This window comes from Cupressus sempervirens, chromosome 10, assembly GCF_028749045.1.
Source record: "Cupressus sempervirens isolate cs-2001-9-10 chromosome 10, ASM2874904v1, whole genome shotgun sequence".
Lineage (NCBI taxonomy): Eukaryota > Viridiplantae > Streptophyta > Pinopsida > Cupressales > Cupressaceae > Cupressus > Cupressus sempervirens.
In genome coordinates, this window is record NC_143127.1 from 318,144,813 (window position 1) to 318,216,901 (window position 72,089).

Sequence of the window (72,089 nt, forward strand, 5' to 3'; positions counted from 1 at the left end):
GTTTTCACCATGTGTTTATTAGATTTCACCAAAATATTAAAGCATGTGCATACTAGGTAAATTATTCATTTTTAGCAGCATGTAAGTTAATGTTTTGATTGTATTTTAAAACTAAATTTTGAGTGTTGTAGAGATTCCTGTCTGGCAGTGCATCAACATTAGCAAACTAAAATTTTAAGGAGTCTATTAAACTCTCATTTTGTGTAGATACTTACTACTAGGCTGATTGTATAATTAGAAAGAATGAATTTCCAATAAGATATCCTTTGATTAGTACTAGTTCTTTTTTCTTATTTTGAAGAAAGTGTTAGCATATAAAATTATAATTTCATTTTTCTTGTCACCATTGAATATGCCTTAAGTAGAGAAATATGTTTTTGATTTGGTGTAGATAATTTTTTATATGGCATTTTCAAAACATGATTAATGCGAGACTCTTGTCTATTGTTTAATTATCTGTTGGTAGTTTTGAATCTAAAAATTATTCTAGTAATAGAGTTGTTGAGATATTTTTCTATATGTATCACATCATGCGATTGGTATTGCTTTTGTATTTTTATATTCTTTACCTATATGTTTTACTTAATTATGGGGTGTGCACATAAGAGTATTTTGTCGAGGAAAAAAGCTTAAAGATTGTTCCTAAAATTGGTGCTAATAGAGAGCTTAGTTGGGATTCTAATCCAAGGAAATATGCTACAATGATTTTTCTATCAGATGGAAGCTTCAAGGTAAGGATTTTAGAACTTCTTTGGAACAATTGGTTTACCATTATTACTTAAAATCCATTTGGAAGAGAATTATGGAAATTTACTAAAGACAACATTTCAATTATCATTGTAGGAAATGCCATGGCATGGTGTTGGAGTTACAATTCTAGGTTTCGCACTTAGAACAAATGATGGCATAGGAGTAGGTAAATTTCTAGACCTAAAATTGCTTGTTGACTTGTTAGTCAAGATTGGCTTTCACTTGATTCAGTTGCTTCCTATGAATGATACTTCTATTCATGTGGTGTGGTGGGATTCTTATCCATATAGATACAATGGCTTGGAAATAATACTTAGGTTTATGTTGAGTTATACGATAATATATTTTCATTCAAAATCTTTGCTACTAAAATCATTCCTCAAACTTTGCTGCCAAATTAGACAATGACATGATGACTACTAGAAAACAAAATTTTAATACAAAAATTTGATAATCATTTTTGGCACTTTGCATGGGTTCTGACTTGATGGTGCTTGTAGCTATCTTATTGTATTTACCTTGCACCCTTTGTATTTCAGCTTGCAAGCACTATCACAAAAAATACCAAAAGACATTAAGGTATGGAATGTTCACATGTCTTGCTAACAAAACACCTGATTATTCTAAAATTCCTTTGCATGGACAATCCTTCGCATGCAATTTCTTATTTTATTATAGAAATAACATGTACTTTCTCATGTTTACAGCAAAAGATTGAGAAAGCTATAGAGTGCCTTAACTTGAAGGTTGGTTTAGCAAATATTGTTCCCTTGTTGGGACATCATTGTTGTTGTATATTTTTAATATTTGATTTATGGGGTAATTCTATATCATTGCAACCTATATTTTTTCAATGAATATCCATAGGATGTAGATTATGATGGTATAATAGCTGCTAAATTAGCAATTTCCAAAAAAAAATTCTATTTAGAGAAGGATAAAGTGCTTAGTTCTTATGCTTTTCAAAAGTTTTTCCATGAAAATGAGGTCAATAAATGAAGGAATGAACTCAAAATATGTTGATTAATGATAAGCAAGTTATGTAAAAAGAAAGCATGTCTATTATGGTGTTTTATCTTTTGTCTTATAAAATCTATTAATATAAACATATTATGGAGTATCTACCTTGAATTATCTCAATAATGTAAAGCCCACATGTACTCACTCTCTTATGGTTGAGCATTCTACTTTAAGAGATTTGGGGGGCCTTTCATATATATTTATTTACTATGGTGAATGTAACTTGTTCTTTATCTAATTATAGGTGGCATTACAAATATGAATTTAGAGGGACTACTTATGATATTATTATTTTGAAGATAATGTTGGTTTCTTTAACTTCTCATTCTTGTACTTAGTTCACCGTTTTCAATTCTTTGGTTGAATGAATAGGCCTAGCTAAACCCGTCTGTCACTTTTTATTTTCTTCAAGAATTTTTTGAGACATCAAACCATAGTCAATGGGGGCGCTTCTCTAAATTTTCAAAAGAAAAGGTGATTTATTTTCTTTGAATATAAAGTATTTCAATACTAACTTAGTTTATAGATGATTCTCTTCTAGTTTTTTCTAATCAAGAATATTGTTTGCTCTTTTGTGTTTCAAAATTATTTCATTTAAGGCAATAACTTTTTGATGATACACAAAAAATGTTAAAATAGTTTTTTCAGAGTTGTAAGACTATGTTGTCTTTTTTCATGATCTCTTTGCAATAATTGTGGGTATAGTATAAATGGAAGACAGAAGCACTATATGTATGAACTTGCATGTTGATAAATAATATAGAGTTAATGAGCTTTCTGCAATGATATGTATTGATGTTGGTGAGGCTTGTAGTTAGCATAAAATGACTATTATATTTTCTTAATATTATTGTATTTGAGTTTGTATTAGTTTTTTGTTTATTTTGGGTAGTTATGCAAGTTGGTTGCTAGACACTTGTGTTCTAGTGACCAACTTCTAGTCCTTGGAATGGCCTTATCATTGTAAAGGAAAGTAGTCTAATCCGTAGTTGACCATTTTTGGTGTACTTCTATATTAACTTAATACACTGATGAAAACTCAATTTTACTCCTTTGTTTGGTATGCATTGTTATTTATTGCTTCTTTAAGTATAAATTTTATTAGAAGAATAGTAAACAAGGCTAACCTCATGTGCCATATACTAATGGGTTTCTAATCTTCCTTTTTTGGAACACACTACTGTATTATAATATAATTCTCTTTTATGAATACAACATCTGAAAGAAAACTTTGCAATGCACCCTTCGTATGGTATAACAAGAATTTATAGTTTTTCTCTAATAACTCTACAATTTTTCCCCTCAAAATTAATTAAATTTTGCTTAATGATTTATTTTATCTTTAGAATCACGAGGCCCAATAAGATCTAGCCTAACATTCTCAAGATGGGTATTTTTATTGGCCAAGATTATCTGTAACTAAATTGTTACCAGTTTTTTAGTAAAAACATCCATTCAATGCCATGATGAAAAGCATAATTTGGTTATCAAATGACTTTCTAGGCATATTGGTCTCTTCCATTGATATATGTTCACAAGAAGGGAAGGGTCTTATAGCCTATATTTGGAGTTTTTTCTATTGATGTTTGTCTTTTTGAAATTAATTGATATGGATTGGACATAATCTAACCAACCATTCTGTTATTTACCTTTCTCAAGTTTTGGAAGCCTGCTCTACTTTAGCATAGCTTTTTTTTCTTGCTTCTACCCAATAAACAATGGCTAATATTTTTCAAATAAAAGTCACTAAAATGAGAAGTAAGCTTTGCAGCACTCAAGATTTTTACTCTTTACCCTAGAATGCCTTAAAGAAGCCATCCTCTATTGTAAATGCACTCTTAGGAAACTTATAACTACTATGTATAAAGTCTAATACTCCATGTTTTTTCTTATCGATGTTCTTCTCTGACATCTTTCTCCATGTGTAGTGATTTGTGGGCTTCACATCTACTATATGATGTAAGAGCTTCCTAGGTGTAAGGGAAATTTTGCATCATCCAAAAAACATGATTTGGTTTGTATTGTCAACAAGGGATATCTCAATGCAAAGTTGCTATTTGTGGAAGTGTACCATTTTTAGTAAGTTGGGCGTTTGAGTTTAGAATATTTTGATTTTTTTCCTAAAGGTTCACTTTGGATGTGTTAGCCTACTAATAAATTTTCATTGTAAAGACCAAATCTAGTTTTGAATATATTAAAAAAATTTAGTATTGGAAGCAGGGTACAAAAACTTTGATCTTAGTTTTGAGGGCTTTAGAGGCTTCAAAAATGGGTCAAACTTTGATTCGTTGAGTCTCATGCTATAGATTAGTTTGTTCCATTTCCAAAATGGGGTCATAATAGCCAATCAAGGCCAACTAGCTTCTAGTTATGGTGCCATAAGATTTGTTTGTGGTTGGTGATGGTGCCAATAACTCTGCTCTAACTAACCAGGCTTGCACAGTAAAAGTTTCCCTACTCACTTGCACAAACATCCCACATGCTAGATGCAAGCTCCACCCTTACCATCATTTTCTAGATCACCGCAATGACACACTAGAACAACAACTGCTATCGAACTACACTCTCAAATTTGTGCCAATGGAGTGAGAAAGGAAAGCATCATTAGGGAGTTGTGCATAGCAAATGGACACTACTTCATTCCACTCTTACAGATCCAATTTCATTGGTTTCACTTAGAATCTGGTACTACATTCATCATTTTGTCATTCTTGGAAATGGCTCCCTTGTCACTTTTGATTGGTAGCACAACTACTAGATGACAAATCACCCTTCAGATCACTTTCCAAGAAACCACAATGACAACTACCATCAAACCATTCTGTAAATTGTGCTAATGAATTTGCATAGAGACAACTTTGGGGAGCCCTAGCATAGCAATCAGGATGTTTCATGACCCCCAATAGAAAGGATGCTAATGCTAGTATTCAAAATCTAGAAAATGTGTCTTCTTGAACACTAGCATTGATTCTATTGGAGGATCACTGGGAGCTTTCATTATCAACTCTCCCACTAGCCATGATAGATTCATAACAATTGCTAGAGTGCCAAGTAGCTGCCTAATGCTAGACGAGGGATCACCAATAAATCAACTTTAAAATCGTTGAACAAATGCACTATACAATGGTAACCACTGCCAAGCCTCTTCTAGAATTGTGCTAGTCCAAGAAGATGAAATAAGAGATAGTCCATGGGTAGGTATTCATTGGGGGATTCACCTGCTCTGTTTTGTTTTAAAGCCTCCTAGTTTGGTCAAAATTTTTACCATCTCCTCATGGTTTTCCACCAATAATTGGTCAAAATTTTGACCAATCTTTTGGTTGTGACCATGGCATTGTTGTTGAAAACTTTCAAGGATTGGTGGAAATTTTGACCAAATATTGGTAGAAAAAAATTCAAGAATTGGTCAAAATTTCCACCAATGTTTGGTCAAAAAGTTTTAAAAATTGGTGGAAATTTTGACAAATTATTGAAATTTTTCTACCAATATTTGGTCAAAATTTGCACCAATTCTTGAAAGTTTTTGACCAAACATTGGTGGAAATTTCAACCAATTCTTGAAAATTTTCCACCAATATTTGGTTGAAATTTCCACCAATTCTTGAAAGTTTTCAAACAAAAATTGGTGGAAATTTTGACTAATTCTTGAAATTTTTCTACCAATATTTGGTCAAAATTTCCACCAATTCTAGAAATTTTTCGACCAAATATGAAAAATTAGAGCAAAGACTTTTCGACCAATGTATTCGTCAAAATTTTGACCAACCTACAAGTTGGTCAAAATTTTGATGAGAAAAATACTGATAAACTACTTGGTCAAAATTTTGACCAACCTGGGTTAAAATTTTGACCAAAATTCATCAAAAATCAAGTGCAAATTTACTAGTGTGGTAAGTTGTTTGTGATATTGTTTTCACAATTAAAATATATGAACCACAAAATGAGAGTTTTATAATCATCATTTTTATATAGGTCGATCTCCCCAGGGTAGTATGGGTCAATGCACATATCTGTGTCACCATTTAGGATACCAAAACATGTTTTGGCAAAATCTCATTTCTCTATCAAAACTCATTTTTTCTCAAAAACTAAAAATACCCTTTTATAGATATCAGATTCAATATCATCATTATCTATTTTTTTTAGTGTTTTGATTAGTTATAATATGCTATAATCTTAAAATATTATAAGTCAATATTTCAACATTTCAGAAGATGCTCCCTTGAAAAGGAAAACAAATAGTATCATATCAAAAAAATTAAAAATTCATGTTTATCTCTAGTGGGGAGAATCATCTTCATGAATATGTAGTTTTTTTTCAAGAAGGTATAGAATTGATAGGGAAGTTTTGATGAGAGGAAAAAACTGTTGGATTTTGATAAGGTCGAACTTGAGTACTTATAAGAAAGAAAATATACATAAAAAATAATTATTTCTTTTGTTGTTCCCCAGCTATACATGTCAACTATAAGATATTTTCAAATCAAAACAAAAGAAGATGGTTTGCATATTCTTGTTTGACAAGAACTACACCCTATGTTTTTTGAAGTTTAAAAAGGAACTTCAAAATAAAATAAAATGAATAAATTCCTACTCAAAAAAATAATAAAAATTATAGATGTAAAACTCATCCAATTCTACACATTTCTTTAGTTTACATCATCTTCATATTTTAAACACAAATATGATTTTTTTGTCATTAATATTGAACTATCACATTCTGATATCTCATTTCTTTATAAAAGGTGACATAGGTTTGTGCTTTTACCCATATATGACATGGACCAACACATCTTGGAGAACCATGGAGATGTGAGCATTGAAGGAGAAGATCATGATCACATTGAAGATGACATTCATGTGCCAGAAAACACATTTGAAGATGATGGTACGAATGCATTGATCCATGACACATCTGTTACTGCTGCTACTTCTAATTATGATGATGATGATGATGATGATGACGAGGATGAAATTTAGGCCATCCATGATATACCTCTACTTGAGAAGGAAAACACAACCCTTTATGAAGGATCCCAATCAACTATTTTCTCTATTTTATTGTTGTTGGTGAATTTGAAGGTCATGAATGGTTTATCCAACATAACAATGTCACATATGCTAAGGTTTGTGATATAAGTCATTATAGTCTATAAAAGGTGAAATATGTATCATTAATATTGTTTATATTGATGACTAATATTGTTTATTGTAGATTGATAGCTAACTATTTGTTACCACCATCAAATGTTCTCCCTCACTCATACCGAGAATTGTGTGCCACTACGAAACATATTGGAATGAAGTATCAATCAATAGATGCTTGTCCTCAAGATCATGTAATTTATCATGAAGAACTTGAAAATGAAACAAAATGCCTTGAATGTCATATGAGTAGATATAGAGATGACCAAGTAACAAAAAAGGTGCCTCACAAGGTTCTTCGTTATATCCCCATTATTCTGCATCTTAAACAATTATTCAAGTGTAGTAGCCTAGGATAATTTATGGATTACCATGCACACAATAGAATCTAAGATGAAATTATTCAAATGTCTATATATGGTTCATCATTTAAGGATATAGAGGAAAAGTGGCCACACTTTAAAGAAGAACCTTGAAATCTTTGGCTTTCTCTGGCAACTGACAGTGTCAATCCATATGGAGAGATGAAATCCATTTACTTAGTTTGGCCTATATTCATTATCAACAATAACCTTCCCCCATGGATTCCAATAAAGAGGGAGAACATTATGTTGGAAATGATTTTTCTAGGTATTTAATTATTTTATTGTTACCTACATGTAATTATAAGTTGTGGAGTGAAATGGCCACAATAATTATATAATGTTGTTCATTCAACTAGGTAAGTATCAAGTGAAAGATATGAATGTATATATTGTGCCTCTTATTGATGAGTTATTGGTGTTATGGAATGGTTTAACTATGTATAATATCTCTAAACCAATTGGACAAAAACAATTTCAATTTCATGCAATACTTATGTGGACAATTCATGATGCCCTAGGGTTGACACATTTCTATGGTATGTTATGGTGAAATATAGTTGTATGTGATAATACTAATTCTAAAAATGAACATATTTAATCCAATTGTATCATTATCTTGTAGGTCTTCAAACAAAGGGAAAATTTGCATGTCCAATGTGTGGTCCAAAGAAAAAATCTCGTCATTCCAAAAGTTTAAGAAAGTAGGTGTTTGATGCAAACAGACACTTCCTCCACAAAAAAATAGGTTTTGAAGTACCGAAAAACATCTTTTCAATGGGAAAGAAGACACTACATCAAATCCACAAAGAATGACACCTCGCCTATGGTAGTTGGAATATAATAGAATTTGAGGTTATCAAGGCATCAATACTAACCACCTTCCAAAGTGACTAAAATGTTATCCCAAATAATTTATTGGAATGCCCTACTACGAGCAGCTACAAATTATGCATTAGTTTGATTCCATGCATAGTGGAAAAAATGTAATGGAGACACTATGGGAAATATAGAATGGAAGGCATGACAAAGAAAAACTTGCTAAAATTTGTAGTGACATTCATGATTCCAATCACGTAATGAAAAATATCATTGAATTAAATAGTAATGGAGACTATATTAATGCAAGTTCCCTTCCTTGGTAGTTAATGGAGTAGCAAAGTAATGCAATTTAAAAAAAGTCATACAAAAAATGAGTTTTCCTACAAGAATTTCTGTGATATAAGCAATTTCATATTAAAGAGAAGTGAATTTGGCCTAGAGCTAAAAATGCATGATCGACATACCTTCATCAAGGTAAGTCACAATATTTTGTATTTACAATATATTTGTGAAACTACGCTCAATTTTCATTGTATTACATTAGAAAAAAATGAAGTGATCAGTTAACAATTGGTGCAGTATGTGCTACTCGTATCGCTCCCAAATAACTTTGACAATAATATCAAACAACTGATATATGATCTTTGAAAATGCATGAGGTAAGAAGTGATATTTGTTCAATATATCAAACTAATAATATATTGTAAAGTGTTGTATTTATATGTTTTTGTGCCTTGAATCCCTTGTAGGTGGTTGTCATCTATAGAAATCCATAAAGAAGATATAAAATAAAGGAAGAAAAGAATTTATCTACTAACGTGTGAAATGCAAAAATGTTTGCCTTCAACTTTTTCCAATGCACAAGAATACTACCTCATACACCAAGTTGAGGAGATTGAATTGTGTGGACCTATACAACCTAGGTCAATGTGGATGGTCAAGAGACCCTTGAAATTTTTGAAGAGATTGGTTTGATAAAGAGAACATCCTGAGGGTTCTATGATTGAGGGATATATGGCATAAAAGATGATAGTGTACATTACTCAATATCTTCCTATTCTTGCAGCCAAGACCCATATAGATTGCATTTGGGATCTCGACTCAATTAAAAAATTTGAAAGGAAGTACGTGGTGGGGAAAGGTAGATTTAGGAAAGTGAAAGGTAATAAAATATGAGATGTTAATGTAATTAATTAATTCTTAATCTTCAAAATAAAGCTATTCTAAATCATCTATTTACTTCCGTATAGTTGCTAAAGAGTGGGATGCAATAAATTTGTCTATTGCAAATAGTCAAGATTGGATGATGATATGGATTGAATTATGTCAACATTCTAGTCATGGATTAAAGTAGGAATATGTATCTTCATTGGTTAAAAAATCTCATTTTAATGGAGATCCCAATGTTACACAAAAGGAAATAGATTTAGCATATGGTTTAAGAGATCTCTAGGTACTTATAAGTTTGTTAATCAACTGTATGTTTTTGAACTCATGATGGAGTAATTTATACATGTTTGACATTATTGTAGGTGAAACACCACAAGACTATGTTCTATAATGGTTATAGATTGTGCATCAAAGATTTAGATGACATGAAGAGAACTTGTGATTGTAAGATAAGTGTGGTCTTCCAAGAGACAAATATTTCATCAATAAATGAGTTACATCCTTGACAATCTAAAAATCAATACCATGGCATTTTGGTTGATATACTTGATCATGACTTTAAGTTCTTGAAATTAATTCTCTTTGTCATCAAATGGTATAGACTATGACTCAATCAAAATGATCCTAATAGAACTATTATTGAGCATAAGAATGGATTTCCACTTATTAACACAAGGTTGTTTGAGCCAGTTGGGGATGAGCCCTATATCCTTCCAAGCCAATGTGAGTAGGTATTTTACTCAAAAATTTCACATAAATTAGGTTGGTCATTTTTTGTTAAACATGATCCAAGGGGAAGTTTGACAAGGTATAATGTGATCGAATAAGAAGATAACAAGGAAGAGGAAGAAGTTGATCATGATTGAGAGTTGGTTGATGATTCTCCTAAAGAAAATGATGCTACTACTGATCATAATGATGATGATGATGATGATGATGATGATGATTATGATGATGGTGCTGATGACAATGATGATGATGATGATGGAAATGATGACGATGATCTTGATGATGAGATGGATGAAGAATAATATTTATTTATATACAAGTAAACATTTTCTATTTGATTTTTTATTTTTGAATTATTAATATGCAAGTAAACATTTTTTTAATTGAATTTGGTGTGGTAATACAAATTTAACTATAATATGTGTTGGGATTAAGAAAAGATCTTGCATTGTAGTTGTAGGGGATTGATGAGCGTGTTGAGGTCCAACCTGATGGGCAAGATGATGTGGTTGGACAAGGTAAAGAGTGCTACAATGTTCTTTAAAATATTTAAAATCTCATTTTAAAATTTTTTTAACCCTTTTGTTTATTATTGTAGAGGACCTACCTTTGCAGAGAACAATGATTGCTCATCCATAAATGAGAAGAAATATTGATGACAACATGGATATGCCTCTGCAACAATATAGGGAAGGACAAAAAAAGAACAAAGAAATGATTCCTACGAAATTATGTAACTTATTTACTTAACTTATTTGATAATGACCGATGTTTATTTATAGATGTTTTATTTATGTTCTATTGAATGTTCATGTGAATCTTCTAATGAATCTTATGTTTTAATGTTAATGCAAATGTTCTAATAAAACTAATGTGTTAATGAATGTTATCATGTGATAATTCATGAATGTTACATTTTATTAATAGAATGAATGAATTTTAGATGTTAACTATTCTCAAAACCAAGTGAAGCTCAACATTAACCTATTATTACATGACAACTAAATGTGTGAATCTCTTGGTTTAAGGCAATGCAAGACGCCATAGTTAAACTCATTTATTTATGAAATTTAGTTGCAGTGTATGAAGTATTTGAAAGAATGGATTTCTATGGGATTGCCTCAAACTATTCCTCTCTAAGCTACTCTATTATTTTTATTTATCTGCAATCATGTTTGATTGCATTTGATAACTTTTTTTATAAATTGAGAGACGTGAAGAAGAATTTGAATAGTGGAAACAAATGATATTAGATCATTCTAAAGTATACATTGATTCATGAACTATTCTCATTATTTCTTTTGAGTGTGGTGATATGTTGAATACTATTATAGGGAAGAAGCAGAGGATCATAAAGTCTATATGACATGCAACACTTAATGGAGAAATCTAGTAACATTTATAATTTCACAATTTATAATCCTTGTTGCAAATTTCAATGTGCAAAAGTCAAACTTCATTGGCTACATCTCTAGCTAGGTTTATATATGATATCTACTAATTTGAATTTTGAATTTTACTTTCAAAATACCTTGGTTAAATTATAATTTATACGTGAGTATTTCAATTACTATTTCCAAATGCCAAGTTCACCTTTTCATTTTAATATTTTTTGATATTTCATGTTTTTATGTTGGTCAATTTGCAAACCATTCTCGAATGTAGATTAATATCATTGAAATTTCTGCTATCCTTGCACAAAAATAAAAATCACAATCTTCTATAGCAATGGCTAGTGTCATGCCTAATCTAGCAAGGCATTTGTGTTAGAGCATGCATTGTATTTACAAGGATTTCAATCTTAGTGATGATATGAAAAACTGGAACAAGTCTTTTCAAGCTACAATTGAAGAGTGTTTACTGTAGTTTGCAAAAAAGGTGATAAATTTAATAGCTCTTTTCCTTTCTTGAATACACATGGTGTTAAATGATACATATAAAATTAGTATTGAATATACATTAATATGTAGAGTTGGTCAATAAAATGCAAAGCTTAACTTGTTTAGATTCAATCCTAAAGAGGTGCCAAGAAATTGTTTGAAATGTTGCTTCTCTTATAGATGATGGATAATTTGTTCTCCACAATCCCTCTTCCTCAAATTCCTATTATGATGACAACAAATTTTCCACCAAATGTATTACAAGTCTCATAAAACTTCAATAGAAACTTCTCACAATACTCTCTTCAAAATGCTTTCTAAATTTGCATAGTCCTCTTTGTACTTGTAAATCTATCCATAGAAGCCATCATAAATGTGCACTTTATCTTTTCTAATAGATTTGCATTAATCTTGTGTGTGCTTCCTTATTCACAACTCGTGCTCTTTCCAAGATCAAAATCTCTTTTTATATCTTGACACCTTCATGAAGGAATGCAGATGTTTGATCAATAAAAGGTGATAAGTGGTGTTTATATTATATAAGTAGGAAAAAAATGACAATTACAAGGATGAAATATAGTCTATATGAGTAGAATGTCATTTTAAGCATCTCTAGAGAAAACCTATCTAGCCTTATCTAGAAAATTTGTCCACAAACTCAATAAGTGATTATCCTTCAAAGAATACTTGAGAAGGAAGAAAAATTTCAAACAAAGGATTATCATTATCTGTATTCAGTAGAGTATCAATATTTTGTACTTCAAAACTATAAAATTAATTAATATTCATTGTCATTAATATATTTTACCTACTACAAATTGTGTAACAATATTATAATCATGTAGTAGCAAAAAAATGAAGAGAATTTGAAACAAAAGATTTTAAAGTCATACTTTCCTAAAAATATACATTGGAGATAGATAAATCACATTTGTAAGAGGCATGATTGCTAATTGTGCTAAAACTATGATGATCTTATATAGCCTTGAATGAGGAAACTCTATCTATGGCATTCATAGTTTGCCAGCTGCATATAGAAATTGAAGAAAGATGTTCATTAACTCACCATAACCAAAATGCATGTAATTTGATCACAATGTATAAGAAAAGAAATGCATGAAAAAAAAAAAGAATATATGACCCAAAAAAAGGACAAATCTGACATTGACCATAAATTTAGAACAACATCTACACCTCTCAAAATTGAGCATACCGCTAAACCTTCATAACTGAAAATGTCTCGTGGGACATAAAGTTTTCTTCTTGATTGTTGAATCTTAAAACTTTCTTAATGGAATTGAACTTATTATTGGCGTATCATATTTTAGTGTACTTATAGATTTAGAATAATCATTCTACTATATATCAAACTTCCATAACAGAGATGAACACACACACACTAAAGACTATTGATCATTAAAACATGACTATTCAACATAAAGATATAACAAACTTACCCAAGCATGAAAAATGGAAAGAAATACTAGTCATACTATAAATGAACACACACTAGTGACAATTGATCATTTATCCTTGAACATACAATTAAAAATAAAGGGTAGCAATTAGTAATATTTTGATCCCCTCCCAAACTGCATTTATGGGACTTTTCAAAAAAATAAGTGTGGTTGAAGCTCTATTATTAGATAGCATGGCATGTGCAGATTTAAAAACTCTAAATCATTGCATTTGTTTCTACTACTATAGAATCATCTTTAGTAGACCCAATGTTGTTGTAGTTTGAAATACCTTGGTTTAGTTTTCTAGGATTTTCTAGGATTTTTCTCATGTCATGACTTCATATAGAAAATAAGACAATGGAACTTAGACTGAATTATATATAGTATGAAATCTTTCTCACTGTACACTCAAGTACTTTTGGTCAGCAGCTAAGAATAATGGTGTAGAAAATATTAAAAAGGTGGTAAAGTGTGTAGAATTCATATAACAATAATATTAAAAAAAAAAGGATTAAAGCATTGGTAGTCATTCCTTTTCTAACAATTTAGGATTAGTTAATTTGTCATGGATGGAGGAAGATGCTTTAACAAACATTCCTTTCTAACAATTTTTGAGTTCTAAGGAATCTTCTTAACCACATGTATGTTTATATTAGTCAGCTACAACTAACAATGAACAAATTAATAATAAATATTTCTAGCAAATATTTAATTTTAGTGCAACATATATGTATAAGCTTGAAGAAGAGATGCACAACATTGTACTTGTGTCATTTCCATATGATAATTTAGACATTTTCAGTCCTTGGGATACCACTTTCTCCATTAGCTAAGTACTGAAATAAGAGTGCTAAATTCTAATTAATTTTTGTGATCTGATTTTAATTAACCTCTATTGAATATTAATTTGATCTCTGTTATCTTCAATGAGCCTTGTGACAACATACTAATTCAGAGATGGAATATACATGCTTGCAAAATTCAAATCTTAGCAACCCTGAGGACAACCACACCTACAGAAGTTGTGACCATTGAAACCATATGAGAGAGAGGGACTTCCAAGAAAGAGATGAGAAAGGAAGACACACATCCCCAATTGAAACACTAATATGTAGATTGGCTCATGATATTGCAAGGACCAAGGAAAGGAGCTTTGGTGACACCATCAACAACAAGAGGAACTCGAACCATGATAGAAGCAATTGGTACCATCACAATGGGTTCTTGAATCATGTGATCTTCTACATAATATTGTGAGATATTAATCATGATTTTCATATCATAATCAAAATTATATGTTAGTATACATTATTTAGAGGCAAGTGATTCTTAGCAAGTACTCCACAAAATCACATTCATTGCTCATTGATTTTAGGGGATACTTATATAATGCTATGTATTAAATATTTTCAATTGAAATCAACTATTATAAAAAGATAATAAAAGACAAATAGATGTAGAAGAAAATAGTTTAAGTAGACCTTGTGTAATTGAGGATGTTTCCAATATTAGGTAGAAATGCAAGAGATAAAATATAGTTTTCTTTAAAAGGAGAAAATTTGTGCTACATCAATGAATCTGCACCACATTGAAAGGACCTTATAAAAGCAATGTCAATCAATAAAAAGGCATGGTAAATCCATTGGGAGATGTGTAGATAAGTAAATAAAACACAATATCTCATCATGTCTTAAGACATGAGATATAACAAACATTGAATAATACCACAAGGAAAACATCTTAAAAACATGTTAAAAAAATTAAAATTATTCTTTTTTGTTAGAAATAAATTTAACTATGTTGATCACACGTGTACACTATTTAGCACAGGTCATGCAATTTCCTCTTTGGCCCCTCTCATAGAGATTGTGTTTGACATTCTTCTAAGTTGTTTAATTGATACTGCTTCTCCTCAAGTGTTTCACATATAGTGTTGTACTTCCATTTCCTTTGTATGTTGCTATAGATAAGAAGCCCAACATCATGATTATTTCTCCATGCAAGAAGCCATGGATTCAACATACATTTTTTGTGTATCATTATTTTGTTGAGGACTTGGCATGAAAATAGGCAGACCACCACCAAAAGGCTATTTGGAAACATTTGGTAGTGGTCCATCTATTTTCATGTCAAGTCCTCAATAAACTAATGCTGCACACAAAATGTATGTTGAATCTATGACTTCTTGCATAGAGAAATAATCATGAAATTAGTCCTCTTATCTACAATAATATAAAAAGGAAATGAAAATGCAACACTATCTATGAAATGCTTGAGAAGAAGCAATATTAATTAGACAACTTAGAAGAATGTTAGACACAATCTCCATGAGAGGGGCCAAAGAGGAAACTACATGACCTGTGCCAAATAGTGTACACATGTGATCAACATAGTAAAACATATTTCTCAAAAAGAAGAACATTTTTTGTTTTAAATTTACAGAAAGTTGTCACAATTACAATGACCTGGTCTGACCGAATTCCATTGGGCCAACATCATTTCTATCACATATCCATCACACATGTGACAGATAGCCATCACATCCACCATACTATTGTTACATACTGTCGCACTTCAGATGGATATTTCAATGGATGACTATTTGCCTTCGAGCGTGAGTATCTCTATTGTGATGACATAGTGAAGCTATAAGATGTCACAATTGCAATGATGGCCTATCACAATTATGACAATTTCATGATGACCTCTTGGCCTTGCCTTCTACCAAATTCTTATGAAGGAGCTTTTAGTTGCAATGTGTGATACCAAAAGTCTAACGCCCATCTAATGAGAGTCAATTCTGGGTACAATCGCCTAGGTGATGGTTGGCCATTGCAATTTTATGATGGCCTATCATTGGAATTCAGGTCCAAATGTAGTAGTGGTATGTGGTAGCAACAATAAATTGTTCAAATATCATATGGATCAAGAAATTATTAAAGTTATGAAGGAAAAAATTATTGATCCAATGGTTATCTACTATGATAACACAAGTGTTATTAACATATTAAAGAATCTTGTAATGCACACAAAGACAAAGCACATTCCTATCAAGTATGATTACTTGAGAGAGCTAGTTCAAGGTAATGAAGTGAAATTGGAATATGTGAATACTAAAGAAAAAAATTGGTGACATATTCACTAAATCTTTACCTAAGGATGCTCATGAATATCTTAGAAATATTGTGGGGTAATTCCCCTAGAAAAAGAAACTTAAGAAAAAATGGTGCTCTAGATAAAACATCCTAATCAAACTATCTTACACATTACTGCAAATAGTTCTCCTTTAGGAGTTGCTTAAGGTAGTAGCAAGGAACAAGAATAGAATGATGGATCTATCATAAAAAGATGGAAGATGAAGAATTCATAATTGACATGAAGATATGTACATGAAAAATATGTATGAGTTAAAAGTGTCTTTGGTGTTGTTGTCAAAGATAGAGAAGATTTTAGATTCTCTAAGTTACCATGGAAAGGGAGAGATCATCCATTATGTGGGAGAATATATATTCAGTTATCATGCAGAGAGAGAGAGAGAGAGAGAGAGAGAGAGAGAGAGAGAGAGAGAGAGAGAGAGAGAGATGATTAAGAAACAATAGATGAAAATCATAGAGGGAGATAATGAAAGTTGACAGAGATATTTAAGTAAGAGGGAGTGATTACTTAGAGGGAGTTCATGTGATTTACTTAAGGATGTTTCTTGATAGTGTACAAGTTTTGGAATATATGTTAACTTGAAGTATGTTTGAAATATTTTAGAGGTGTTGTCATCAATGCCACATAGGGAGATTATTGGAAAATAAAATTGGAATAATTGTTATGTTGTCATTGATGTCAAACCTATTGGTGAGATAGTTATCTATCTAATCTAAATGCCATATGTATTCGATTGGTTTAGATGATTTGAGATGTTGTTCATAACAAAAAAATCTAGAGGATAGGTTGAGTTATAAAGAGGAAACTATAAATGGACATTTGATTAGTTGGATTTTGATAAGATAGATAGATTGTTTAAATCATGTTACAAGTGGAGAAGATAGTAATGCTCAAGTCTTGAAGGTGTGATCATATAGAGATAAAATGCATAGGTTTGACCAAGAAACAAAGTAAAATACAAAATAATTTTTTATGTACATGTCGAGTGATATTAGGGGTAACTGAGTCATGGCAAGTGCTAAGAAAACCTAGTGTTGACCAAGCATCAACATCGACTGAGTGATAGTGTATGTGCTGAACAAAAAACTTAATAGAGACTGAGTAACCTAGTGATGATTGAGTGTCAAAACAAAGTGTTGGCTGAGGAATAACATTTTAACTTTTCATGAGAATCATAATTTCCAAACAACTAAGTTGATTTCTTAGAATATGGAAAGTGTGTTGAAGATAAGGATCAATGAGTTGGATCATTTAATATTAGGAGAGGATTAGGTTAAAAATATAAGAAATAGACTCAAAGAGAAGTTTTTAGAAAATAAGAGATAAACAAACTATCAATCAGATGCATTGTATTTGATGGATCTAATTGTAAACCCTAAGATCTATGGTGTTGTTTATACATAAAAAGATCAAAATCTCTTATTTCAAAAGGTACAAGGGTGAAATTTTAAAAATGTCCAAGGAATTTTAGAGGAGAAGTTATAGACAATTGGAGTTGTTGCTTTTTGACTGGCGAATCTAAGTAGAAGGCTAAATCAAGTTGTGAAGAGGTGATGGGTGATTCCTTGAAGGGCTTCCAAGCAAATTAGAGATCAAGATGGAAAAGGAGCCAAGATAGTGAATTCATTTATGAATAAAGCATAGATCTGTACATGCAAAATGAGTTTTACTTAATAGATCAAAACCTACTATTACTTTCTTACCATTATGAATAGTATTTGAAATCTGTTAATCAAGGTTGACTTAATAGTCATGGTGACCTAACAGTCATATGTAACTCCTTTAACAAGGTGACATTCTAATGGAATGTTCTAAAGTCCTCTAACAAAGGTCACTCGTAACAAGGTGATTAAATCCTTTAACAAGTTCACATTTAATAGTGTGTTGTGTAAACTTTAATAGGGTTGGCTCCCAACATAGCTCACTTCAGAAGAGTAAAAATTAATGACATGTTGCTGGTAGTTTTTCTCAAATTGGGTTTCCATGCTAAATCCTAGTATCAAACTTGTGTAGATGTTATTATGGTGTTTTACTTATTAATGTTTATATTTTGTGTCTTTTATATTTACAACAATGGACAACTAGTTGATGTTGCTAATCTTCTATAGTAGTGACCTAGCAATGGAATGATAGTATTTGAAGTTGATTAAGTGTTTGTATGTTCAATTGGTGCATCTAGACCTTGGATGAATAATTCACTCCACATCCTCACTCTTAGTTACTCTAACGATTTGGAGAGAAACATATAAAAGAAAATTAAAAGAGGAAGAAGAGAGATTTTGAGAGATATAATACAAAATTTGGGAGGTAGAAGAGATACTTTGTGAGGAAGAAAATTATTTTGGTGGAAGGAAAAGACAAGTTTGGAAAGGAATTTTGCAAATTTGAAGATCAACCAAGGACATCAAAAGGGAAAGTAAGACACTTTTAATATTTTATTTTATTTTTGATCTAGATTTTAGGTTTTAGGTGCATGTATTTTAGAATGTGCGGTAGATTTTATAGATTTTAGGTGCATGTTATATTTTGGGATGCATGCTAAATTTTACATTATAGAAAGCATGATAGAATTTGTATTTCAATTTATCTTTACATGTTAAATTTTAGATTTAAAAATACATTTTATATCTTAAAATGTGTGTGAGATGTTACTTTTGTTATTTTGTATTTCAATTAATCTTTGCATGTTACATATTGTAGTTAGAATTTGATTGCTATGAATTTAGATGTGTAAGTAAGCTTTACTATTTAGATTTAATATGCATGTTACATTTTGAAGTTTTATTTAGATTTCTATTATTTTTTAAATTGAAAATTAGATTAGCATGTTAAGTTTAGTAATGAGATTTAATATGAATATTACATTTTGTAGTCAAATTTTGATTTAGTTTGTTTAGATTAATGTTTTTGAAATATAAAGTGACCAAAACTAGGGGTCAACCCTTACAAACAAAATGTTGGCAACCAACACACTATCAACAAAAATAAATAGGAGATATCACTGTAATAGAGGACTACACTAACAACCAAGAACAACTAGCTAGCAAAGAATTAACCAAACTAAATTAATAGTTATAGTACTAACCATACTATGATTGCTCAAAGTATAAACTGTTAGCATAAGAAAACCAACCCATCCCAGAAATGTCACATTATCATTTACATCTATTAGAGTAACATCTATTCTAGTATCAAAACCTATAATACTTAACATAGTATTAAAGTTTAGAATATAAAACTGTTGGCATATAAGCCAACCCAAGTCTAAGTAACAGTTGTAGACCAGCAAATTAGATAGCAGCCAAAAACAGAAAACAAATAGGGTCATAATAACCCACTTTATTTTTCATCCTTTTCCTTTTCCTTTCTCAGCCAAAAAGCACCCTAGCCCAGTCCTCAACAAGAAACATATAGAGGAGCTAGTTATCCTCAATGTCCAGCCTCATTTTGTCCTGCTCCTGCACTAGTAATTGGAGGGTGGTAGTAGCAGCATGAGTAACCTTCAGTGCAAATTTAGAGGAGTAGAACACCTCTTCTAAGGATTTGACCCTTTTTTCTAGTTGTGCTTTCTTCTTGTCCTATTCTTTCTTTCTTTCCTTGTTTTAATTTTCATCATTTTTATACACCTCTTTTATCTTTGTTAAGGGTTGGTTCTCATCCTGTAAACTTGAGGGTTAGTAAAAACATTGATTTTTTCCTTTACTGGGGAGGAGATGGTAGTAGGAGAAGTATCCACTTTGATGCTATCCTCACAGAAGGTAATAGGCTACAAGGTAAAGATCAACGACAAATGTGTTATTTCAGTAGTAATGACATTACTAGCAAACACTTGGGTAGTACCAATAGACACCTAGGTATTATCAACAGAGTTCTCACTTTTTTCTTTCTCCCCATTTCCCTTTTCTCTCTTGGAGCTAGAATGTTTCTCCTCCTCCAGTCCTCTTTCATTATTTTTTGAACTCTCCTCCTCCACCTCGTCAATGCTGTATCTATTAGCTCTTTTTTTATACCTTGCTTGTGCTTTTCAAGCCTTCCCAACCTTCTCCTACCCTTTCCAAATCCTTCCTCTTCTAACTCCTCAATTTTTAGCTCCATTGGTTTTTTAATTTTGATTTTTTTACTACCCTCATGTTCAATGACTAGTTCTGGGTTTTTCCTTTTCTTATTTTATCTACTAGGGGAAGGGCATGGAGTGTGGATTCTAGTACTAGTGTCGGTACTCGATAGGGAATTCTGATGGTGGTGTTGATTTTCAACCATGACAACCCTAGGGGTGCAAAGAGAAAGATGGAATTGGTAGAGTTTAAAAATCAAGCCCTCGTGGATGATGGTAACATTATTACCCTTATTGCTCTTCTCCCTAACATCACTAATCATATCCTTTAGGGAATGTAATAGAAATAATGAAATAGAAATGAAGTCTCTATTTCTAAAATAGTTCAGACTAGGGAAGCGATAATAATAATAAACTCCAACCCTACCTTTGAGTGTGAGGTACTTCATTAACACCTGACAAACATCCTCCCATGGAGCTGGTAGCTTATCTCTTCAGAAGCCTCCTTTATAGTGGACATGTTCTTCATTTTTTGCAAAATAACTATTCATGTTGGCCTCATCCACCATTTTTGTAACCTTCTTCCATTTCTTCCTCTTCATGGATAGCCCAATAGCCATTGCAATACCATCTTCATTAACATGGAACATAATACCATTTATGGTAACCCTACGGTCATTCAACCCATTCACAAATTGAAGCAAACAATTTTCATCATACCCTGCCATTACTTGCATATAAGGAAGAGAACCTCCTTCTTTTAACAGGAACTAGGTTGTCATCCTATATTTGAAATTTTCTATCTTTGTTGGCTCCAGTTGATTCAAATCTCCACCCATCTCTTCCCTGCTAAGTCTTGATCCACCAACTTTAGTAATTTTCTTAGGCTCTTAAATTTATTTTTCTTATATTAACATTAGGTTAGATTTTCTATTAAATTTTGATTTATTTTTAAAATATTAATGTTACTTTAGATTTAGATTTTTTTTCTTTTAGATTAAGGTTAGGTTAGGATTTCTAAAATTACATATGGAGAGCAATATTGCCATATGAATTTTTTATTTTATTTTTTTGAGAAAAAAATGTATATTAACATGCTAGCATATTTTTATCTTCTTCCTTTATAAGCCTATCTTTTTAGGAAGTATATATAACATATTTTAAGAAGAGGGGTTTAGAAAGGAAGAAGAATAATTTAGAAAGATTGATTATTTTAAATTAACGTTAGATTACATTTTCCAATTTTACATATGGAAAGCAATGTTTTCATATGAATTATTTTAATATTACAAATTAATTGGAAGCACTAAAACTTGATTCCTTCATTACATTTTTGTATTTTCTATTCCAAATTCAAATTAAAAAAAATTGTACTTATGAAATCAATAAAAAATTATTTAGTTGTTATATTTCTTCTTACCCATATAATGTTTCACTCTATGTAGAGATTATGATATTTTTTGTATTATAGATTTCCAACTTCATTCTTTCAAATAGGTGTGAGAATCTAATCTAATAACAAAATTGTGAAACATTTTCACTTAATCTATTTTATGTATTTGCTCTAGTTGATACATTAAAAAATACATACATCAAAATTCTCTTCCAAAAAAACTTAAATGGGCATGCTACAAAATAAAGAGTAGCATGCTTGCATATCTTAATTTTCTAGCTTTTTAATGCATATAATTAAAATAGGAATAAATAGGCAAGAGCCTACAACACAATGGTAAATTATGAGCCTCTTATCGAAGAGGTCCTGGGTTTGATTCTACTTGTGATAAATAAATAATAATTAATCATGACACAATAACTAATCTTGCCTTTGGCCTCTTACCAATAAAGAAAAGAATAGATAAATATATGATATTGTAAAATAAAATTATAATATCATATATTTATAAAATAAAATTCATATAATATTTTTTTTAAATACAAATTTTAATTTTTTTTAACAAGAAATTTATTATTTATGTTTTCTATAAGTTTAAATATAAACTTCAAAAAACTCTACTACATTGTATTCCTCTTGAAAAATGTTTCTATTGTATTTCTTAATTTTAAATGAAAATATTTAGATTATTTCTATTTTATTTGTTAATTTCTAATAAAGATATTTAAAAATGTTTCTATTGTGTTTGTTAATTTTAAATGAAGATATTTAGAAATAACTATCAAATGAAAAATAGCAACGATTCCTGCAAATAGCTACAATTATCCAAGGCACACCAAGGTATGATTGCTAGTAATCAATAACCTCCAAACCATTCATGAACCACTTGTTTATGCTTCCATCATACTAGAGAATTTGGCCATTGATTCTCCTTATCTTTTATGAGATATTTTTACCATATGCTTTCACATTGATGTTGGTACCTCTTTATTTGAGATGTACAAAGATTAGACCTATGACTAAAGAAGATGGATACCATAAGAGAGGATATGTTTGTAGTTTGTAATTGTAAGATTTGAGCAAATATGCAAATCAAATCCATGAAGCCCAAGAATACCTGCATGTAGAAAACTTGTCAGGGAGAAAAAAAATACAAGAAGAGGTAAGGGTTTGATTTGAAAACATACAAATTCTATATTCAGATTAAGAAGAGAGATTCTAATTACAAAGAGATCAATCCTTTTAAAAGGAGATTGAAACCCGAGAAGGGTAACCTAATAAGTTACTAAAGGTAACCTAAAGGTGAAAGCTATTTAATAATTATAAAATAATTATTAAATAGAGAAAGCTAAAAAATGCATAAAGTGAAATCTTAAGAAGGGAGAAAATGTAATTTAATAAATTAAATTAAATTAACCATTTTCTCCAACATCCCCCTTAAGATGAGCAACAATGTAGTTACAAACAATGTAGATAGAGCAAGGAACTACAGTGCAATGCTGAAAGAAAACTTGGGTCCTAGCAACAAAGCCTGATGAGGTACCCAATCACAACAAAATCTCTATGAAATAGAGAAATAGATAAAACCTAGTGAAAAAAACTCTACGCTAAAAAGAGATAGCTAAAAAATCTAGTGAAGGATTGAAGAAGCCTCCAACCAGAGAAATATCCCAGAAAATAGGAACAAAGATTGATCATGAAGAACATCACTGAAGCATGTAGAAGTTGCAAAGCTCTATCAAAAAATAACTACTGATATGAAGAACCTCCACTAAAATAGAACCTGACTAGGTAGAAAAGACTGTAATCTACATCGAATTAGGAGGCAAACAAAGGCAAACAACTGAACTCGAAAATGTAGATGACATAAAACACCAAAGCCTAAAGCATTGATCAATCAAACCAAGGAAGGCTACAACCAAAGTAGGAACAAAAAATAAGAGTGTCTATATGGTAAATGATCCATCTCACTAAAATGCATAGGTACCTAGTCACTACACTCACCTAGTACATACAATCGAATACTGAATACATAGCTCACTCCAATGAACTACAAAAGCATGAGAAACAACAGAAAAATCCCCCCTAATGCAGATAGGGTGAGGTGATAGGCAACTGAGAAAGTGGGCCAAAAAGAACTGCAAGTCAAGGAACCACGATCAAGATGCTCAAAAGAGTACATAAGTGTATACCAAGGTGATTAATCTCAGACACATCATGAGGCTAATGTCACAAAAGGGACACTCACTGGATGAAGGAAGATGGAAAAATAAGGCATATATCAGCCCCCCCATGGCACTTTATCAGAGTAGTGCATGTATAATAATTAAAAAGGGCAAAGAGCTGATACAATAGAGAGTACAATCGAAAAGAAGAGATCCCATGCCAAGAAAACAATCCCCAAACCTGAAACATCCAAGATATCCACCATAGAGAAAAAGAACAAAAAATAAGATAGAAAGAGCATGGAGTAGAATCTGGAAAAAATTATGGCATTTCTGAAAAGTAGACAGAACTAGCTTTCCAAAAATATAATATTTTCAAAAAATGGAGATATGACGTTCAAGATATGCCCTGTGGAGTGGAAAACTGAACATCCAGCTTTAACTGTCAAAATAGGAAACCAAACTATATCAAAACCAAAAAATACTTGCACCAATGTCTCCATCTTAGAACCAGCTTTCTGGTTCATTTTTTGGATCAAAAAATACATCCATATGCTCAAGTTAAATAAAAAACTAATAGGGCAACTGCAGATGCATAATTTTTAAAAAAATAAAAATAAAAAACCACCACCGTTGCATCGACAGTAGAGCAACGACTAGGCGGTAGGGTGGGTGGGGGGTCGCTTGTGGGAGGTCGGTGCGCGGACCGCAAGTGGCATTGCTAGCGGTTAATTAACTACCATGATCCAAAAACCATATTTTAAATTTGTTTTTGTGATTTTTGAGAATTTTTCCATCTCAAATTGCATGCAAAGGCCGTACGACCCTGTTGGGCAAAACAATTTTGCCTCCCAAATCAACATTGTACAAAATGGACAAACTTTATATGGAAATGAGGGTTTTGATGCCTTTTGAATTTATCCATGAAGTCCATTTATCCTCAAATTGCTCTAAAAATTGGTGACCCTACTATTTTCTCAAGAAATACCTGAAAAACTCCAAATTTGATTTGTTAAACTCTTGTTCTCCCTTTTTCTCCAAATATTGAACAAGCTACATCAGATCTAGCTCTGATACCATGTAGGATTTGAGAAAATATCTAAATCAAATCCATGAAACCCAGGAATACCTACATGTAGAAAACCTATCACAAAGAAGAAAATGACAAGAATATGCAAGGGTTTGATCTGAAAACATGCAAATTGTATATTCAGATTAAGAAGAGAGATTCTAATTATAAAGAAATCAATCTTTATAAAAGGAGATCAAAACCCCAAAAGGGTAACCTAATAAGTTACTAAGGGTAACCTAAAGGTGAAAGCTATTTAATAATTATAAAATAGAGAAAGCTAAAAAATGCATAAAACAAAATCTTAAGAAGGGAGAAAAGGTAATTTAATAAATTAAATTAAATTAACATTTTTCTCCAACAACAATTACTCTTTTTAAAAATAAAATTTTCCACAAAATTTAAATTTGATCATCTACCATCATTTTAAATACTTCATTCCAAGTGACATTTAAAAATGACTTGAACTAAATTTGTGTATATGTCAAATTAGAATTATTACTTTTCTACAAATTAAAGGTTGTATTTGTCGAATACAAATTTTTTTCGTTTGGGGACTATTATTTTATATCATAGTAAATTGAAATCAATTTGATAACTAGGAGATAATTCCCATAACAAGTCAAAATGGGTCAATGAGTTTGACTCAAAATCACAGATGTTAGTTGAGCTAGATATGGGCGAAGCTCTGAAGAGAACAAAAAGTTTGGCTTGCTTCCATAGAATAGAAGGAGCAAGTGGTGCGAATTGATTCATGTCCACATCTCAACCACTAGATTATCAATCCCTGTCAATGGAATATCACAATGAAATCAATTTACATGAACATTCATTTTAAATGAAGCTAATTATCATTTCAAATAGAATATCATTTTTCGAGAGTAAAAGGGGATTCCAGAATCTTTATTCCCATGGGTAGAAAATAAACAATTTATGATTTTTATATCCCAAGAGGATTGTGGTCAAAAGATCAGGGCACATGAATTGTACATTACTGTTTATAATTATAATTGTATGGTCGAAGTTGTTTTATATATAGACATCCCTCCCCAGCAAAGAAAAAAAACTCTCTCTGCCTCTCTGTGTTTCCTCAATTTGAGTGTCTCCTTGACATGGATCTCAATTTGAGTGTTTCCTCAATTGGGCTTGCAATCTTTTTGTTTGCTGTTTTGGTCTCCCTTATTTTGGGAGGGAGGAGAAAAAGCAAGGTGGGGTTGTCATGTTTGTCAGGGCCATTACCACTGCCCATCATACAAAATCTCCACCAGTTGCGAGGTCTTCCTCATCGGAGTCTGCAATGGATGGCTGAGAAACACGACACGATAATTTCTGTGAAGTTTGGTTTTGTTGATGTTGTGGTTGCCTTTTCTTCTGAGGCGGCCAAGTAGTTTCTAAAAATGTACAACTTGCAGTTTGCCAACAGGCCGTCTGTTGGCGCTGCCAAATACTTGTTTTACAGTGATAAGGATATTTTGTTTGCACCATATGGGGAGTATTAGCGAAACTATGCATAGTGGAGCTACTGAATGCCCAGAGAATCAAGTCGTTTAGAGGCGTGAGGGAGGAAGACGCGCTGGCGATGGTGCGATCAATTTTGGAGAAGAGCGAGGAGGGGAGAGTGGGAGTGGATGTGAGCCAAACTGTGGCGTGCTACATCTCTGACTTGATGTGGCGAATATTGACTGGCAGGACTAATGCCGAACGCCAATCTGTACTCCATAATAGGGCGTTTAAAGACATTAATTTTAGAGAAAATTATAATTTCGTCTTAATAACATGTTTTAAATTTAAAAACATATTTTTAATTTTTCAGTTCGGATCTTTTCCAAAAGTAGGTTTTAAAGATAACCTTTCTTTAATTACCTCCTCTCAAGGATTTAACTCATGGTTTCCTCCATTGCGGACTACGAAATGACCGAAATGGATCTATCAGCGGTAGCAATAGTCATTCAGTGCATGGTGGGAAGTGATCGTTCGCTGTTTATATATGGTGAAACAGCGTTGGCTGTTGTACATGGCCGTGAAATAGCCTAAAATTCAATGTTTTAAGTGGCAGCTCCTGCTCGACAGACTCCCCATAAGAAACCAGCATGCTAATCTTGATATTTGTTCTATCTGCAAAGTTCCTGAGACTATGAGACATATATTTTTTGATTGCTCTTTTGCTAGAGAAATCTAGCTCATGTTTGGTATATGCGTCACTCATTATGTTTACACTTTGGATATTATTTCTGGTTTTATTGAGGGGCTTAGAAAATATGCTAATTTGTTCTGGCAAATTCTCTCATTGCTCATCCTTTGGCATATATGGAAATTTAGAAATGATGCTAAGTTCCAAGGTTTTACCAGATCTCTTACTGGATTTCATAGAAATCTCATACATTTTAAAATTGCTTCACAGGTTTGCTGCGTGTTGAATATGGAAAAAAGGAAGTTGCTTAGATTTCTGAGGGATGATTAGGCTACCATGTTTATCTACGAGACGCAAAATGGTTACGAGTTGGCCAGTATAATAGACAATCAGGTGGCGTTTGATGAAGCCCTTGCCAAACTCATGCAAGAGATCAAGAACAATAAGAACCCCTCTGTGGATAATCTCCATGTCTTTCACCAGCTGCTGAATCAAAAAAAAGCCATATGGATGGAGGGACACCTCAGTTGGACATCCTGGATCAATAAGTTTGAAGATTCTATCCCATAGCTTTCCATTTGCTATGACTCTGGCTCACCTTTCTCCTTGTATTACTCTGATGTATTTGTATTTCAGATAGCAGTCCCTCCAGGTGGACTGTTTCTTTTGCTATTTTTTCGATTAGTTGGTTGAGGCTCTGCCTCCCTCTTTTTGATGTACCTTTTTGATCCCACGATTTATAATATAAAAATATCTCACATTTTTCTCATGAGCCTTTGCACTTCGGGAGCAACCACTTCACATTCGGCTAAGGACAGGGCTCGGGGGAAAAGCTTGGATCAGGGCTCTAGGTTGTTCTGTTTGGTGATTATCAACGTTTACACACCCGTGATTTTCATGGTTCATTAGGTCTATCAAATAGCTCTTATGAAAGTGAAACCCTATTAATTTGGAGCACAATAGCAAGACCCATTTGGAGCATCCCCCTATTCATTTGTTCGCCCTAAAAAATGTGTGCAGATTGAGTTGATTTTTGGTATTGGTTCAGCATGTAGAACATCAAGCATAATCTGTCATGGCTAGACGGTTGCATCGCCCGTGTTGCATGATTATTGCTTTCAACAAGGTTAATCTGAATGTTGCAATATCAATCTTGCCCTAAACGCCTTCTTCTACTATTCTACCTGCTAATTCTTCAAGAGAAGTCTAGATGTGGTGCAGTGGAAACAGGAAAGGAATTTCTCATTCTAATTAGGGTATTTCATAAATAGATCCTATTTGTATATTGACAAGTTGGTCTATAACCCTCTCACTTCTAACTGTTCGATCTCAAATGGACGCTGCTTTCCGTGATTCAATCTTCAAAGCTCTCCTCTCGGAAGAGGTTTCAAGTTATTTCTACTTTTTAAACAAAAAAATGCATCTTTGTTGTCGTGTTGGTACAAACTGAAAGTTGCCTGAGAGGAGAGAGACCTGTTGGAAGGAATTTTCAGTAGAATTGTAAAATCTGTAGAGTATGAGGGATATCTATTCCGGCAACTATTGTAAATTTTATTTTGTTGTTTAAGCGTATGGTAATTTTGGATTAAAACGCTTTCTGTTATGATAAAACGATTTCTGTTATGATTTTCAATCTTGATCTTCAAGAGAATGACTGTTTTGATCCATTGGGTGGCTGTTGTGTTCGGATCCCCTGTTATATACTGGAGATGCATCAAACAAGTGGTTTATTACCCAAAAGTATTGGAATGGAGGTTTTCTACTTTCTCACATTATTTTCAAATCGAGGAGTTTTTGAAGTGTTATTTGTTGAGGTTGATGCGTAGCTCCAGAAGTCACGGACAACCTGGGTGAGGTTGTCTATTAGGAATGATCTTAAAGTTGTGTGGGATCATAAGATTGTATAAGTTATCATATGTGCTTATTTGACTTCAGATGTTTTGCGTTCTGTTTAGCAAATTTAGATTTTTGTTATTTCAATTGCTGCTCTCCAACAAAACTTCAGCATACCAAGAATTTTCATCTTTATACAGACACAAGCTTTTAAAACAAAATTCATCCTCTTTCCTTTATCTGGTTCAAATTTTTGAAATGTGAATCTATCCTTACTGCCCTTCATACAACCTAGCTAGGTTCTTGACAGTGGAACCAATATTGACAAGAAAAATGGGGGACATAGGCCAAGGTTTTATAGCCCCAAGTAGTTTCTGTATGTTGTAATTATACCCCAGACTCACTTATACAAAGCGAGCAAGTATTTAATCAGGGCAATGCTTTAACTTGTAAACAAAATAATGAAACATAAGGCATTCATAAGATGTAATACATTATAAATGAGGCTCTAGTATATTTTTATTATTAAATACCATTCATATGTTTTCAATTGATCTATTTGTCTCCCTATTTAAATCGCTTATCTTTAACTTATAGCAGATTTTATCTTTTCTTCACATATCTTCTGTTATCTCTTTTTAACCTTATACATTCCTTTCTCTTACATTTTTGTGCTTCCAAGTTTAAATGCTTCTTTTTTGAGATTTATTCTGTGTCTCTCTGCCTCAATTTATTTCTAGTGATCACCTTTCTGTGTGATTGCAATATCCATTTTAAAATGTTCATTTTCTTTTTAATGCGGCAAAATTCTTTCCATTTAAAAAGTTTATTTCTCAATTTCTGCTCCTTTGTGGTAAATTTTGAATGCATTTATTCCATAGTTATGAATAATTTTAAATGTCTTTCTTTATTTTCTGTTAAAGTATACCCTCAGTTTTGATGAATTCAGAAACAGTATAGACATCTTTACAAAATAGAAACAATATGTCATCGTGAGAGCATATTCCCTCAATATTCTAATATTCTCATTTAGAATCAAGTTCCACAACCTATTACATCTTGACTCTTGAGATCACATTCCTATCCCAAGCCTAATTCCTGCAACAATCATCTTACCGTTCATCGTTCCATGGTCCTGCCCTCACCATTGTCCATGTCATTGTTCTGCACACAAACTTATGATCAGTTTTGATTAAGAAACCACATATGTTCCTTTATCTTTGAGTCCACCTTTTACCAAAGTACGATATCTATTTTCAATGAGGGAAGAAACTAATAGTTGGCTTGGTTATATCTATTACGTTCTGCACAAAAGAAACAGATGAAACATAAGTTGGTTTTGTTATATCTATCTGACTATGATATCACTTGGTGTCTTTTACTTAGATTTTTTAAGAATAGACATGTTAGTTATATCCATCTGATTTTGCCCAAAAGAAAAGAGAGGGGAACTTCATATTTTGGTTATATGCATCTGATTATGAACATTGATTATGCATTGAGAGAGTTCTCTAACAATGAGACTGATTGAGATTGATTCTTAGAAAGTTTATACCGTTGTACAATTTTTATAGTACATGAGGTCGTACTGTAGATTATGCTGTTGAACTTCATACTGACCTTTATAAGTTTGTCAAGGTGAATGAACTAGATCATCACCGTCACACATTGCATCACAAAACACAAACACCTGTAGACAATGTGAACACGTGAATTAATGTTTCTTCAGTCCATTACTATTCACTTGATTCATTTCATTGCTTGATAAAAAATGGTTTTACATCCATCTGTCCAATTCTAGACAAAAGAAAAGATAGAGTTTCATAGTTTGGTTACATGAAATCTAATATTGCACCAAAGATTTTTATAACAATGAGACTTATTCTAAGAGAGTTTATACCAATGTAAATCATTTAACTTTCACTACCAATGAGGATATATAGTAGATAATCTCTTGCTGGTTTTTATAATGAGCCTTATAAGCTGGCCACTATTTTGATTCTTGTTTAGTGTCATCGTGATTGATATTTCTTGACCTTTGTATTTTTATTTTGGAGTGGAACTACTCTTGAAGTGGTGGCACTTCTGGATGAGATGATTGAGGGCAACATGCATGGGAAAAGATCTCTGACTCTGCAATAGGAGTAGATCCCGAGCTAGATCATTTCATTTTGATTTTTTAAATATTTTTTTGAGTTCTCATATTGCCAAAGTAGGTGAAAATGAAATTGGAGAAATGGAGGAGAACCCTAGTTTCTTAGATTGCAAGATTTTTTATTTAATAGGAAGCCTACTACAAAATGTTGGTGATACACCAATTAGAACTCTCCAAGACCTGCAAAGAAGCCATGGTGTTTATAAACAATATGGAAAGTCAGCTCAATTCATTAGCCATAACTTTTCCTCCAGGTATGCCTTCCTCTTCTTTATTTTGCTTTAACGAGTGAATGTGTGCAAGTATTTTAATGCTTGAGGTTAGGTCAAGCATTCTGCAATCTTAATGCATCCCAAAGTTCCAAACGTTGGATTTTCTACCATGAAGAAATCAACAAAAAAAAAATTGTGCAACCAAATAACTCATTTAGACTACACACCTGTAGAGGTTATTTTAAAATAGTCCAATAAAACATGTAGAATATCTTTTCTTATTCTTACAACCCCTATATTTTGATCAATCTCTGACAAAATCATACTAAAATACTATTTTAACACAAACCTTATTGCACAATCCACATTCAAATGGATTTATTACTGGGTATGGCCATTAACTGACCATGTAAGAGGATGAACTTCTATAGGAAATATTAAAATAAAAAGTAAAGCAATAGGATAGCCACTAGCCTTGCTGCTACTATATAATAAAGCTATCCCAAATCCCTATTACTCGTAGAAACTCGTGATACCAGCAGCATTTACCAATTCATTTTAATATACATCGAATCTTTCAAAATATTATAATATTCCTTTAGTCTTCTTCCCTGAACTCTAAACCCCATAAGAAAATGTTGGAAATCATTTATGCATTGTACCGATTTGAGAATTCTCTCGAACTACCAATTTTATTTGAACTTCTTGTGGAGCCCAAAGATCTCTTTGGCTATGGTATTATAAATTTTGATGTTGCCATGATGTATAACAGGATGACAATTCTATTTCCTAATGAACAAGAGAACAAGATGTGTTGGTTCACAGAGATTTTCTATGGGTACATATGAACAGAAAGAATGAAATATACATTAGTAATAAAATTGAAGTAGGATTAATTGAAAGATGGAGGGCTAGTCATTATCTTGAGCCAATGCAAGAAAAATAAAAAAATAAACTATAATACTAGTTATATATTACCGATATTTACTCACTGTTGCATGAACCTAAAGTATTGTTTTCCACTTCTTTGGCTTGAAATCCCTAATGCTAGATGAGTTTGAGCTGAATTAGATGTTTTAGTTGAAACAATGATCAACAATTCAGTCTGCAAAAATGGCTATCTAGTCCTAAACATGTGCAAATGCATAAATTACCTATTTATATCATAATTTATACATTAGCACATCCTTAAGACTTGATAATCACTAACCCATTCTACAAATTAGAGAAAGAAAGATCCAAGTGCTTTGATAGTACCTTTTATTCTAAATATTTGTAGCATATTGTAAGCAAAAATTGTTTCATTAGGTCTTCCCAAGGATGGAGCCTTGTAACTCTTTTAACAAAAAATCTTTGCATCCCTTTGCAAATAGAGAAAGTTGAAAGTATAGCTATTGAAAATTGTTAGCAGCAGGTGCACAATAATGGTTGCTATGTAAATCATAGGTAATTGCAAGGCGAGGGACCATGGAAAAGAAGGGACCCTTTCCCTATCTTATTCAAGTGTTTGGGCTCATATTGTGACTACCTCACATGCATGTAGTGCATTAAAAGCACAAATATCTCTTCTCTCTCCCAATGCTAAGCCATGTGATTTCACTTTATGCTTATTTTTCTTCCACAAGTAATGCTCATGCAATTCAATTCACAATAAAGTAGGTGCCCAACTTCCTATTTAAGGTTAGGGTTACCATTTCCCTTGTTTGCTTTCTAGGGACTGGTTTGCAATCCCCCTTCCAAGTTGAGTATACTCTATCAAGAGAGGAGAGAATTGTAGTCCAGCTTGTAGCTTTTCGTCTGCACATAGATTACAGTGTGCTTGTAAGTTGTATTCGAACTGAGCTTGTGGGTGTGTGATTTGTTATTGGTAGATATGAATGATTTACTTTTTATGGTAATAATGGATAGGTACTTGACTTTTGTTAGCTTTTTAGTTTTTTGATTTTATCTTGTAAATATCTTGTGTATGATTGTAATGTTGTAAACTATATTTCATCTAATTAGGCTAATGCGATATGAATGATTTCAAATGTCCCTAGAACTGATTAGTGAAGAGAATGTTTGGAAATGATACTACAAAAGATTCCAGACCATACTCTATGAGAGAGAGAATGATGAGAAATATTGATAGAAAATATTAGATCATATTTTATGAAAGAAAAAAAGACAACACCAAGAATATTTCAAAGATCGCTCTGGTGAGAATATCACCAACTAGGTTTCCAACAACATATCCAAATCTCAATAAGATCCAACCGTAAACTTTCAAGTTATGACCTCTTCATAGAGACTGTTTATGCTATCAGAAAAAATTCAGTAAGTTTCATGGATTCCTGTAAAACATGTTCCACACCTCTAAATCAATATATGTAAATACATGCCCATACGATGCCTCATAATTGCCATCATAGCCCATGCAATGAGGCTATAGTTAAAGCTATGGGAATTGATTTCCACACCTACTAATCACATTTTCTTGGATGTTACTAAAGATTCTAATACATTTTGTGAGATGACATGTCTTTTGAGGTACTCTTGTAAACTGCCCTGCTATGCCATATGTGATTACTTCATCTGTTCTTTGAGAATAAATATCTTTGACAGATTTACTAAAACAATCTACATGTCACCTATTTTTATGAGAACAATATAGGGAGCTAATATCATCTTAACTGTAAAAACAATGAAATTTTATTTTGGAATTTATCTACAGGTTCCAGTGGCTGTTTTAAATAGGCTTAACTCCTATCCACATTTGTGGTTAAAATCTTGCAGCTAGAAAAAAATTGGCAAACCCAAATTTTAACATACTTGGACAATCTTGGCAACATTAGACAAAAGTAGTTTTTCATTTATTCATATATATAAAAATTCAATACTTATGACTGTCTCAGTTTGATATTAAATTGTTATTGTGTTTAGGAAGGGTAAAATTTGTATTGGTTCCATATATTTTGAGAGATGTAGACTGTAGTATTTGAAGAGTCTCCACATTCATCTGATGGATATTTGAATAATTATTTACTTAGTTACCGGATTCGCCTGGAAAAGGCCGGATCCGGGCTCGGGTCCGATTCGGATCCGGATCCACGTATGGATCCGTGAGGATCCGGGCAGGATTCGTAATCCTGCCTGTGGATCCGTAAGGATCCGCGGCCCGCGGATCCTTACGGATCCACAGGCAGGATTATGAATCCTGCCCGGATCCTCGAGGATCCACGTGCGGATCCGCGTGAATCCGCGGCAATGGAGGAGGAGAATGCAAAAACGTGGGCCCATTATCATTTTTTAATGTTTTTTTTTTGCCCTAAAGGCCCTAAACCCTAAAAACGACCCTCTAAATCACAATGCAAGTTCATTTGCTCTCTATTTTGCTCTCTATTTTGCTCTCTATTTTGCTCTCTCATTTTGCTCTTTCATACTTGCTAGTTTGAAGTGAAGTGCTTGGATTCGAAGGAGATCGGTTGTGGAGCTTCAAATACCTTGCAAGAAGTGTTTAAGGTATGCATTTCAACCATATTCTTGAATTCTTTTATAGATTATTGATTTATTTTTAGTTTTCCAAATTTTCAAGTTTTTGTGCAAGTGTGAAGTATGGTTTTCTTTCACTTTTTCTAGATTGCAAGAATAGAACAATGAGTAGTCTGTAATGATCCCATCTTTTGGCCTTCACGTTCTCCAAAGTCTAAGTGGAGGATAAGAAAAAATTAAATTAATTTCTTATAAAGTCATTAAATAAATTAAAATTAAAAGGTGGCTTTATATTTAATTAATTTAATTAATTATTGTATTACAAAGGAGATGCATCTAGAGTGTGTATTAATTATTGGAAAGGTGGAAGCCTCTAGAAGCACAATTAATTATTGCAAGAGAGAAGTTTCTAGAGAGTGCATTAATTATTGGAAGGGGGAAGCTTCTAGCACTTGCAATTAATTAATGTTTTAGTTCTTTCTAGAAGAGTGAAGGAATAGGATAAATAGGGGTGAGAGTCTCATTGTTTAGCATGAGATTATTATATCGGATGATTATGACTTGCATTTGATAAGAGCTCGGATATGTGAATCACACTCTTTTTTGGCAATAGAGTACGTTCATTCTCTGTTGTAACATTCTAGACGTCATTCCCTTAGGATTTGGCCTTTGGAATACATCTCTTTGTACTTGATTGCAACATTTTTAGAATCAATATAATTTCAGCAGTTGATTCAGCTTTTGGGCATTCCTAGGTGTCCATTACAATGGTATCAGAGCTATAAGTCCTGCCATCCTGTGGAGATCATATTGATAGTCGGATAAAGATGTATATTAGTCCAGATCAAGATGTGATGTTCAGACAGTTATTGAGTACATTAGAGAAGAGGCAATGCATGCAACAGGAGCAGAATAGGTGAATGGATATGATGTTGCAGCTTATGGCTAGACAGATGGGCATCAACATTGATGATTTGTATGTTGCTCCAGCACAGAAGGTAGTTGATTCTTCAGATGGGATCGAGACACCACCGGGCTATGCTATTGGTGATAGTCAGGAGTCCACATATGAAGCTTTGTCAGAGGATGGCGATGCAACAATAATGGGATTAGGAGAATGCGAGGATATTGTCCTATCAGCAGCCACTTCTGTGTTCGTTGAACCATCCAACAAGGAGTTTAGCAGTATGCATGCAGTTGTAGATGTGTGCTTTAATGATAGTACACCTATTATTGCTAATGAGGTGAGTAATATAGTGACAGAGTCATATTATACTATTGATCAACAAAGTGTAGATGTTCACTTCTGTGATAGTACTATGTTCAACATGGATGCCACATTGTCTTATGACAATTTGATGTTTGAGGTTGATATTGATCACTCTCCTGAGTGGAGTTGGGCTTTGTTTTCACCATCTACAAATATTCAGTTTTGTGTTGCAACAGTTGGGAAGAAGAGATTTCATAGATCTTATACGGAGTTACCTTTTGGTGACATTCTAACTTCTTCACCAGTATTGGGTGCTAGGTTGCACGACATGTGGTTGGTCCTAATGATGCTGATTTGTAGTTGGTTTAATGTCCATATGGATATCACACATTGCTTCAATTGGGATCCAGGTGGAGGTTGGAGTCCATTATGTTAATTGCTTGAGGACAAGCAATTTCAAGGAGGGCGGATTTGTAATGATCCCATCTTTTGGCCTTCACGTTCTCCAAAGTCTAAGTGGAGGATAAGAAAAAATTAAATTAATTTCTTATAAAGTCATTAAATAAATTAAAATTAAAAGGTGGCTTTATATTTAATTAATTTAATTAATTATTGTATTACAAAGGAAATGCATCTAGAGTGTGTATTAATTATTGGAAAGGTGGAAGCCTCTAGAAGCACAATTAATTATTGCAAGAGAGAAGTTTCTAGAGAGTGCATTAATTATTGGAAGGGGGAAGCTTCTAGCACTTGCAATTAATTAATGTTTTAGTTCTTTCTAGAAGAGTGAAGGAATAGGATAAATAGGGGTGAGAGTCTCATTGTTTAGCATGAGATTATTGTATCGGATGATTATGACTTGCATTTGATAAGAGCTCGGATGTGTGAATCACACTCTTTTTTGGCAATAGAGTACGTTCATTCTCTGTTGTAACATTCTAGACGTCATTCGCTTGGGGTTTGGCCTTTGGAATTCTTTCTTATTGGCTTTAGTATCAGGCAGTTTAGTTGCATTTTCGGCTACAGGCAGATTTGATATTTTGCTCATATCTTCTTCACTACTTGTCCGACGCTTATGCCGCTTGGAGGGAATGGTATTATGAAGGTAGTGGACTGATTGGAGGACAAAGTATTGTAGCAGCAAGTTCGTAAGCATGGGCTGGAGTATTATGACAATATTGCTGAAGTAATTAGTGAGTTGATAAATCTGCCATGTATTTGGTTTTATGAATTCTGAAAATAACATTTTATTAGCAGCAGTTCATTTCCACTTTGCATATTGTTGTAGTTTCTCTCTTGTTTATGTTGTATGATACCAATTCCATGCACGAAACACAACAAACAAATAAACGTTTGATTTCCAGAGTTATAAGGGGTTTTAAGAGGTTGCATGCAAACTGTTTGACAAAATTCATTTCCGCAAATTGGTTTAGTTTTATGGGACATCCAGGGGTGTCCATTACAGTGGTATTGATCAATAGAGTACGTTCATTCTCTGTTGTAACATTCTAGACGTCATTCCCTTAGGGTTTGGCCTTTGGAATACATCTCTTTGTACTTGATTGCAACATTTTTAGAATTAATATAATTTCAGCAGTTGATTCAGCTTTTGGGCATTCCTAGGTGTCCATTACATAGTCAAGGCTCAGTGGGTGAGGGTGGGGCTGCATCACCAAGCTTCAAAATTGATAAGGGGTCTCCTTTATGGAGACACACAACAAGAGTTGCACAATGTCCTGGGGGTGGGGCATACATATGGAAATGTAATTTTTGCAACATACAACATAGAAGCTCCTATTCCCGAGTGAAACTACATTTTTTGGGCCCTGCGGGTGAAGGAATTCACATGTGTCAAGGTAGTGATAAGAAGGGATTACCAACTGCACAAATAGCAGCATTAGCAAAAGAGCAAGATGATGCTGATAGAGCAGTTGCAAAAGCAAAACGTGGTGCTTCCCAAAAAACAAATATACCAACACCATCATTTGATCAAACAAACACAAGAACACATCCTTTTTTGCCTATGCCAACTACAAATGATGAAGATGAAGACCCATCTCCACTCACCCGCAAGAGAGGCCCACTAGATAGGGCATTCCAAATTGAAAAGAGAGACATTGCTGATCACAAAATTGGACGTTGTTTAATTGCAAATGGTGTTTCATTTAATTTTGCTAGATCACCTTATTTTAGGGAGATGGTGGAAGCAATAAATGATGCACCCCATGGTTACAAACCGCCTGGTTATGAGAAGTTGCGCACTACCATATTACATGATGAGAGGAAAAATGTAGAGGCTCAACTTCAACCAATAAGAGATTTTTGGGTTCAATCGGGTGTGTCTATTATTTCGGATGGTTGGAAAGATTGTAGAAACCGTCCATTGATCAATGTTATTGCTGTATGCCCTAAGGGGGCAATGTTCTTGAAGGCAGTTGATTGTGAAGGGCAAGTGAAAGATGCAGAATTTATTTCACGCATTCTCATTGATGCCATAGAGTCAGTGGGTCCTGATAATGTTGTTCAAGTGGTCACGGACAATGCAAAAGTTTGCAGGGCTGCAAGGATAATTGTAGAGTCTAGATATGATCATATCTTTTGGACACCATGCACCGTCCACTCTCTCAATTTAGTGATGAAGGCAATTGGCTCCGAAATAGATTGGGTGAAAAGGATATATGAGGAAGCTGAAGAGATTCAAATGTTTGTGACAAATCACCACATGTCACAAGCAATTTTTAGGAGTTTCTCGGACTTGGAGTTATTGAAGGTAAATTTTTATATTTAATATATAATTGAATATTATTGGATTCCACAATTATTAATTTTTGTTGTTGTTTACATTAACATGTTTTAATTTTTAAATGTTTTACTAACTTGAGTTTAACATGTTCTTAGGTTGCTGAAACCCGCTTTGCCTCTCACACAATCGTCTTGAGATGACTTGTGAAGGTAAAAGAAGCATTGAAGCATATGGTCATTAGCCCCCAATGGGGCATTTGGAAGAATTTCAATACAGCAAGGGCTTTAAATGTGAGAAGAATGATACTAGATGAGGATTGGTGGGGTCTTGTGAGTTATGTGTTGGAAATCACCGATCCAATAATGGCAATGCTTCGCTTCGCAGATAGTGATGAGCCATGCCTTGGGGATATTTATGATTCCATCGATAGTATGCTGGAAAAAATTAAAATGGTAAGTTTTACACTCTTTTACAACAATTTTTTATTTGAGAGATATCTAGATTCTAAAGTTTAAATTGACATATTCACTAATTATAATTATTATTCATATTTCATATCTTAGGTCATACAGAGGAGGGAGAATGATCCTGAGGACACCCTTTACAAGAAGGTGGAAAAAATTGTTCATCATCGATGGAACAAGATGACCACACCTTTGCACCTCCTTGCATATGCTCTATCCCGAGGTACTGTAGTTCTTATCAAATGTTTGTGCTTATTTTATCCAATGTTTGTGCTATTGATATTTGATAGTGTTCAATTGTCTTTTGTTATCCCCAGGTACTATAGTGCAGATGTACTTCGCCTTCCAGGTAGAGTGCCACCATTTAGAGATGCAGAGGTTGCAGATAGGCATAAGAGGGCACTAGCTAAGATATTCCAAGATCCAGAGATTGGGGCAATTGTGAGGAGTGAATTTGCTGCTTTCAACTCAGGTGAGGATTTCGACCCTATTGCCATAGCAGACCAAAGTAGGATGGGTGCCATCAAATGGTGGTACCTTCATGGGCAAGCCTTCACGTACCTCCAACCTCTTTCCATAAAGGTCCTATCCCAAGTAAGTTTGTAAAATTAAGCTTAAGGTTAACATTCTCAATTCCTTGAATTTATTATTTAATTTATTTATCTTGATTGTTGTATTGATAATTTTTAATTTCTCTTTAGGTTGCCAGCTCTTCTGCCGCTGAGCGGAATTGGAGTACTTACTCCTTTATCCACTCAATCAAACGCAACCGGTTGGCTCCAAAAAAATCAGAAGACCTTGTGTTCATTCACAACAATTTGCGCTTGTTGTCACGGAAGGATCCTAAGTACAAGAAGGGGCCCGAAAAGCTTTGGGATGTAGCACCTGAGACTCCTGATTTAGATATGACCATCCGAGATCTTGCTAGATCCACTTTGATTGATGTGGATGATGAGGAGGAGGATTATGAGTTAACAATCCCCTCTACTACTAGTGGTTTGGGTTCCTCTACTAATACAGATGCAGCACTTGCAGCTCACCAGTACCCCTCTGATGCGGATTTTCTTGAAAATCCATTTGATGATTAAATAAAAAACTTTAGTGTTGACTCTTGACTCTTTTATGAGTAAATCATGTTATAAACTTTAAGTTTAATGATCTATATTTTGAATGTTACAAGCTTTCACTTTCAGTAATTCAATGTTAATGTGTTGATTTTCTTTATAATCGTGAAAATAGATTAATTATCAATGTCATTGATCAAGTATACTAGATTCATACTATGAAATGATTTAGTTTTAGAATTATGTATATTTCTCTTTTTTTTAGTATATATAATGCATATATATATATATATATATATATATATATATATATATATATATATATATATATATGCACGAATCCTCCACGAATCATAATTGGGAAAAAAAAAAAATCCCGAATCCACGGATCCGATTCACGTGCCCGAATCGGATTCGTGTCACGAATCGGCAACTAAGATTATTTAACATGCATTTTAATAGATTTTGTATTTATCTTACACTATTTGGAGTTTTGGCAATAGTGCATATTTTCATGTTTAGGTGACCTTTATTCAAATGTTGAAAGCTCTTATTATGTATTTATCTTATCTTACAACCCTTTCTAAAGTTTGTATTTTATTCCATGTAACTTAAAAAATTCTTAATTTAACCATTTTCAGTGCCAGTTGCAACCTACATGATGGTTGTGATTTTTCATACTAACAAACCAAGATGTGACTTGTTTCTCAATATATTGTTGGGTTAGTATTAGAGTCCCCATTTCTTCTTATGGGGATACGCATTTCAATATAGTTGGTACAGTTTATCAGGTTACGAGTATATTTAGAGAAGTTATTTGTTTGGTATTAACTCAAGTCCTAGTTCAGAAAAAATGCTTGACTCTAAATCCTATCACTAGTTTGTACTAAATAGCTCCTTCCAGGCATTGTCTTTCTGCTAAGAACCCAATTGTTTGGAGTTTGAACCTTTGGCATTCCTTTGTTCTACTATTGTAGTCTTTTCTGAATATATAGTTTTCCTTTCCTTAATGATATACATACATACTTACTGATAATGAATTAATGAGTTTGACTGTCTTGATTACTTGAGTAGTTTTTTAAATATATTTTTATCTTTGTAGATGGAGAGTTCTAATTTGTGCAAATTCGTAAATCCCTCCATGGGCTGTGAAATGCTCAATAAATGTCTCTTTGATAGATTGTCCTCAAATAAAACTCTATTCTATTTTGAAAAATGATTAGCATAAATGATGAATGAAACTCAAATGGCATTGTCTTGGATGTCCACAGTCTTGTAATATCAAGAAATAGTGAATGTCTTAACTTGTGGTTACAATTTTAGTAGCACTCCATAAGATTGCTAGAATATTTCAATGACAGTTAATTAGTAACAAGCGATGGGTTATATGGGCTTTAATTCTCTGAGTAGAGTTGCAAGTGATGATAGGGTAGCTTGAAATTTTTTGGGGTGCTATCTAGTAGCGTACTTGGTAGAGCCTTGATATGTATTGAGGGCTTGCCGCAACATATTTGGACACCCTATAGCAGATTTAGGAAAATCTAATATATCATATTTGTTAGCAACATATCTAGATCTGTTATATGAGTAACTCCTCAGTGACATCTGATTTCTTGAAGGGTTGGAATTCTGTAAATGCAGGCTATAAGGGAAAGATGGATTTTGAAAGAATCAAGGAACAAATTTCAGAGGTGTGTTAAGAATATATGATAGATTTGTTTTCAAAAGAAAAAATAGAGATTATAAAACATAAAATAATTATACACCGAATGCTATTAAACTTCATCTTCCCACACTTAAATAATTCCATTTATTATTGACATTAGAACACATAGCTTTAGAATTTCAGTTTGAGCTCTTGGTCAATTATTTTCAGCACCAAAATTAGGCCAATGGAAAATTGTCTTATTTTAATTTAGATTATTTTAATTGTGATCTGATTTGAAAAATCATTTTACAGGACCCCATGTAGCAGCGGCCATTGCCTATGATAGTGTAGTTATGTTTGGCTAGAAGGGACAGACACTCCACGAATGCTGGTGGTGTATAGAGAGAGCTTTGGACTTGGGTACTAGTGGTGGCCCAGATCTGATTATTGATGATGGAGGGGATGCCACCCTTCTAACTCACGAGGGGTCAAGGCTAAGGAAGAGTTTGCTAAAATTGGCAAGATTTCTAATTCTACTTCCACTACCAATCTTGAGTTTTAGATTATTTAGGGATTGATGAAGGATAGTCTCAAGGAAGATCCCCTGAAATATGACAAAATAAAGGATAGGTGGGTTGGTGCATCTGAGGAAACCACTACAGGGGTGTATAGACTCTATTAGATGCAGGCTAGTGGCTCTCTATTGTTCCCTTCCACCAATGGTAAGGACTTTGTTATGAAGAGCTAGGTATATATATCTGAATCTGTGATCTTTTTAGTTTAGATTTAGTTTTTGAAGTGTTTTTAGGTTTTGATTGATACATAAAGTTGGGGTTAAATTTTATTGATGTAGGAAGTGGGTGGTAGCTTTGATCCAGTTCTGATTTCAGAGAGTTCATTTTGAACTAAATGATATGCAATGCTTTGTTTTATAAATTTTTTAGGTTAGTAGGCATCTAAATATAGATGATATATTGCATGCGAAGAATGTGTGGCTTTATATTTAAACTTGTTAACATAGTGTGACTGGGTAGTTTATTTTTCTTGCTAAAATCTAGATATTTATATTTCATGGGTACCAGCTACCTTGATAAGGTGACAGAAAATGCTTCTAGAAACCATGGAGTGCATCTAAAAGCAATATTAGTCAAATGTTATTACGTATTGTGATCAATTTATGATTTATTTTACTTCAAATTTACTACTAATTTGAGGGTACTTATTCATAAGGCTTTCTACTGTGTTTGGGAAGCCATTGCCACTTTCATTTTTTCTTTTTGGTTTGTTGGTATCTAATAGTTGGATTCTGAAGATCATTACTAGTTTTGTTTTATTGATTTGTCTGTACCTAGAGACCTATATAGTTGCAGATTATATTTGTGTGGATGTGATATATGAAAGAATCTTGGGTTGCTTTTGGGCATTTATTGAGATACTGATGAATCCCTCTTATGTGAGGATTTATCCCATCTTGTTTGTGCTGCTAAGATCTAGGGCTTCAAACTTCTTCAATCCTATTATATTGAAATAGTAACCTTTTTTGTTAGAATACATATATTTGTCTCTTCAGAAATAGTTTAGCAATATTATTTGTTTTCTGGTATAGGAGATAATAACATCATTCATAGTAAACTTCTTTCATAAATCTGCAAAAGTCACAGTAGCTTCTACTTAGCAAGGTCCCTTGTGTATACTACTCTTTCACTTCCACTTAACTTGAGCTCTTCTAGTGCACGATACATGCAACAAGTACAATGCTCTCCACAAGTACACATTTCTTTGGAGCTTATATGTTTACATTCCATAAAATACTATACATCCCATAGCAAGTGGAGATCAAACTAATTTCTTCTTTCTTTCTTTACAGGTCTTCAAAGGAAACTAAAGTTAGGACAAAATCGTAACTTCAACAAGACAGTCAAAATACTCTCACCATACATTGCTTCTCATTGGTCCTAGGTGAAATTTCCAACTCTTTTGTTGCTGCAAATGTGCAATATCCCAATCTTTCAATGATTTCATTGAGATCCTAGGTTTTACAATATTGTGCCTTAATTTGACATGTTTCTTTACCATTTATCTCTTCGCACCTGTATCCTTCTAGGGTTTGGATGCATCAAGCATTTCTTTTGGCCATGTTGAAATTTTTCTTTCTTGTGTGAAAGGTCTAATCTCAACTATATAGAATACCTTTATCACTGCCCATTCCTCCTAGATCTATGAAAGCACTAGTGAAGGTGATAGTAGTTATTAGAGTTGTGACCATTGATAGCCTTTGAACTGATTCCTTATGGGAGTAGATTTCTTCTATTTAGTTTGCTCACTTATTCTTAATCCCATTTGCATTCTCAGATAAACTGACTTCATTTTCAGGGATGACTCCAAATTCATTCTCAAATAAACTGTGATGGAAGCCTTGGAGCTACTCCCTCCCATAGTAATCTATAGGAGAATAAACAACCCAGCTACGGGAGAATCTAAACATGATTGGTTCTGTATGAGCTAGCGAGGTGTATAATTTCTTGGGCATTGCTCTGATTTACCTTTCTGAATTTTTATGACCTATAACTAAAATTATGGAATTTGGATCACTTGAGATCATAATTTCTGGTTGTATAAGGATCTGAAAACAGGGGAGGTATAGAATAGAGCATTCATATCTAAATACAAAAATACATAATAGAGATTTTGCATAGATACCTTTTATTCATTCACACATCAATTGAATACAGTTGAAACCTCTATATAGAGGATTCAATAAAGATTCAAAATCAACGATCTTAAATCAAAACAAATTCTTGACTGGACTATTAACCATCTATTGATTAAGAGTTATAATTTATTTTTACAATTACAACAACTATAAATCAGAATAGATATGGATATGATAATCTTAATTGCTAATTATCTGTATAATCAATCTTTATTGCTTGGAGATAATTATGGATTTGATTTGTTTATGTTATTGCGTGCAAAAAATCTGCAATATAATTTGAGTTTCATATGATCCATGGTTGAGGAATTAACACCACCTACCTGGGATATATTCTCTCCTTCTGACAATGGTGAATAAATATATTAGAGCTGTATAATTGATCAAATTTGTGCTTACATTATTTGAATTAATGCAAGACTCCCACTGGGAAATTGAATCTGGGATGGCTATTTATGAGCCATCCAACCATCCAGAAAGTTAGAATTTACATTTTTTGGCCTTGTTGTATTTCTTTTAACTCTTTGAGTGTATTGACTTTAAGCCAAAATATATTAATGGCTAAAAATTTGCAAAATTCCTGGGTTTATTTTTTATATGAATTAATGATATCTGTGATTTTGATAATATAATGAGGCCTACACTGCAAATCATGAATTATTATGTTTTAATAGCATGAAAGCTAAATATATTGAGATACTAAAAATAATAAAAATAATATAATAAGGGTGATGGAGAGAGTGTTTTAAAAACTATAATTTAATAATTTCCAAGAAATATGATAACATAGAGCTTTGAAATCAAGAAAAAATAGAAAGTTTTAAAGTATGGCCATTGAAACCATTGAATGAAATATCAAATCTGAAATTCAAATCTTCAATAGTAATAGTTGAAAACTCACATTGCAAACAAACTAAAATTAAATACTTTGAATACTATTTAATATTCTTTTTAGCTAATGCCAAGTCTCTTTTTGTGAATTGTGATCTAGCTCAATGATTGATGGATTTTACTGGTGTAGGTTTATAGCTCACTGGAAATGGTGCTGTAGTAGGTCTGAATGGTAAACCGGTGCTCAAAATTCTACACCATTTCATACCAAACACACTTAACACAAAAAAAAATTGAAATAGCTGTAAAAAATGGTGTTAAAATCAACATTAGTTCACCAGAACCTAAAGGCATGATATTGGAAATTGATATTAGACTAGTATAGGTCTACCATGGATACTGGTATGGTAGGTACACCACCTTATTATCTTCAAAGTCCCTGATAGAAAGGTCAAATCCATCACCAAAGATCTTCATAAGTTTGTAATATGACTGGGTGCTACCACACCTCAAGGATTTAACCCTAACTCAATGCTTAACTGAAGAAGACTTTTAACATTTGAATTGTATGGCCAACAATCTTTTAACATTTTTGTCATTTTCAAACTGAGCGACCGGCAAGAATATGTCAGTTATAAATGACAACAAGAATTCAGAATGAGTTCATGCTTGATACCTAAAGCAATCAGTACAACTAGGCAAGATGGAAGGTATGGCTATGATAGTATGAAAGGTATGGCCAGCTGGAGAAATTGTGAGTGTATCTACATCTACTAGGAGTTTTAAGTGGCATTCGACAAAGCTAGAACAGTCAATGCATATTTCTACAGTGGTTTGAGTGTCATATGAGCAACAAGAAGTCGTCTCTAAAGTCATTCATGGATGCCTTATCCAACAAGAAGTGTTCAACAAACTAGTAGCTTGTGCTATATGATGTTTCAAACCTATAATATTTATATCTATTTCTGATTTCATCATAGTTGGAAAAAAAAACTACACAATTGAATCCTAATAGCAATATAACAATTTTCTTCGCTGTGAAAATATCTCCTACTTGTCAATTTCTTATTGTGATTGTTTGCGAAATATCGTCTCTTCAGTGTATTGTTATACGGCTTTGACTTTCTATCATATTCAATTGCAACAACAGATGAATGTATGCTGGTTTTCATATTTGTTTAATTAAATCAATGTGTTCTCATAAATGGTAGTTCATGTAATCATTTTCTTATTGCATAACACAAAAATATAATTCCAGGGTTACAACAATGGCATAGCTTTAGAGTAAATCTATATCAACCTAAATTATCACAAAGATTGACCCAAAAACCATGCAGTTGAATCTTAATAAACTGTCATGTAATTTGATAGACTGCAAAAACTTAACTTTAATATTGGATTGATGTCAAACTATTGTTTTGTTTTGTTCAAGTTTTAATGTGATAACTTGAACATGACCTTTTTCTTTTGCTTCTAGACTCCTTTATATTGCCATGTTATAATGCTAACCTTCTTTTTGTGTCATATTTTGGGATGGACTGAATAGATGGAAAAAACTGCTAGAGGAACTCAAGGGTGCATCTCTCAAGGATGTGGTGGAATTCCTTGCCAAAAAGTTCAAGTGAGTTTTTTGGTTTGAAGGGATGCTTTAAGATCTTTAATTATACATGTGCTCTAGAATAGGCATCAAAGTCTTTCAATTTTAATTCCATTAGAAGTAGATTATTATCAAGTTTAGGTTCAAACATGTTGGAGGTTCCATAGGTTATACACTCTCAACTGGGAATGTTATAATGAATTGATCTTAATGAATTTATAGAAGCTTGTTTATTCTTTGAGAGAAGTCATTTTCTAATTGCATCATCTTATCATATGAATCATACTTGTCACTTTTCATGAAATGCAGTGCTACACCAGACCGAGCTGGAAAAGTTCGTGTACAAACAAAGCAGGTTGTAGTGTGACACTCTTTCTAGAATGAGCTTTTTTTTAAACCTAATGTGTAGCATTTAGTAAATACTAAATATTCAATTAAATATATGATTTAGATACTTAGCTGGTTCACAAAAAAGCGGTATAAGGGAAAATGTACAGCAATATCAACTACATCAAATACAGAACCCTTGCCTATTAACGACTGTCCTTCAAAGAGTGTAATTGCAAACTCCAATGATGTTTCTACAGGTGAACTTCTAGGTTCTTTTATTTGCACTATATCCCATTTATGCATGCATTGCTGCGGTAGTGCTATATTGTAGAAACTTCAACATCCATATTCCAATTACATCAAACCCTATATTTCTTTTAATGCAATTGCAAACAATAATGTCTCTTTGCTATAATTATTATTGTTTTTATAGAAGGCTTATTAAATGATTTAGTTCCTACTAATTTGGACATATTAAGGGCAACCTCCTTGTCTCCTTTGTCAATGATAAATATTTAAAATTATCCCATTTGGTTTTCCGAATTCACAAATAGCTATTATTAGATGCAATATACATTTTGCCACAGTGATTTACGTATCATATGGATTTGTAAAAGAACTCAGATTGCTTCAGTTTCCAATGAACACTATAAAAGTGATGTAATTATACTTTCTCTAAATTTACCCACATTTTAGTTCGATTTATCATAATGCACAATCTTGTAAAACCAGTGCACTATGAACTCCACAACTATGGTTGCTGCATCAGTCATTCCTTAGCTAACCTGCAAAGGTTGATGGTTGGCTCATTCTTCAAAGTTCAGAATATGATTTTAAACTTCTTAAAATTTCTATGTAAGGAGAAAGCCTCACTTTGTGGTCATGGGCCATTGCTATTTAAACATTATCATGCGTTTTTCGTGGTTTGATTTTAATTCTTTCGTTCTTGTACTATATTTTGTGTTCAAATTTTTAAATTTTCCATATGCACTTTATATTATGATTATGCTTTTAGCTGTGAACCAACTATTGCCTACTTGTGTATAATTTCTGATAAATTATCATTCCATGTACATATCATTATAGGTATTATTGGACTATTATTAGATATATTTTCTCTTATTATTACCCAAGTTGCTAGTACTGGTTAGGGACTGGGTTTGGGTTCATTTTGGATTTGTTTGTACAAAGAAAAATAAATTAAAAAGTGTATACGTGTATGCAGTAGCAATTAAGATCATAATATGCCACTATGTTAGTTGTCAAATAACATAGCAAAATATGTCAGTGTATTAATAGTTGAAACTGGACTGTCATGATAATTATAAAAGTTTTAGTTCAAACATAGCAAAATTCCTAAATACACCATCATATTGATGGTTTAGTTCAAAAATAATAATATCAACTGTCAACAATCAGCCATCATGACTGAATGCCAAATATCAAGTTTTTCATCCTTCTATACATAAAAGAAATAGATTTAACCTTTTCAATGTATTTATGGTCAACATTAGAGTTGGGAGTCAGTTTGACCTTTTTAGGACAGAAACCTTTTTGAAAGATATAAAAAATTAAAAAGTGCAAAACATGCCTCGGTTTTATCGGCTGAACCTCGAATTCTCCTTGGGTTTATCTAGATTTGATAGGTATGAACCCATGCTCTGTGGGCTTGACACTGTCTGAACCCACATAGAACTGAGTGCAGTCCAGGACCGTATTCAAACCAAGCTAGGACCCAGGGAGATCCACTGAAGGACCTCGAATTATAGATTATTACTAAATAAAGGTCATTCTTAGTTACACAGAAGTGATACTACTTGGTTATGATCATTAATGGTTCTGAGGTGATTCCTCATATGATTTAGAGTCTTTCCAGATTGGGACAGTTTCTTGCAATTGACAATTTTATAGCCAACCACTAACAGCTTAGAGAGGATCTTTAGGGGCCAACGTAGTTGTAATGTCCCCAACCAAGGGGTTGATTTATTTGAATTTTCTTGTGTTTTGTGGTCATGAACAAACAATGCAACAAAAGTCATTTTGTTATCTATTCCATAAGCTAATTGCCAGCATAAACCCTTTACAGGGAATCTGTGAATCTGAGAAATGTACAGTTTAAACAATTACAGTATGCTTACATTAATTACTAATATTCAGAGAAAACTAATATGTATAATCTAATGATTCTATGAGAATTTTAATGGATGAATGTATAGCAAATATCTGATGGTCCAATGAAAAGCATACAGATCCAAATATATGTAGATATAAGGAATTTGTTATGAATAGATCTCGCAATTGAAATCTTAACCAGCAACTTACAAACTCCAGAGTTCTACAAAAAATTAATTGTCAATGCTGCATGAATCTGCAAATTATTGACTGGCTTGATTGTACAACCACCCAAGTGGATGTATTTTATGTTGATTGTCCCAACCCAAGTTATAAGGTATGTGAATTGATTAGCTGCGCGGTATCAAAAATGCTAAATATGGATCTATGATGGTTGTCTTCTAAAACCCTGTTGTCTTCCTCGTAATTGATCACAACTATCACCAACTATAAAAACTAAATGTATTTTAATACTTTGACAGGTTCAAAAGCCCAATTCAAAATTTTTTTCAAGGAGGCATCAATCTTCATTTCAGGCCATTCAAGTTATCCTTTGCGTCCATTTTTTAAATTTAGTAATTATCTTAATTCAGAAAAAGGGGACATGACAGTAGTAGCCTCAATGAATGAATAAATGGAAGTTCGTTAAAGTGCAGATTTGTATGCCATTTCACAAGGATTCTAATCTGAATTCACACGGTTCATTCGAGAAAATTTCCTTGGGCAAAACAACCTTTTTTGTGTGTTTTGATTAAACATTGGAATGGTTTCCTTAGTGCAGATTTGGCTCCGCCCAATATGAATATAAAAAAAAAAAAATTTAGTGGATTATGGAATCAATATTTCATTGCAACCACATGGAAAACAATTTTCAAATTTAGTCATGGTTTAAATGATTTGGTATTTGGACACTTTGAAGTAGAAAAATCTGATTTTTGTGTGCAGATTTTAAATGGTTCAAGGTCAGATGATCTTTAAATAAGATTGGGATTTTTAATTTTAATATGAGGAAGATTTTGGTACAGGGTTAAAGATTAAAGCTTGAGTCTCTACCTTCACTGCAAGTGTATCTAGGTGTACACTACAATGAATTTAGCTCCAGCATTTCTAAGAATCAATCTGGAAGTATAGACACAAGATGAAATAGTGAAACAACCATTCGAAAGAAACTTCGCCTTGCTATTGATGTATATCTATCATGTGAAGATTCTTGAACTCACATCATTTTCTTTGTACCTCTGAAACACAAGCCAGACCTTGATTACATTTCCTTAAACGCCCATCCACGGCCTCAAAGTTTAAAACAGAAGCAATTTCATCTCCCTGGATAACTTGGATCTGTGTATATTTAAAACAACTTTCTGTTGCTCCTCGCAACGAACACTCTAACACCAAAGTCTCTCCGTGATCTCCTTCTTGTCAAGATTATTCAAAACATACATGCTGTCAACATACAAGTGCAGAGACATCTCTTGGGTCTCTCTACATACAATTGGTTATGAACCCCATCAAAATAGATTCTTTTAGTGGCAAATTCTCTAGTCATCCATCTAGAAAAAAATTATTTTCTATGTTTTTATCTTTCTTTCTAATTTATAGAATTGAAGATATCATTTTTTTATAAGCTGCCAGTGTACTTGACCACTAAAACGTGTTCCAATATGCAGGTTCTATGGCTGAGAATAGCTAGTGTTTGATGAATTGTTTGGAGACATAGGTTGCAGTTATACAATTACAGTTAAAACGTGTTCCAATATGCAGGTTCTATGGTTGAGAATAGCTAGTGTTTGATGAATTGTTTGGAGACACAAGTTGCAGTTGTACAATTACAGTGTAATACTATCTCCATTTTAGAAAACTACGAAGAAACTAGAAGTTTTAATAATTTAAAATTTGGGTTCACAGAGTAACTATAAAAGGTTTAGTTGTCTTCTCTCCACTCACTCACCTTAGAAGTGTTCTCTTGGACTAGTTGATTGCACCCACTATTCCCAAATAAAGAAAAGTAATGCAAAAATTTGGCCAAAATTTCTCTAAGCTTATGCAAAGGGATTGGAAAAACTACCTGCCTTAAATGACTCCAACCTGCATGAATTTAGCATGGACCACTGCAATGTTTTGGAGTTTCTCACTACCATCTATCATATGCTCTCATGTTAGACTTGGTTTCTCATCACTAGTTATTTGGTAAAAAAATTACCATATATGGAAGGTTCTCCTACTGTAGTTGCCATAAAAGGAAAATTGTTCAGGTTTGAATCTTCATAGCTGGGACTAGATGCCCTTCCTGTAGGCCTATATTCATTTCACCCATCAATGTGTGATGCAAAGGAAGCAATGGTTTCCCAACAAAGCAACTCTCTTATAGAGCATTTGGAGGTATTGACCTTAGAAAAAAGAGTTCAGGTTCCAATTTGAGTGTATCTAGTGGCCAACTGTGTACCTTTAGTATTTCTAGAATGATTGATACAGAGCATTCAATGATTCATTTTCACGAGTTGTATTTTTAATTAATTTTGTGGGTAAGTGAGATAGAGCTGGAGCTGTGTGTTTTATTAAACTTTTCAGAGTCTATTCTATGTGAAGTTGTTTCAAGGGACTGTGGATATCTTCTTGTCTTTGTATTCTGCACTAACCATATAAGAACATTGCAATGCGACTCCTAGTTCATACAAGTTGAGCACCTTGGATGCAGCAACATATAGTGTTATCTTAGACTTTTGTTATCATTATAGGTTGTTATTCCAAGGTATTTGGGAGTTATATTCACTTTGATGGCTATTTAAGCTAGTATGTGTTTATTGTGATTGTGCTTGTATAATTATCACTCATAATTGTATGCACGAGTACTATAAACTTAAATCAGCCATAAAGATAACTATATCTCATTGTTGCCAAGTTCAAGTTGATGGTTTATACTTGTTAGAATAAAAAAGTTAAAAATATAGGGTGGTTTCTACACTATGTTGTAAACTCAACCAACATGGTATATGTATGAATTTGCTTGACTTTTGATAGCACTATCCAAAGTGAGGTGGAATGCCCTAGGTCTTTGTGTTTGACCCATATATTTTAGGGTCTATTATAGTTATTCCGACCATTTCTATGTGAGTGACTGCTATCTCAATGACTACTATCATACCATCGCTTACCTTCCACTAATTTTGATTGCTCTAACAGGGGACCACTGTTGTTTTAAGTTTCTTGTGATAATTGTGGTCACCTTGTTCTGCCACTCTTTGATTGTCTTGCACAGTTCATTTAAGTGTTCTAACTTTATAGTAATCATCTCCATTGACTTGTATCTAAACATTACACTATAGTGGACATCATTAGCATCTTAGAAATCATTGTTTCAGTTAAATGGACTATTGCTGCTTCATCCACAGTCTACGTGCCTTTGTAAGCTATAGTACCATATTATTGCCTGATCACTATTTTACTTTTCTGAACAATACTTTATACTTTGTAATAGTAGCTCCCATAATTTTCATGGTTCTTTATTCATTGTGCTCCTTTATTTTATTTTCTCTGAGATAGTATTGTTCATTGTGACTATCTTGTCACTACAATAACCATCATGCTGCTAAAATGAAGTTGTGTTGAATATTTATTTTTGCACTATGACTGTCATTGTATCTATTGTTGACCCTAGTGGTGAAGGCATCATTTGAATCTGTTGCAGGTATGGGGTCAACTACTCTATACACTAAATTAGCTTTGAAGGTCATGTCAAGACACTTCAGATGTTTAAGAGATGAATCAGTAACCAGCTTAGAGCCGCAAAAAAAACAGTAGGTGAGGACTACACTGGACCTGGTACAAGTGGAGGAGAGACTCCAAGATTAAGATTTCTTGATCAAAGTCTTAAACAACAAGAAGCCGTACAACATTTGGGAATGCTTGAACAACATGCTTGGCAGCCACATTGAGGACTTCTAGAGCATTCAGTGTCTGTGCTCTGTGCATGGATATCTGAGCATTTCTTACACCTGTAAGTTTTCAGGCTTTTGCACATTTTTGGTTTATTTTTCAACACCATAATAACTTCCTATTTAAATAAGGCAAGCCCTTTGGCTATGCACATCTTTGATCTAGTGTTTGGGGCTATGACACCACTATAATTCAGTTTTTGTCACCTAAGGTAAAGTAGCTTATGTTATACTTCAATTTTAGTTTTGCTTTCAATGTTTGCTTACTTATCACTACTTATATTTGCTAGACAATGAATCACTATTTATATTTACTAAACAATGAGATTTGTGAATAGTCATCAATCTCAATGTCTGTACTGACTAGACGTGTCCATTCATCATACCCATTTGTGCTCGGTTTCACCTTTGCCATGTTAACAATTCAACCCAGGAGTGTGCTGAATTTTTTGGATGTTTGTGTCAAGAAACTCGGGTAAGAAACCTTAATTTGTCTTGCCCCTTCTTGTAGCTCATATTTGTGAAACCTTAGAATTTTAGTTTTCCTTATTCTAAAAGGTACTAGCTCAACGGAAGAGCACCTGCATTGCATTACAAGCAGGAGGATGGTGGTTCAAATCCACCATGCTTTAGCATAAATTAATTAAATTATTTTCTATTTTATATTTATTAGTATTTTTAAATTTATTATTTTATACCATCTCTCTTATCACCTTAAGAAAGATAATAAGTGAGATTAAAGACATTTTTGTTTATATAAATATGATTAAAATTGTCTCTAAGAGACAATTTTACTATTGTTCCTTATTGTCTTAATAAGACAATAATTTAAGACGATAGTTTAAGACACACATTTAAAGACAATACTTAAGACAATACACAACTTTATTTTTGTCTTAAGTTAAGACAATTCATTTAAAATTTGTCTCAAATATTATCTTAAATCCTCCCCTTTGTATTGACGTGGGACGGAGTTTGAGGACCTCGTTTGGGAGGGTAATGTTTTGATGGAATCAGTTAATGTCAGTGATTTCATCCCTTGGTTGGAGTGGCTTGAAGAATGTCCACTGGTATTTGGATGCTATTTTTGATAAGACAATAGATGAACATGTGGTGCACAAGGGGAGGAAAGGTAAAAAGACTTCATTGATGTGCTTGTGGATTTGGAGACTAGTGATGAAGATAACAAGGGTATCATTATGGTGAGTATTCTATGGACTTTATTGTAACTTGGGCTTTACTATTTGTTAAATTATATAATTACTTTTAATTGATTTTATATATATTTGAGTGTGTGAGAGATTATTGTCTATGTGGATATAGGATATGTTTCTTGGTGGAATAGAGTCATCGGCGATTGCATTGGAATGGGTGATGAGTGAGTTACTGAGGAATCCACATGTGAGGAAGAAATTGCAAGAAGAAATTGATTTTATAGTAAAAAATGATGATAAAATAACAAAGTCTCATATTGTAGACATGAAATACTTGCATTGTGTGGTGAAAGAGACATTAAGATTATATCCAATAGGCCCTTTGCTCATACCTCATGAATCTACAAAAGCATGTATTGTGCAAGGGCCTCATCGTGACTACTTCATTCTAGCAAAACAAAGGATTATTGTCAATGCTTGGGCAATAGGAAGAGATCCAAGAGTATGGGAAGATCCTTTGGAATTTAAGCTAGAAAGATTTATGGGAATTTTTTTTGATATGATTAGAGATCTGGAATTGATCATGATCCCATTTGAAGTAGGAAGGAGAAGTTGCCCTAGTGCTTCCTTGGCGATTGCTAATATTGAGCTTGCGTTAGTACACCTTGTCCATGCTTTGATTGGAGAAGTAATGGAGAGTTAGACATGAAAGAATATTTTGAATCCACCATTCCTAGAAAAGCACACCTCTTTGCTATTCCATCTTGGAGGTTAGTGCCAAGTGCACCTTCTTGGCTCAAAATCTAGTTTCTATTGAAATTGTCACCACTACTTCATGCAAGTAGTCTGTTTGTTACTTTTCTTTTGTCTTGAGTCATAGATGGGGGAGTTGTGAAACCTATGAATTTCTAGGAGGTTGAAACTATTTTCTAAATAATAGCATTCTAATTATATCTATTAAAATTTTGGTTTAGTTTATTTTGATGTATAAATGAAGCAATATTACAGGCTCAAAGAGAGGACATAGTAATCATGAACAAAATTGAGTGTTAGAATTTTCAGTGTTCCTTTCACCACTACTTCTTGCTTGAATTATGAAAACTATAAATATTATTTAGAAGTAACTATTACTGTAATTATAACATGAATATAGGATGCATATTTTGTATGAAATTGATTTCATTATTTCTATTATATTATTTTCTATATCCATGTTATCTAATATGTTAAAATTGGAATAAAACATTATCCTAAGTATTAAATGTTGTCATTTTTATTTAACACGTTGCACTTGGTCAATAAATTTCTATGCACCAATCTTATTTCAATTTCTTTGCTCCACTGCTTACGCCAATTGTATACATTTTCCCTTGAAGATCAAAAGTCAATATATTTGATGAAGAGTGAATTCTACTTCAATTAACCATACATTTTCCCTTGAAGATCAAAAGTCAATATATTTGATGAAGAGTGAATTCTACTTCAATTAACCCTCGCAGACTATTGTATCTCACTTGAGAGTTGAGTGAGTGTGTCATTTTCGTTCGTAATTTAATTTTCTTGAACATTCAATGTTAGACTTTGATATAAACTATAACTCTGAGGTGTGGTATATGGTATTTCATAAATGACAATTTTGTTTCTTGAGTTTAAAAAATTGAATTGATTTACATAAGTTTATTGTAGATATTTAATGAAACCTTAGCCTTTATGATATAGAAAGGAATTTTTTTTAGTTGAAGATATTGAAGTGCTTAGTTATAAGATGAACCTCTAAAAATTATATTAAAAAATTAGATATTTTTAAGCATTCAAGGTAGTAAAACCCAAAATAAATAAAGAGAAATGGAAGAGTCTTAAACTGCTATGTCTACCAGGCCAATCTCTTGATGTTATCAATGAGCAAACCATTTCTCCTATATTGGTGAGGTTTAATGGCTAACAAAAAAGTCCACCAGGGATTAAGTCTTGCTGAGTGTAAGACTCTAATCATAAAGGATGAGGTTGGGATCGTGCCTCAAGTGATTATGACAGTGTGGATGACCCTCAGTCCTTAGTTGTACGCTGAAGAAGTGCATGTGTGGACCCATATCTGAGTCTTAAACTCTCAATCAAAAATTAAAAAAACAAATTAAAAATGACATGTATAGCGTTCTTTGTTTTTTTAAAAATTTAGTTGTCTTCATCATACCTACAACTTTCACTATTTAACACTTTTAGCTTAAGAATTAAGCTTTAGTATGTGATGTTTAAGCCATTCTTAGATTTTACCACAATTGCCACGTAAAATGAATCGGAATTATCGGAAAGAGGTGAGGTTGCAGAATCTAAGATTCCATACGCCACAACGGACAAACTGCTTTGCATTTATATATATCTCAACGATGGATTTCAATCTGAGTGTTTCTGCAATAACCATTGGAATTTCATTGTTTGCTGGGTTTCTCTCCCTCTTACTAAGAACAATAAGAAAAAAGCACAGTGGGAGATTATCATTGCCAGGACTATTCCCATAAGGAGGTCTTCCTCACCGGGCTCTGCAGCGGCTGGCTAACAAACATGGCCCAATAATTTTTGTGACGTTGTCATCGCATCTTCTTCTGAGGCGGCCAAGCAATTTCTGAAAACCCATGACTAGAACTTTGCACACAGGCCACTTATTGGCGCTGCCAAATACATTGTATTTTCTCCGCACGATGCTCACTGGCGACAGATGAGAAAACTATGCACATTAAAGCTGCTGAATTCAAAGAAAATCAAGTCTTTCGTGGGGCGATGGCGCCATTGATGTGGGAGAAGAGTGAGGAGGGGAGACTGGACCTTAGTGTTGGGTCTTATTCGGCCTTATAAATGAATGGTTCATAAATACTTGTTCAAGGCTTTTGAAAGAGGGTCACAAGTAAAGTGGGATTAATTCTGGAGGAACTCTTTGGTTTAGCACACTTGAGGTTGAATATTGATGGGATGACTGACATCCCAGGAACTAGACGTAATGAGTACTAAGTGTTGCATTCATTCTCATGAGATATGAGATCTTGTAAACTATTTCTCACAAAATAGGAACTAGCGTGTTTGACTAAAAATATTTTTTGATAGCAACATCACAATCATATTCAATGATGTGGCCCCAAAACTTGTAAGTAGGGGACTTGCCATGAAGTACTATAAAAATTTAGGAGTGATTTGAAATATCCACATAATATTTTAAAAACTATGACGTTATGATGCTCAAAGTCATGATATCCTCTCTCCTCGTATAGCCCATCTATAATAAATATTTCTATGTAAGTTTCTTTTATAAAATAATAATCTATATTATTAAAAGTATTTAAGAATTTCTATTATTTAATCTAATTTAGTTCTCACATTTTTTTCTATTGATTATACACATCTTAATTAATATATCCATGTGTTTATAGGTAATTTTCAATGGTTTATTGATATATCATCAATTACGTTCAAATGAGAAATGAGTGAATTATTGAGAAAGCCAAGTATGATGAAGAAATTACAAGAGGAAATCAATTCTATAGTTAAAATAAGATGCATAAATAACAAATTATGATATTTTAAGAATGAAATACTTACATTGTGTGGTAAAAGAGACATTAATGTTATATCCACCAGTCCCTTTACTCCTTCCTTTTGAATTTGGAGAAGACTGTGTTGTCAAAGGACACAATCATGAATACTTCATACCAATGAAAAAAAGGATTATAGTTAATGCTTGGACTATAGGAAGAGATCTAAGAGTAATGAAAGAACACTTGGAATTTAGGCTTGAGAGATTGGACGGTAAAAAGCTTGATATGATCAAGGATCAAGTGCTAAGCATGATTTCTTCTGGGATAGAAAGAAGAGGTTGTGTCTATATTTCCTTAGGCACTGTTATCTCTTTCAATACTTTGTTTGGTGAAGTGAAGATGAGATAGATGTGAATGAATCTTTTAGAGGAACTATTCCTAGAGACAATCATCTATTTGGTATTCCCACTTAGAGATAATTCTAAATGAGTCTGATACCTCCAGATATAATTACTACATTTTCACTCAAACTATGTAATTGATTAAATTTATAAATGAATATTCATGTTATTAATGAATGAATGGAAAATATTATTGTAGTGTATTGATACACTTAAGGAATTAAACTATTTCAAATTATATTAGATCATTTTATAATCATTTTAACTAAATTGACATGGTTCAACATATAATAACTTTTCATGCATAACATGTTTCTAAATAAAATTTATTTATTTATTTCTTGTGTGCAAACCTAAATGAGCATGAATATAATGTTGACCAAGTTCATCAAATTGACACGATATTAGTATAATCAAATACAATTAGTTCAATCTATTTTTCAAAATTTTATATCTTTTTTCTGTATGTTAATTTTGATCTTTCATAATCTAGAGTATTTATTGTTTTGATTATATTTAATTATAAGAAAATAACTTAATGAATTCATTAGTCAACTATATTTAATTAATAAGATCAACATGGATCATAGCCAATATAAAGATGTTAAAATATATCACTAAATATAACATAAGAATTCAAAAACATATTTTCTTTTAATTGAAAATTACAAATAAATTTATAATTTCATGTATTCTTATATGGATCCCTTTAGAACCTATTTTACCTTTAAACCAAAATATGTTATTTATTGAACTATGAATAAATTTGTATATCAATATATCCAATCAATATAGTATTTTACAATGAAAACTCATAATAACTAATAACTTATAAAATAGAGAATATGTGACTTGTATATTAGATATTAGATGGAGTAAAAATAGTGATAAATAGAAATCATAAATAATTAATAGTTAGGAAAAACTCTTAGGAAATTGCAACAGATGTATAAAATAGATCATTGTTTATTTTAGAAATTATTCTTCTTTAAGTTTCTTACAATGCCTTGAGGTTGGGTTGTTCTTGTAAAACAAGTAGTACTTTGATTTACAAAGCTAAGTTTTTGAACACTGGTATATGTTAAAATTTTTGTAGTAGCTCCTCTCCAAAATAATTGTACAAGAAATCAATTAAGCTTTTATGATCACTCAATCATGTTCTAAGACCAAAATAGTAATGTTTATACTAAATAGGATAAAATGGGGATTTTATAAAAGACTCCCAAACCACAACATAATATAGGGGATGATTTTCCCCATGCCTATACATATCTTAAATACATTGCACAAATTTATTATTCATAGCTTCAAAGCTAAACCTTCTAATCCATAACATCAGTTAAAGAGTTCATATGGATGCAAATCTTAAATTTAATTTTAGGTAAGGCATATTTTAGTTGATGAATTAAGAAAATATGATGCACATGATTCAATATAATTAGGACATGGAAAAATGACAATTTTATTAATAGACAAGATTAAAGATACCATTTCAATAATTAATGAAATAGACATAAAATTTCATTTTTTTTAAATTTCATTTTTACTTTTTGAAAATTTATAAGAGAAATAATAGTTTATGTTCAACATTAAATAAATAAAATCAAGTTAACTCTCCTTTTCTTTTCTTTCATTTTATCTATGGTCTAAATATCTATTGATATTAATGTAGTGCATGTTTCATATGTTGGTAATTTTCCAAAAAAAAGTCTATATTTTTATATTTATAATTGCGCATAGCCTTTAAAATGTTGCACTAATTTGTATTAAAATAATAGAAATTACATTATATGCTTTAATAAAGATTATGTAGAATACCAAGAAGTCTAAAAACTCGAATAGCTATCTAATTGGATTTAAACAAACTATTTCAATGATTTTTGTTCAACTTTTATGCTCTAATTAGAAATTAGTACATGCAAAATGTCTCAAATTTGTTTTCAAAGGGTAATCAAGAGAATTAAGTATTTATCTAGAATTTATATTTATCATTGCACAAATATATATATTTTTTAAAAAATGTCTTCAAAGATATTATTATGAAGAAATTAGATGTATGGTACATTTTAGTTCGATTATTGGTAACAAGAGTTGATAACAAAGTTTCAAATAGATCAAAGAGAAAGTTGTCAACTCTATAAAGGTTGTGTACTATAATTGATTGGTGAAATTCAATACCTTTGTTAGCATATGTATGATTGACATAGTAGAACAAGAGCCTTGACTCCTTACAATAATATCCATATAAAAAAATTCACACAACTAGTAGACAACATTTGGTATTACATAGCAAGATGAAACAAAACACATGTAATTACATCTTAAAAAGTACAATAAAAATGTACAAGGTTACCTTGAAGTCTATTCCTCGTATAAGAATCCATATATATAATCATATTATTATAAGATCTAACCATCAAAGAAATATTGATAAAAAAGAGATATAAAAAGTAAAGTAATTATACAAAGATGATAATATTAGAAATTCACAAAGAAGAAAAAGTTGAAGATAAATAAAAAATAAATAATAAAAGAATTAAGACTATTCTAGAGACACTATCCTTTTTTTGTCCTTTACATAATATAAAAACATTAATTCAATTTTTTGTATATCGACCTAATTATAGGAGTTTCTAGGAAAACTCTCTAATCAATTTTTTTGGCATTCCAATTTTTGGAGGAATCTCTTCCTCCAAAAATGTGTAACCCACTATTATAGATTCACCCATAGAAATGATCATTTTTGTGACAAATTTGATAATGGGTGGAAAGAAAATGGATCAAAAATCAAAGAAAACATAAGAGGATTTCAAGTTCTTTTGTGACCCTCGTGATAAAGTGTCAAGACCAAAAAATGGATCAAAGGGAGTAGTTTTTCCTTATGAGTATAAGGTGGTCAAATTTGTTTTAGATATATTTCTTACAATGAAAAGTAAATTTAGGAATTTACACACCTGTCCATTTCCAACAAGATCTGCAAAGCAACATAGTACCTACCATGTGTAGGGAGGGTAGGTAAATTTTTGAGGAAATTTCTTTGTTACATAGGTCTTCTATAGATTTGGTAGTTAAGAAAAAATTGGAATCCCAAAATTAATGAAATTTAAGTTTCAAGTGTTATGGAAGGGCATAAAGAAATAGTTGGGTAGGAATTATTACTACTCATTTTGTCAAAGTCTACTTTTACAAATGAGGGATAACAAGTTTACTTTTCCTAATGGAATATTATGCAATGGTTTAAAATCTATTAACAAACTTATGTAGTAGACATTGCAAAAAAAATGAAGAAGCCATGAAAGGATGTGGATCTTAAATCTTTCAAAGCATGTCTAACCTAGTTAATACTATAGCCAAAACCAATCTCTTAATTTTTTGAATGTAGCATTCAATTAGGATTTTCTCATTGAGCTGATTATTGTAATAATATCATTGGTCTTCATTCTATAGACTTCTAACTTTAAAATTTGAATGATGTATATCCACCTTATGACCATCATATAGAAAAGAAAAAGCAAAAGCACAAACTAGTTGAAAGAAGATAACAATTAATCATAACTATAATAATATCATATATGTTTAATACTAATATAGATAATATAAATACATTTATCGGAAAAAATGTCTAAAGATATAAATTGAAACTATTTTATCTTAAATACACATTCTTAATTTAATGAGCATTTGTTAAACAAAAAGCATCACACAACACAATACACATCTATATGAAAAGCAGGGCAGTCTCACAAAAGATTACAAATTATATCATCTACCTCATTGTAATTATGTTTAAAATTTCCAAATACATGCTCAAGAAAAAAGAGGCTTGAGAAGGAACAATGTATTTACTTAATACATATGCTCTAGTGTAGGTGTCAACACTAAATCAATCCCTTGAATTGTAAAACAAAAATCAAAATCATTGAGTTAGCTTTTCACGTTACATTAAAAAATTCATTAGGAACAAGTAGTGGAAGTGAAATCTATGAAATTGGCTAACTAGCAATAACTCCATTGGAGGAAATAACTCCATTGGAGGAAATAACTCCATTGCAGGAAATAATAAAAGTTCATTAGGCTGACTTCTACTTATCCGGTAGCGCCTACCAATTCCATTTATTATTTGAAAATTCTATTTATTATAGGAGGATAGAAAGAAAATGTTTGTTGAAATATCAATCAAGGAAATGAGAATTACTAATAAAAATTTACAAACTTGTGGAGGGCATGCTCTTGGAATTGAAAACAACATAAGTCTTCTTAGTATTAAAATATTCTCAATCTATGAGACTTCCATCTAGTAGGCTATATAATAACAAAGCCAACTTCTACAACATTCTTTTTGGTAATGAACAAATATATTTTTTCTGCACTCTAGTCCATGTTTGGGCTATAAACAATTTGTCAAGAGAAAGAGGCTTCTGCTGCTTGACTATCTTAACTATCCAAACTTAACAAGTACTATGAAATATTGATATGAAGATGCAACGTGTTGGGCTTCAAAGTGTGATAAGAAGGTAGATAAGAGACCAATGACTTGCAACACATAAGACCGATCCACTCACTAATTAATAAATTTAACACTAAAACAAATCCTTATGCAATGACATAGAAATGAGAAAGGAAGCAATGTAGTAAAATTTTATATAGAAGGAAGAGCCTCCCTCTTAAATACATAGCCATATCAAGAGACATACCGTAGTTGTACCCATATCTCATTTTACAATCTAATTGACAATAAATTAATGTTTCTTGATTATAAAATTTGGACAACTAATAATAAATAAATATTCTAGTTGAATTGATGATAAACATATTCTCTCACAATTATAAAATTGGAGAATGGATCATGTGAAATGTTCCAACACTATAACTTTTCAAAGAAAAGTTTCTAATCTAAATTTATAACATAATATATTATATTAATCTACATCTATATTTTTATAGAAAGGTTTATAGGCTACCATAATTTGTTTAATATATGAGATGGAGTGATACATTATAATCCATGAAGAGTAAGTTTTAGATGCTCTCCAACTGAAAAAATTACAAAAATAAACATTGTTAGATTATGATATATATCAATGAAAACAATAAAATTTCCATATGAAAATTTAGAAATAATAGAATTAGTATGTTTGAAGAAAAAGGAAAGAAAATAAATTTATAAAATTCAACCAACTTTTATAAATATAACCATGAATTCATATAGAATTGCATATCACCCACAATTCCTAATTCTAATGTTGAATTGTTGAGCATGAGTGTAAAATCTAAATTTTCCAGCATTTTCAATAATATTAATGTATGTAGAAACTAAAACAAGAAGCAATCTTTGTCAATCTATCCATCACAAGAATTATTGATTTATAAGAGAGGAAAAGACATTAATAGTATCCATTATATTTTTATCTTTATTGGCGAATAGGATTGAGATAACACTATTTAATTCTATAAGAGAGTAAAAGACATAAATAGTATCCATTATATTTTTATCTATTTTGGTGGATTATGTTTTTATCTATATCGGTGGATAGGATTGAGATAACACTATTTAATTTTATAAGAGTAAATGACATAAATAGTATCCATTATATTTTTATCTATTTTGGTGGATAGGATTGAGATAACACTATCTAAATTAAATTGTTTATTATAATTAATTTCAAAATGGTAGATATGAGCTTCCAATAAGCAGTTCACCACATAGTCTTCAGCTAGAAAATGAATCTTTGAAATATAGTCAGGAATCTCTAACTCTACAAAGGATGTGTAAGCTTCTGGTTGTAAGCGATCTGAGTAATATCATCTCCAAGTCTTAGAATAATTACAAAATAAGAAAGCATTAATCATTGATCAATCCAATTTTTGACAACTAAAGACACCCATTCCTGACATTTTCAGATGGGTTATAAAAAAATACATTTAAAACTAGGGAAGCTTTAAATATTTTCATCTTTGTATTCTATGCTATGGAACACAAAAAGCATAAGGTGCTCACAAGGGTCATCTGTTAATTGCTTCAAACAATTACAAGCAATCCATAAACTTAGTCCCTAGAAAACTAGATCTTAGGATCTGCAAATATTAGGTACCATAAAAAGGAACATTGAAATATAGAGCTCCCTCATTTTTAGATAAGATTAATAGAATGGGATTCAAGGAATTTATAGTAGAAAAAAAATGGTGCATCATTTGAAGCTAATTCCATAGTCAGAGACATATTTTGTTGGTTAGTATATCCTAATAACTATTGAGTTTATGGTTCGAGGTAATTTCAGTGCTTGTTTAGTGTGCCCTCAACATGCTTTCACCTAGCTCACCAGTGTGGACACCATCTCCACATCCAAGGACTTTTAATTTATGCGAGTGAACCTTGCCAATCCAACAACTATGCTTATACGTGCAATTTTATAGTTGAATAGGTGACACAATTTGTGCAAATGCACTACCCAACACTTTCACTTTTATAATCATCCCTTCTATTACATTGAAACCTATGAAGTTTCTGATTTAGCCAAAGAAAATGTGCCAGTGTCGATATTATATAGACAAATATTAAAAGTTGATCATATTTCTTTAACAAACATTAGAGGTAAATGAAAAATAAAACAATATTACTGCCTACAAGAAAAATGATTAATCACAATTTAAAGTTTAACTCTATTAGAGGAACTAATAATTATTAACTTTCATTGAGGTGTTAAATTTAATTTCCATTCGTACACGTTCTCCTTACTGGTTCACTTTGAAGGCCTAGAGTGGACTTGTCATACATTAGGGTTTTATCATGTGTTTATATAATTTCATCTGAGTTTCAATCTTTAAATCGGTCATTCCCCATCTCTAAGTCTTTGAAGTGGGAGTGGATGTGAGAAAGACTATGGTGTGCTACATCTTTGACTTGATGTGGCAAATATTGACTTGCAAGACTAATGCTAAACATCAATCTGGTGGGACAACATTTGAGGACCTTGTTTGGGAGGGTAATGCTTTGATGGGAGCTGTTAATCTCGATGATTTCATTCCTTGGTTTGAGTGGGTTGACTTAGAGACATCTAAAGAATGTCCACTGACACTTGGATATCATTTTAATAAGATAATAGATGAACATGTGGAGTGCAAGGACAGGCACAACATAGGGGAGGAATGTGAGAAACACTTGATTGATGTGCTTGTGGATTTGGAGACTAGCGATGAAGATAAGAAGGGTATCATTATGGTGTGTCTCCTATGGACTTTATTATAACTTTGTCTTTTCTATTTGTTAAATTATATATGTGCATTTAATTGAATATATATATATATACATATATATATATATGTATATGTATACATATATACATATATACATATATATATGTATATGTATATACATATACATATATATATACATATATATGTATGTATACATATATATGTATATATACATATACATATATATATATATACATATATATATATATGTATATATACATGTATATATATATATATACATGTATATATATACATATACATCTATACATATATATATATATATATATACACATATATATGTACATATATATACATATATATACATATATATACATACATATATGTGTATATATATGTATGTACATACATGTGTATATATATGTATGTACATACATGTGTATATATATGTATGTACATATATGTACATATATATGTATAGATATATATATGTACATATATATGTATAGATATATATGTATATATATATATATATATATATATATATATATATATGTTTCTTGGTGGAATAGATTCATTTTCGACTGCATTGGAATGGGTGATGAGTGAGTTATTGAGAAATTCACATGTGATGAAGAAATTGTAGTAAGAATTTGATTTTATAGTAAATATGATGAGAAAATAAAAAATTTGCATATTGTAGACATGGAATACTTGCATCGTGTGGTGAAAAAGACACTAAGATTATGCTCATTAGGCACTTTTCTCATACCTCATGAATCCATAGAAGCATGTGCTATGCAAGGACCTCATTGTGACTACATCATGCCACCAAAACAAATGATTATTGTCAATGCTTGGGCAATAGGTAGAGATCCAAGAGTATGGGAAGATCCTTTCGAACTTAAGCCTGAAAGATTTATGGGTAAAATTCTTGATATGATTAGAGATCTAGAATTGAGCATGATTCCATTTGGAGCAAGAAGGAGAAGTTACCCTAGTGCTCCCCTGGTGATTGCTAATATTGAGGTTGCATTAGTACACCTTGTCCATTGCTTGTATTGGTGAAGTAATGGAGAGTTAGACATGAAAAAAATCTTTTAGATCCGTCATTCCTAGAGAAACACACCTCTTTGCTATTCCATCTCACAAGTTAAGGGCAAGTGCACCTTCTTTACTCAAAATTTAGTTGCTATCAAAATTGTGACCACTACATCATGCAAGTAGTCTATTGGTTACATTTTTTTGTGGCTTGAATGATAGATGGAGGAGTTTTGAACCCTTTGAATTTCTAGAAGGTTGAAGCTATTTTCTAAATAATGGAATTCTAATAAGATCCATTAAAAGTTTGGTTTACTTTATTTTAATGTATAAAGGAAGCAATATAGTTTCTTCAAAGAGAGTGTTGGAATATTCAAATATGGAAAGAATACTTATGAGAGGGGGGGTGAATCAGAAGTATTGTACTTTAACCAATAAAACTTTTTAACTGAAAGTAAACTGCATGCATGTAAATACATCAAGAGAATATGAAACTAAAACATGCATCAACAACACATAACACTGGAATTTGGTAACCTAGAAACCCTCCAGGAATAAGAAGGTAAAATTGGGGTGGGGATGAAACCCACAAAAATTACTATAGCAATATTGTTCAACCACTTCTGATAGTCTGCCCTGTTAAAGGCCTATCCTGTTAAAGACTTTACACTGTGTCAATAGTGACTTGGTTAAAGGATTTCAAACACTTAACATGAAGTGTCATCTTGTTAAAGGATTTATTCACCTTTTGATAAGGATCTACTGATAGATGTTAAGCCAACCTATCTACATAGGATTTCCTTTCTAATACAATGGTAAGAAAGTATTAGGTATTATAAACCTGATAGTTTTACAATCCTTGTTTGCTGAATGTAGGTACTTGTTTTGGCTCTCTCTTTGATTTTGATCCTCTGAGATCTGATATCTGTTCGTCTCCTTTGCTTTGTTCTGATCAATTGAATATTGAATTGCTGCTCTTACTCTCTATGTCTTCTTTCACTGAATTCCATTATGTTTTTCCCTTAACACTATTCTCCTTCTCTCATCATTTTTTTTTTACAGTGAAACTTTCTTCTTCCTTAAAAAGACTTTGAAGACTTAGGGTTAGATATGGATCTATGATCCATATTGAATCTCAATTTTTTGCTCAATACTTCCCTTTTTTCTGATTGGTTGCATGCCTTTCCAATTTTCCAATTGGCTGCATGTAGATTGCATAGGAAATGTAAAAGATTCATTCTTATCTCAATATCTTTCAAGATTTACCTTGTGTTGGCTACACAAATGGTTTACATCATGGTTTGTGCAATTACAAACTCTTATGCTGATATCCTAAGTTACTTGGCTCCTGAAGCATTACTAATACTCGGCACATGCTGTTTCCTGGATAGCTCAGCACCTAAAAAAAGTGTATCACTCGGCATTTTATGCTACTCGGCACCTGTTAGCACTCAGCACCTTATGTTTCTTGGCACTTGTTATCACTCGGTACCTTATGTTGCTCGGCACTTGTTATCACTCGGCACCTACTCTTTGCTCGGCATGTATAGTGAAAAATGGTTAAGTGTATTGACACTCAGCTATCAAAATTGTTCTTTAAACCAACAATCTCCCCCTTTGACATGAGTGGCAAAAGCACTTAATTAAGATCCTGATATCTTTGTCATTATTGCATGTATCTTTTTATTTGCTACAAATTTTTTAGGAACAAATAACAATATACCTTATGACTCCTTGTGAGTTGATCATGTATTGTACACTCAGTGATTTCTATCCCGTTTCTGCATTCTGACTAATCAAGATTTGTCAAAAATTCTCCCAAAATTTGCTATCTCCCCCTTTTATCATATTTACCATTTCATTCATGTACTTAACTCTTAACTCCCCCATACTTAATCTCTTCTTAACACTCCCCCATACTTATTCTCCCCCCTTTTGACACTTATGTCAAGGGTTCTAGAGGGAAATACCATACTTAGCCAAAAATGTACTATTTACTTCAAGGAGTACCTTCAGAGCTGCATCCCAATTTGCTAGTACAACATCCAATGACTTATGCTGGATGGCAATCTCTGCTGCTAGATGTACAAGTCCATCAGATGTAGAAAGATTGGGGTCTTTCTTGAGGACTGTCTCTGCATTCATCTGCTCCTTGTGAAGTAATTCCAAATGAGGAGTAATTGAGGATTGAATTTGCATTAGTTTTTCTTTTTTGGTTGCCTCCTCTGCTGCTAAGACAACTAACTCTCTTTGTGTGTGAAGTGATTGGCCAAAATGCTTCTCACTCTGAGCTGGATTTGTAGGGAGTTGCATGCTAGGAATCTTCAAATTTTTCTCCAAGCTCGGTATCTTTTGGCTAGTGTCCTGTGTGAATGTGGAAAAATCACACAACTTGTTGTACAAGGAAAAAATGTTTCCAAGTACAGTTTTAACTGTTTCAATTTTCTTAGCTAGTTCCACTTGTGATAGTGCTATATCACTGAATATTTTATTATTTACCTTGCTTTGGAACTTTCTTTCTGATCATTCTAGCAATTTGTCATTTGTTTCCTGGTCTTCACAAGTCACCTAGTCAACTATATCAGATAGTTGCTCTATAATTGGTGTTGAATCATCTAGAGACTGTAAGCAGAAAGCTTCTGTGAATATTTCTTTGATTTCATTCAAGGTAAGCTTATGCTTGTGTTCTCTTCTTAGTGCTTCTTGTCTCCTTCTTCTGTCCAATGCACTCTGAATTTCATTGATCTTCTCTTCAATGAGAGTGCTGGATTCATAATATGGAATCTTTATTTCTTCATCAAGTTCAGGAACTCCATAGTGAAGTTTCCTGAGTGCCTTTGATGAGCTCGAGCCTGGTGTCCTGATTTTTTAATTGTAACCTATCAATGCTCGGCTATTGAAGAGTCTATGTTGGAGTACCAAATTTTGGTAATGCAACGAGTGTTTGTATTGTAGACTCCTCCTTCTTCTTTGTCTCATCTTTTTGTTCATCTTGTGTATCCTTTTGATGATCACTAGGTGGGGTTGAACTTGTAGGTTGTTCAGATGTTTCTTTTATTTCCCCTGCTACTGTACTCGACATTTGAAGTGTATAAGTGACTACACTTGATGGAGGTGGTGATGGAAGGAATAGAATACCAGTAGTTTGTATGGTCGAAGGTGGCACTTGTGTTTTCACCTTGACTGCCTTTGGTTTGACTTCTGGATTTTGTAATTCATCAACACTGACCAATACTGGATTTGAACACAATTTTGCTACTAGTGATGATTGGTCAAGGATTTCTAAATCCTCTACAGTTAATGGATTGATGTTTGGATTCGAAGTGTCTGTAATATCCTTGATTTTGATCATCTCTGCAGGTGTGATGGTCACATGAGGAGGACTAGGAGGGGATACCTGTGTGTCTTGCACTCTTTGATCTTGTGGCTCAGCTGTATCTTTCTCTTCCTCTTTCTCCTCTATATGTGCCTTTTCTTCCTTTTCTTTTTCAACCTTCTTCTCCACTTGTTCCTTTTCTTTTTCTTTGATTCCTGATGCCTTCTTCTCCTTTATCTTAGCACTTGCCTCTACCTTATATTCTTCATTATACACATCTTCTATTTTCTTGTAAACTATTTTTCACAATCTTGTGGATTTTGTAACTATCTCTTCAATTTTGTTTTGTAAAATGTTGAATGCTCTATGCTTGGGAGTAAATCTATTGTTATGCCTCTTGATTGCATTTGTTACTTGATCCCTAGTCAAATTAGACAACAATATTGCTAATATTGACTCCCTTATCTCTCTTTCCATTTGTAAACAAAAATGCCATTTGTCCTCTACAATTTTGTACAATTCTTTAGGCATTGATCCATCTAATTCTAGGGGTGTGTGCTTATATTCAGCTATCATAGCATACACATATTCCTCTAATTTATTTTGCTCTTCTTTGGTGAGCTTAGAAAAATTTAGGTTCTTTAAACCTTTCAAATTATCATTCCTAATTTTTGAGCATAATTTATTAATAGTAGTCTGAGGTTTGTGCCTTACCACTTGAAATTGGCTGTTGTCCTTCGACTCTATGTTTTCCTCATCTATTTCAGGCTGGGCAACAAATTTTCTTTTCTTCTTAGGCTCTGAAGTAGTCTTCTTTGGAGTTTTCTTTTTCTCTTTTGCCTCCTCTTGGGCTTTTTGTGCTATAGCCCTTCTAGTCGATCTCTTTGGTGCAGGAGCAGCTACTTTCTTTCCTTTGGGTTGAGGAGTAGGAGAAGTTGTGGCCTTTCTTTTTGTGACCTTGGGTTCAACTTGTGCTTCCTTGGCTTCTTCTTCCTTAGCACTTTCCTCTTTGTCTTCTCCTAACCCTTGAATTAGACCTTGTGGTTCATCTCCCTTATCTTCTTCTTCCTCTTCTGCTGTTCCTTCACCTTCAACACCAATTTTTCTCTTGATTTGTCTCACCATTTTTTCTTTCTTCTTTACTACTGAGGCAATTTTCAAATCTGTTATCACCATTGATTTAACAACATCATAGGTTCCAAAGGATTTTGCATTCTTATCAACTTCTTCTGCAAGAAGGGCTATTATTGCTGCAGAGGCTTGATCAATGTCGAGTTCATAGCCTAGTGGCCTAAGCCATCTTATTCTAGGTATGACTGCTTGTATATAGATATAATCTATATCTACAAGAAAACAAATATCTTGTTCATATCTCTTAGTCAATGAGACTGGAATTCTCATTCTTTGTTTCATGGACTGTTTAAAGTCCTCAACGTAACTAGTCATTTGGGCATCAAAATTTTCACCCATTTGTTCAATATATCCATTGATTTGTTCAACAATTGTTTTGTCTAGACTCCATCTTACCTTACCTACTGAAGGGAATTCTTTCATCAGATGGAAAAATATGCACACCAAAACTGATCCGAATTTGCACTGAGCTCCCTTGCTCTTCCTTATAGCTCCCAAATTCTCATTAATTTGTTGATACACAAGCTCTGCTAGATCATAGGTATGATCCTTTTTAATTATCTTGTATGCAACATCAACTGCTATATAAGGCACACTATTTAACCTGCTTGATTGATAGAATTTGTGTGAAATGATTCTCATAGGAAAATCTAGTAAAGGATATGTGATTGTATCAATAGTCATTCTTC

At 32.5% G+C, this 72,089-nt stretch overlaps 1 protein-coding gene, 1 long non-coding RNA gene and 1 pseudogene across 15 annotated transcripts; all 3 read left to right on the forward strand.

Moving 5' to 3' along the window:
- The first annotated feature begins 26,287 nt into the window (after positions 1-26,287).
- On the forward strand, positions 26,288-55,656 carry LOC149533895 (cytochrome P450 750A1-like; annotated as a pseudogene).
- LOC149533896 (uncharacterized) lies at positions 27,900-53,786 on the forward strand. Of its 12 annotated transcripts, none has more exons than XR_016356717.1 (8): positions 27,900-28,170; positions 42,100-42,149; positions 42,419-42,828; positions 43,974-44,065; positions 47,197-47,271; positions 47,557-47,602; positions 47,699-47,834; positions 53,375-53,786. It is a non-coding gene; the product is annotated as an uncharacterized LOC149533896 (long non-coding RNA). The 12 variants fall into 12 exon arrangements; XR_016356720.1 differs by having other exon boundaries at positions 27,934-29,156; XR_016356718.1 differs by lacking the exon at positions 43,974-44,065.
- Positions 39,154-40,573, forward strand: LOC149533897 (uncharacterized). Of its 3 annotated transcripts, XM_089803252.1 has the most exons (4): positions 39,246-39,382; positions 39,494-39,617; positions 39,712-39,988; positions 40,096-40,573. In XM_089803252.1, the coding sequence occupies exons 2-4, from the start codon at positions 39,565-39,567 to the stop codon at positions 40,480-40,482; spliced, it is 717 nt and encodes a 238-aa protein (XP_089659378.1). In that variant the 5' UTR covers positions 39,246-39,382; positions 39,494-39,564; the 3' UTR covers positions 40,483-40,573. The 3 variants fall into 3 exon arrangements, with proteins under 3 accessions (XP_089659376.1, XP_089659377.1, XP_089659378.1); XM_089803250.1 differs by having other exon boundaries at positions 39,154-39,382; positions 39,494-39,988; XM_089803251.1 differs by having other exon boundaries at positions 39,240-39,617.
- Positions 55,657-72,089: the final 16,433 nt, after the last annotated feature.

Excerpts from the sequence above, each read along its gene's own strand:
- LOC149533897 (XM_089803250.1), top strand. The coding sequence starts at position 39,161 with ATGGTCATTAGCCCCCAATGGGGCATTTGGAAGAATTTCAATACAGCA. Across the intron at positions 39,383-39,493 it reads TGCTGGAAAAAATTAAAATG|GTCATACAGAGGAGGGAGAA; the intron begins GTAAGTTTTACA and ends TTCATATCTTAG. Across the intron at positions 39,989-40,095 it reads CCATAAAGGTCCTATCCCAA|GTTGCCAGCTCTTCTGCCGC; the intron begins GTAAGTTTGTAA and ends ATTTCTCTTTAG.